Source organism: Cynocephalus volans, chromosome X (assembly GCF_027409185.1).
Source record: "Cynocephalus volans isolate mCynVol1 chromosome X, mCynVol1.pri, whole genome shotgun sequence".
In the NCBI taxonomy this organism is placed as follows: domain Eukaryota; kingdom Metazoa; phylum Chordata; class Mammalia; order Dermoptera; family Cynocephalidae; genus Cynocephalus; species Cynocephalus volans.
In genome coordinates this window covers 148628615-148700703 of record NC_084478.1, presented here as the reverse complement: position 1 = coordinate 148700703, position 72089 = coordinate 148628615, and the positions used below count along the sequence as shown (strand labels likewise).

At 36.1% G+C, this 72089-nt stretch overlaps 2 pseudogenes; one reads left to right on the top strand and one right to left on the bottom strand.

The window, feature by feature from the left end:
- The first annotated feature begins 21498 nt into the window (after positions 1-21498).
- LOC134368460 (testis-expressed protein 15-like) lies at positions 21499-67699 on the top strand (annotated as a pseudogene).
- LOC134367091 (syntaxin-binding protein 2-like) lies at positions 27697-29588 on the bottom strand (annotated as a pseudogene).
- Positions 67700-72089: the final 4390 nt, after the last annotated feature.

Below are 72089 nucleotides of genomic sequence, written 5' to 3'. Positions count from 1 at the left end.
ATCACCTTCTAAAGGCCCAACATTTTAATACCGTCACATTGAAAATTAGGTTTCAATGTAAGAATTTGAGGGGACACAAACTGAGACCATAGCAGGTACTTATTTTATAAAGAACTATAGTTTGTGCTAGAGGTAGAAAAATGGGTCAGTTATAGTCCAGGGGAGACTATTGACCTACACATAATTTACCTTACTTTTAGCCTAAGTATTGAACCTTTTATTTTTTTTTAATTTTATTTTGTCGATATACATTGTGGCTGATTATTGCTCCCCATCACCAAAACCTCCCTCCCTTCTCCCTCCCCGCCCCCCCCCAACAATGTCCTTTCTGTTTACTTGTCGTACCAACTTCAAATAATTGTGGTTGTTATATCGTCTTCCACCCCCCCCCGGTTTTTGAGTGTGTGTGTGTGTGTGTGTGTGTGTGTGTGTGAATTTCTATATTAATTTTTAGCTCCCACCAATAAGTGAGAACATGTGGTATTTCTCTTTCTGTGACTGACTTGTTTCACTTAATATAATTCTCTCAAGGTCCATCCATGTTGTTGCAATTGGCAGTATTTCATTCGTTTTTATAGCTGAGTAGTATTCCATTGTGTAGATGTACCACATTTTCCGTATCCACTCATCTGATGATGGACATTTGGGCTGGTTCCAACTCTTGGCTATTGTAAAGAGTGCTGCGATAAACATTGGGGAACAGGTATACCTTCGACTTGATGATTTCCATTCCTCTGGGTATATTCCCAACAGTGGGATAGCTGGGTCGTATGGTAGATCTATCTGCAATTGTTTGAGGAACCTCCATACCATTTTCCATAGAGGCTGCACCATTTTGCAGTCCCACCAACAATGTATGAGAGTTCCTTTTTCTCCGCAGCCTCGCCAGCATTTATCGTTCATAGTCTTTTGGATTTTAGCCATCCTAACTGGGGTTAGATGGTATCTCAATGTGGTTTTGATCTGCATTTCCCGGATGCTGAGTGATGTTGAGCATTTTTTCATATGTCTGTTGGCCATTTGTATATCTTCCTTAGAGAAATGCCTACTTAGCTCTTTTGCCCATTTTTTAATTGGGTTGCTTGTTTTCTTCTTGTAAAGTTGTTTGAGTTCCTTATATATTCTGGATATTAATCCTTTGTCAGATATATATTTTGCAAATATTTTCTCCCACTCTGTTGGTTGTCTTTTAACTCTGTTAATTGTTTCTTTTGCTGTGCAGAAGCTTTTTAGTTTGATATAATCCCATTTGTTTATTTTTCCTTTGGTTGCCCGTGCTTTTGGGGTCGTATTCATGAAGTCTGTGCCCAGTCCTATTTCCTGAAGTGTTTCTCCTATGTTTTCTTTAAGAAGTTTTATTGTTTCAGGGTGTATATTTAAATCCTTATTCCTGGGCCGACCCCGTGGCGCACTCAGTAGAGTGCTGCGCCGGGAGCGCGGCGACGCTCCCGCCGCGGGTTCGGATCCTATATAGGAATGACCGGTGCACTCACTGGCTGAGTGCCGGTCACGAAAAAACGACAAAAAAAAAAAAATAAAATAAATAAATAAATAAATCCTTATTCCATTTTGAGTTGATTTTAGTGTATGGTGAGAGGTATGGATCTAGTTTCATTCTCCTGCATATGGATATGCAGTTATCCCAGCACCATTTGGTGAAGAGGCAGTCCCTTCCCCAGTGAATAGGCTTGGTGCCTTTGTCAAAGATCAGATGGCAGTAATTGTGTGGGTTGATTTCTGGATTCTCTATTCTATTCCATTGGTCAGTGTGTCTGTTTTTATGCCAGTACCATACTATTTTGGTTATTATAGCTTTGTAGTATAGCTTAAAGTCAGGTAGTGTTATGCCTCCAGCTTTATTTTTTTTGCTCAGCATTGCTTTGGCTATGCGTGGTCTTTTATTGTTCCATATAAATGACTGGATAGTTTTTTCCATTTCTGAGAAAAATGTCTTTGGAATTTTGATGGGGATTCCATTGAATTTGTATATCACTTTGGGTAGTATGGACATTTTCACTATGTTGATTCTTCCAATCCAAAAGCATGGGATATCTTTCCATCTTCTTGTATCCTCTCTAATTTCTCTCAGCAGTGGTTTGTAGTTCTCATTATAGAGATTTTTCACCTCCTTGGTTAACTCAATTCCTAAGTATTTTATTTTTTTGGTGGCTATTGTAAATGGGCAGGCTTTCTTGATTTCTCATTCTGCATGTTCACTATTGGAGAAAAGAAATGCTGCTGATTTTTGAGTGTTGATTTTGTATCCTGCTACTGTGCTGAAATCATTTATCAATTCCAACAGTTTTTTTGTAGAGGTTTTAGGCTGTTCGATATATAGGATCATGTCATTTGCAAACAGGGACATTTTGACTTCATCTTTTCCAATCTGGATGCCTTTTATTTCCTTCTCTTCTCTGATTGCTCTGGCTAGTACTTCCAACACTATGTTGAATAGGAGAGGTGAGAGTGGGCATCCTTGTCTAGTTCCTGTTCTTAAAGGAAAAGCTTTCAGCTTTTCCCCATTCAGGATGATATTGGCAGTGGGTTTGGCATATGTGGCTTTAATTATGTTGAGATACTTTCCCTCTATACTTAACTTATAGAGGGTCTTTGTCATGAATGAGTGCTGAACTTTATCAAATGCTTTTTCAGCATCTATAGATATGATCATATGGTCCTTGTGTTTGAGTTTATTAATATGGTGTATCACATTTATTGATTTGCGTATGTTGAACCAACCTTGCATCCCTTGGATGAATCCCACTTGATCATGATGAATAATTTTACGTATGTGTTGCTGTATTCTGTTTGCTAGTATTTTAGTGAGGATTTTTGCATCTATATTCATCAAGGATATTGGCCTGTAGTTTTCTTTTTTGGTTATATCTTTACCTGGTTTTGGTATCAGGATGATGTTTGCTTTACAGAATGAGTTTGGGAGATTTGCGTCCATTTCAATCTTTTGGAATAGTTGGTAAAGAATCGGTGTCAATTCCTCTTTGAATGTTTGGTAAAATTCTGCTGTGAATCCATCTGGTCCTGGGCTTTTCTTTGTTGGGAACCTTCTGATAACAGCTTCAATCTCCTTTATTGTTATTGGTCTGTTCAAATTTTCTACGTCTTCACGGTTCAGTTTTGGGAGCTTGTGTGTATCCAGAAATTTATCCATTTCCTCTAGATTTTCAAATTTGTTGGCGTATAGTTGTTTATAGTAGTCTCGAATGATTCCTTGTATTTCAGATGAATCAGTTGTAATATCGCCTTTTTCATTTCTAATTTTTGTTATTTGAGTTTTCTCTCTTCTTTTTTTTGTTACCCATGCTAATGGTTTGTCAATTTTATTTATCTTTTCAAAAAACCAACTTTTTGATTCGTTGATCTTTTGAATTGTTTTTTGGTTTTCAATTTCATTCAGTTCTGCTCTGATCTTAATGATTTCTTTCCGTCTGCTAACTTTAGGTTTGGATAGTTCTTGTTTTTCTAGTTCTTTAAGGTGAAGTGTTAGGTTGTTGAATTGCCATCTTTCTATTCTTTTGAAGTGAGCGTTTAATGCAATAAATTTTCCCCTCAATACTGCTTTTGCAGTATCCCACAGGTTTTGGTATGATGTATCATTGTTTTTATTAGTTTCAATAAATTTTTTGATTTCCTGCTTGATTTCTTCCTGGTCCCATATGTCATTAAGTAGAATGCTGTTTAATTTCCATGTGTTTGTATAGTTTCCAGAGTTTCGTTTGTTATTAATTTCTAGTTTTAATCCATTGTGGTCTGAGAAGATACATGGGATAATTCCAATTTTTTTGAATTTATTAAGACTTGATTTGTGACCTAATATGTGATCTATCCTGGAGAATGATCCATGTGCTGATGAGAAGAATGAATATTTTGAGGTTGTTGGGTGGAATGTTCTGTAGATATCTGCCAATTCCAATTGGTCTAGAGTCTTGTTTAGATCTTGTGTTTCTCTACTGATTCTTTGCCTAGATGATCTGTCTAATATTGACAGTGGGGTGTTCAGGTCCCCTGCTATAATGGTATTAGTGTCTATTTCCTTCTTTAGGTCTAATAGAGTTTGTTTTATAAATCTGGCTGCTCCAACATTGGGTGCGAACATATTTATGATTGTTATGTCTTCTTGATGGATCAGTCCTTTTATCATTAAGTAGTGTCCCTCATTGTCTCTTTTTATGGTTTTTAGTTTAAAGTCTATTTTGTCAGATATAAGAATAGCTACTCCAGCTCGTTTTTCTTTTCTGTTTGCATGGTAAATCTTTTTCCATCCTTTCACTCTTAGTCTGTGTGAATCTTTATGGGTGAGGTGGGTCTCTTGTAGGCAGCATATAGTTGGGTGCTGCTTTTTGATCCAGTCAGCCAGTCTGTGTCTTTTAATTGGGGAATTTAAGCCTTTTACATTAAGAGTTGTTATTGAAAGGTGTTGATTTATTCCTAGCATTTTATTGGTTGTTTGGTTGTCTTAGGTGTCTTTTGTTCCTTGCTTTCTGATTTACTGTTTGGTTTCTTTGTTTGTTGGTGCCTTAGGTTGTAGACAGTGTTTTCATTTGCTTGTTTTCTCTTCATGAATGCCATTTTTATTATACTACTGGGTATTGATTTTTCTTGGGTTTTTATGGCAGTGGTAGTTATTTTTCAGGAACCAAACCCAGTTCTCCCTTGAGGATTTCTTTTAAGGGTGGTCATGTGGTAGTGAACTCCCGCAGTTTTTGTTTGTCTGAGAAGTATACTATTTGCCCCTCATTTCGGAAGGATAGCCTTGCAGGGTAGAGTATTCTTGGCTGGCAATCTTTGTCTTTTAGTATTTTGAAAATATCAACCCATTCCTTTCTAGCTTTTAGGGTTTGTGATGAAAAGTCTGATGTTAACCTGATTGGGCTCCCTTATAGGTGATTTGATGCTTCTCTCTTGCAGCTTTTAAGATTCTCTCTTTGTCTCTGAGTTTTGCCAATTTGACTATGACATGTCTTGGAGAAGGTCTTTTTGGGTTGAATACATTTGGAGATCATTGAGCTTCCTGGATCTGAAGATCTGTGATTTTTCCTTTAACTGGGAAGTTTTCTGCCACTATTTTGTTGAATATGTTTTCAATGGAATCTCCATTTTCCTCCCCTTCTGGAATACCCATGACTCGGATATTTGATCGCTTAAGGTTGTCTGATATCTCTCTCAGATTTTCTTCAATGTCCTTGATTCTTTTTTCTTTCTTTTAGTCTGCTTGTGTTATTTCAAACAGCCCATCTTCAAGTTCAGAGGTTCTCTCTTCAACTTCGACAAGCCTGCTGGTTAAACTCTCCGTTGTGTTTTTTATTTCGCTGAATAACTTTTTCAGTTCAGCAAGTTCTGCTACATTTTTTTTCAGGACATTGATTTCCTTGTACATTTCCTCTTTCATATCCTGTATACTTTTCCTCATTTCATCATGATGTCTAGCTGAGTTTTCTTGTATCTCATTCAGTTTGCTTAGAATTATCACTCGAAATTCCTTGTCAGTTATTTCAAGGGCTTCTTTTTCTATAGGATCTAGAGTTTGAGATTTATTAACTTTTGGTGGTGTACTTTCTTGATTTGTATTTCTGGTATCTTGTTTTTGGTGTTTATTCATTGTGGCAGGGGGTTTCACAGTCCACCGGTTTGAGACTAATGACTAACTAAGATGTTGCTGTGGTTGCCAATTTCGTATGGCTCCTTCCGTGACTGCTCAGTTGGCCTCTAGTGCCTTGTGTGTGTGGTTGCCTCAGGTCTTGGGATTATCTGGGGAGCCACCTTTCTGGTCAGCTTGGACTCTGCTGGGCTGGTGGATCACGTACCACAGGGTGTGTGATCTCTGTTGAGCTTTCACTTCCTGTGCAGGACTTCTCCCCGTTCTGTGTGCTCTGGCCCAGGCTGTTAGATGGTGCAGTGGCGACCCCACCGGGTGCGTGGTTTCTGTCGAGTCTCCGCCTCCCTGGCCGCACGTCTCCCCACTCTGTGCGCACTGTGCTGGGCTGGGGCATGTCTTCTGCACCCTTCGTCTATCAGCTGGGCCTTCAAGACCCTGCTCGGCACCGCCTCGCCCAGGAAGTCTACCAGCTTTCTGCTAGGCACAGACGACCGGTCTCTCTGGGTGCCTTTGTATCACTATGTAGATCTTTCTTGGGTCTTGTTCACCTTTGTATCCCCCTGGTATAAACCGAGTCTAGCGCCCACCTGCAGCCTGCTCTCCGGCAGGTTCAAGCGGACCTGGGAACTCTCCTACCACACTATTCCCAACCAGAAATTCATTCGGCTTTTTTCCAAACTGGTGGCCGCAGAGATGGTATCTGCCTCCCAGTAACAGGAAGTTTACCGGGGGCCGGAGTCCAGGGTGTGGTGGAGTGACAGTTGGCCCGCCCGTACTTCCTTGCCCTCCCGACACTGGCCAGAGATGCCCCCCGCCACCAGCCCCGCCAGAGAACCGCGGAGGGAGTGGGAAGGGAGTCTGGCCCGCAGGCTCCGGAAAGCCCCACGCCGGGCCAAGCAAGTGGGAAGGGTCAGTGTTGGAGGAGCCAGGCAGAGCTGCCTGCATCTGGGAAAATGGAGGCAGCACCAGGGCGGTGAGTGGCCTGGTGGTGCAGGCGGGAGCCGGGTGGGCATCCGCCCCCGGAACAGAGCTGGACCAGGGGTCACTCACAGTGCTGTGCCAGGTCGGGTGCTCGCTCTCTGTCTCTGCTTTGTTGCCTTCCCCGTTCTCGGCCGCTGCCGCTTCGGGCTGTTCAGTCGCGGCGTGGCTTGGGCGCTCCCAGGAATCTTCTTTAATGCCGGCCTGAAACCTCGAATCCTGAATAGGGCAGCTGGCCACCTTAAGCGCGACCCCAGCCTCCGGGATCCTGTCTGCATCCACAGCAGCCCTGGCACCGTGTTCCCTGTTTAGAGACTCGCTTTTGCAGCTAAGAAACAGTTCTTTTCCTGCTCCACACTTCAAAGCTGTTGCCTGTAAGTGAGGCAGCCTCTCCTGCCAAGGGCAAAGTGGCGGTCATCCACCACGACTGGCCAGCAGCTGCAGTCCTCCCTTAAGAGATGGCGAGAGGAAAGTCCACAAGTTTCCCGGCTGCCTGAGGCCCAGTGGCTGCCTTTCCACCTCAGCTACTCCGCGGCAGCCGCCGCAGCCACCGCCATCTTGAAAAAACCTATTGAACCTTTTAATAACTAATTTGGAAAGTCAGGGCAATATACAAATGCAAGAGTACTTCAGAAAATTCATGGAAGTATTTGTATTATCTTTTAATTCCATTTTTCCACGAACTTTTCAAAGTACCCTTGTATTGCTTAGAACATTTGTGGTATTCAAGGTCTGGAATTGGCTTTTGAACCAATATATAGGCAGGACAAGAAAATTAGTTATTTTGTGGCAAGGTATTTGACATTTTTAAAGAAATGTGGTATTGCCACAATTGGTCACCCACATGTTAATTAAATGGGTTTTAAATGATATTTGGTTGATTCTAAAAATGAAATTCACTCTCAGAGGATGGAAATTGGACCTACTGTTGACATTCAAAAATCAAAAGTACTATAGTCATGGAGAGAAATACTCTAGACAAATTTTCCAAGTAATTTGAAAGTTAGGGGAGATATCTATGCTGTTTAACTTACAAAGCTGTAAAACTGTTAAGGCATCAACTTGCGTACAATATGCAATTTCTTACATATGCCTGTTTGTGGAAGCACAGACAAAATGTAAATAAAATGAGTCCAAAAGTGGTAGGAAAAGGGATAGGTTTACAATTCAATTTTAAGTCTGAAGCACAAATGAGAATAAGACTTAGGAGCAAACAAGCAAACATTTAATGAGTGGCAGAATCAGGACAAGAAAACCCTTATCTGCTTGCTTTCTGTATAGAATCTTTTCTACTATCTCATAAATCCTTAAGAAATTTTTTTTTTCAATCGAATTTCATGAAGAATTTGGACAGTGAAAAGTTGGATTAAGTTACAAGAGTAAGACTCTACCCAGGTTATCCTCAGCTCCTTTCAGTAGGTGGGCCTGAGAATTTAGATTCCCCCCACCCCCATGTTTTCACTGGTTGTAATGACCAGTTCTAGGCTTTTTTGCATTTGAAGAAAAAATTGCTTTTTCGATCTTAGTAGAGTCTTCAAAACAAATCTGGTAGAAACTTTATTTGGTAGCACTCCGTATTATATTTATTACATTCACCCTAGGTCCTAAGATTTTATTCTTCTCCAATAGTTCAGATTAGTACACTTTTACTATACACTTCTAAGAATTTAGAGAGAGAGAACATTCTAACATGTGAGACTTTCTTTTGAGCATATCTTTCCGAGGAAGTGGTTGATATGGGCACTGATTTTCAGAATCACATAGGTGCTACGTCTCTACATCTTTTAAACCTAAGTAAAACAAGTATGAATAGAAGGGTCATTTTCTTAGGAGTTCTGTTGACTTTTTAAAAAACTTTTAAAATTCCCCTTGTTATTTTCTGTTAGTGAGTCCAGGAAACCCCTGGAATTACTGTGTAGTTATTATAAGCCTTTGTCTCTGTATCACAATAATGCTCTCTAGGGAAATAGTTCTCAACAGATGGCTCAGATTCTCCAAAAGGATTTGGTAATCTCGACATGACTCTTTCTGAAAGATTCTGAGATTTGGCAGTGACAAAGTAAACGGGATAAGTGGGGAACAAGAAATGAAAAATGGTCTGAAAAGTCTTAACATCCATTTTAAATAAAAGTAAGAGCACAATAAAAGTGCTATTGTGGCTTCCTTGCTATTTTGTTTCCATTTTTCTGTTAATTTATCCTGGAGATAATGGAGATGAACTGTGTATTAGTCCGTTTCTGTTGCTTGTAATGAAACACTTGAAACAGGGTGATTTATAAAGAAAAACGAAATTTATTGCTTACAGTTTCTGAGGCTGGCAAGTCCAAAGTCCTTCTGGTGGTGGCGCCAGTGACCCAGGAGTCTCACGTGGCAAGATGGTGGAAGCAAAGAGAAAAAGAGAGAGAGAGAAAGACAGACTCTCTTCTTCTAAAGCCCTCAGAACCATGCCCCTGACCACCATTGTTAGTCCATTCACTACTGCACGATCCTACAATCCAGTCACCTCCCCGAGGCCACACCTTTCAGTTCTCATAGTAGGATTCCCCACCTTTTGAACAGTCACAGTGGGGGCTAAGTTTCTAATATATGAAACTTGGGGGATGCAATTCAGGCTTCAGTGAGTTTTGGGAGGACATAATTCAATCCACTGTGACCTAGAAGCCATTTTTCTATTTAATAACTTCTAGCTTCAATGTGTAAGACTGTGGGCAATTTTCTAAAAAATGATCATCATTATCCTGCATTTGGTCATTCCAGATGTTTCTCTCTCTTCCCAAGTTCCAAGTCACCCATACCAAATCTCAAGCTAAAGGACTTGAGAGAGAATGAAGGATTCAACTTCATAAGTCACTACAGTGAAAATGAACTTTGTTTAAGTGTATGTGTTCACAAAGTGCTGCCCTTGAATAGCTTGTACATTTACCTAATGGGGTTTCACATTACAATGGCTTCATAAATGTTGAATCGAATCTGTAGTCAGTAAGAAAAAGTGATCTGATGCTCAACCAGATGTTCCTGCCTGAATTGACAGACAAATAAAGGTCACCAATATTCTTTAAGTCAAATAAGAGGACTATTAATAGAAGGATTTTACTGATGGTAATTTAGCGACATCTTGTGATCCTTCAACAAGGCTCAGTTTCAAGTTTCCAGTCCATGAAAAATAATATACTGTTTAACTTTACCTCTTCAGTACCCCCATCACCAATTCACCAGACATTATTGACAATCAACTTGTTATTAAGCGGATTTATTATGAGTTATTATGCTATATATTTTTTCATATAAGCCTTTTTCCTTCTCATCATACAGATCATAATCCTTTTGACCTTGCTGACTAAAGATCAGTCCAAACTGACCTATAGGAGATCTAAAAATCTTCTGTCTTCGTGCATTCAGGCTGCCATAACAAAATACCATAAACTGGGTAACTCAAAACAACAGAAATTTATTTCTCAAATTTCGGAAGACTGGGAAGTACAAGATCAAGGTGCTGGCAGATTCAGTATCTGGTGAGGTAATGCTTCCAGTTCTTAGATGACTGTCTTTTCACTGTGTCCTCGTGTTGGGAGGGGCGAGGGTCATCTCTAAGGTCTCCTTTGTTTATAAAGGGCACTAACCCCATTCATGAAGACACTTCCTCGAGACCTAATCACCTCTTAAATCCCCCACGATGCAATACCCTCACATTGGACTTTCCCTTATGTTTTCTTCTAACAGTTTTATAGTTTTAGCTCTTATGCTTTGATCTTTCATCTATTTTGTGTTAATTTTTATATGGGTTAAAGTAAGGGTCCAACTTCGTTCTTTTGCATGTGGATACCCAGTTTTCCTGGCACTGTTTATTGCAGAGACTATCCTTTCTCCCATTGCATGGTCTTGACACTCTTGTGGGATGTAATTTCACCGTAAGGGTTCATTATTTGGCAGTTTATTCGATTCCGTTGGTCTAGATGTCTGTCTTGATGCCTGTACTAAGCTCTAAGGAATAAGCACTTATGGAAATGAGTGAATAAATTAATAAATTACATAGAGAAGTGAAGTATTATAAGCAAAAGATAGCACAAAGAATGGAAAGGAGAATCAGACTTATCAGACTTCAGATGTTGAAATTATCAGGCGTAAAATATTTTAAAGGACTGGGGATATCAAATGTGAAGAGTAAGAGACAGAGGTTTTAAATAGCCAAATATAGCTCTTAAAAATGAAAATAGTAATAAGTGAAATTAAAACTCAATGGACTAACAGCAGCTTAGACCCAGCAGGAGAGAGAATCAGTGAACTAGACATTAGATGAAAAGTATGATATTTAGGTATGAACAATATGAATGAGGAGTTAAGAAATATGAAGAGTGAAGGTAGAGTTTTGAACATAGGTAATTAGAAGTTCTATATTAAGGAAATAGAACAATGCCACAACAATATTTAAAGATAAAGTTGATGAGAATTGCGTATAACCATTGATTCTATACCAGTCCTTACAACATCATGATAAAAATGGAAAACACCAGAGACAAAGAGAAGATGTTTAAAGCTGCTAGAGAAGAATACTATCCATAAATAAATGATATTTAGATTGAAGGTGATTTCTTAAGCAGAGCAGTGGATGGCAGTAGGTAGTGGAATAATTTCTTCAGACTGCTAAGAGAACATTGCAGTCAATCTAGAATTATAAACCCAGCAAAATTTAACATGACAAAGCATGTCTACTAAAAAAGTAAATTAAATTAGAAAAGATTTAGAGCATTTCTTTTAAAGTCAGGGACAAGCCTAAGACATCTGCCATTATCAGTTATACTTGACATTATACTAAGCACAAGAAATAAATGGTATAAGAACTAGAAAGGAAGGAACCAAACTGTGAAGTCATTATTATACTGCCCTTCATTATTCATGGCAGATATGGTTGTTTATGAAGACAAATTATTAGAATTTTTTCGTAAGAGCTTAACAAGGTTGCTGGGCAGTCAATATATAGAAATCAGTTTCACTGGAAATCAGTTTGCCTAGTGGTTGAGTTGCTCACTGTGGTGCCACACTGTCTGGTTTTGAATTCCACATTCAGCACTTGTCAGCTATGTGTCCTTCGGAGTATTATTTAACTTCCCTGCACATCTGTTTTCTAACTGAAAATAAGCGTATCTCACAAGGATATTTTGAGCATTAAATGAAACAATATATATCTAAAGCACTTAGACATGTGTCTGGTACCTTCCATAAAATTGTTGTGTGAATGTGTTAACCGTTTTTATCATCAACATCAATTTAAAAAGATTCCATTTTAATGTAATAATTAGGAAGTACCTTAGAATAAATACTTTAAAAGATCTGTAAAATCCTCATGGAAAAAAAATATGACTTGAAAAAGCAGAGAAATGTATCATGTTCACAGATAGGAAGACTAATATAACTGTGTTATTTTTCCCCAAATCGATCACTAATTTCAGTGAAATTTCAATTAAAACCAGAACAAGATTCCTTATTAGATGAGTGCAATATAAAAATGTATATGGAAGCATAAAAATGCTATGGAAGAACAAAGATTTTTTTTTTCTTTTCTTTTGGTTTTACCCAAGCGTATATTGAGGTTTATTATAGTATGGGTGGTGGTGCGGGGATGCAGAAAGACACGAGTGAAACAGAACAGAGAGCCCATGTATTTCATGCATGTATGAAAAATAGATTTATGTCAGAGATGGCATTACACATAAATAGGAACAGGAAATGTTAAAATAACAGCTAGTGCTGTTTTATATTCGTATGGAAAAACTGAGCCTTTGTTTCTTACCTTAGACAAAAAATGAATTTCAGGAAGAGTAAAGACTTAAAGGTGAAAGGCAAAACAATAAAAATATTAAATGAGAATGTGTGGAATTATCTTTCTGGCAGGGAAAAGTATTTCTAAAAGTTGATCAAAAGCAAAAATGAAAAGAAAATAGAAAGGAAAAAATTTATAATTTTGACTACATTGAAGTTAAAATTTCTGTTTAAAAATTTAAAAGACAGGTTCAAACGTGGAGGAAATTATTTGCAACAAGTATAATTGGTGAAGAGATAGTAATATTTCATATAAAGATTTCTTGCAGATACATAAACAACCTGATAGATAAGTGGGTAAAAAAAACTTGAATGGGCATTTTATAGATGTAAAAACACAGATGACCAGTAAATATACTCAGTACGGGGTCAGTCTCATCAAAAATTGGGGAAATGCAAACTAACTACAGTGAGATATCACTTGCATCTATCAGGTTGACAAAAAGTAAAGTCAGCTGACATCACATGGTTGAGAATATGAAGCAACTGGAATTCATACACTGCTTGTGACAGTGTATAATAAAGATTCAGAAGTTAGAAAAACTTTAATTTTTGTGTAGTCTATGGGAGGAAGATGCTATAAAATTAAAAGGCAAAAATATTGCAATACACATCTGTAGATGGAGTCTTTACAAATCATTAACTGAAAGACCATCTTCCCTCCCTGAAGGAAAAAAAGTGGAGAAAAAGAGGAACAGGCGATTCACAGAAAAAAGTAAAATAGCTCAACCTCACTGTTGATGAAAGAAGTGCAAGTTGGAACCACAGGTTCTATTTTTATTTATCAAGTTTGCAAAAGTTTCAAGTATTAAAAAATAAAATTTTTAAGAGAATATTTTTTTCTTATAAGTAAAAATTAATTAAAACAGTAATAAAGGCTAGATAAAGATGAGTTACTAAGAGACTAAGAAAGCACCACCTGAGTAGCAGCTGTAAAATCAGGATTATGAAGTCAGAGAAGTCTGGCAAAGAGTGTATTATTTCAAGAACAGTTTGCTGAAGAGAATCAAAAGTAGAGAGGCCAAGTAAGCTGTGGGCCAGAAATGTGCTTATGGGAGTAAGAGATGGATGCTGAAATCAGTGATGATTCTGAAGATTGCTGTTTCGGTAGAGTAATGTAGGTGGAAATCAAAGTAGTTTGAGGAGGGGGTCGGGGGTGAGCTAGACAAAGACCAATATGACCCCGGTAAGTTTTAAAATCAAGTTCAAGCCTGTTTAAATGCTGTTGGGTAGAAGTCAGAGAAGCAAAGTGGGCAAGGATGAAATTCACAATATGCTAGAGATGACTGAGACATGAAGTGTAAGAGAAGGCTCTGAAATGGAGATGATGAGACCTAGTTTATATTTAGTCCCACCTGTTTGATACGTAAGTTGCTTCATCTGTAACAGGGTCAGCAAACTTTTTCTATGAATAGCTGCGTAGTAAATATTTTAATCTTTGTGGGCCATAGGGCCTGTGCCACACTTAATCAACTATACTGTTTCTTTTTGTTTTGTTTTGTTGGTTGGTTAGCTGGCTAGTCAAAGGATCTCAACCCTTGACCTTGGTGTTATAACACCACGCTCCGACCAACTGAGCTAACCGGCCAGCCTCAGCTATGCTCTTCTAATAGGAAAAGTAGCCAAAGGCAATAGGTAAATGAATGGGTGTGGCTGTGTTCCAGCAAAACTTACAAGGGACACTGAAATTTAATTTTTTTATAATTATTTATGTGACATGAAAATTACTTGACTCTTTTCAATCATTTAAAAACGTAAAAACCATTCTTAGCTTGTAGACCCTACAAAAATAAGTAGTGGGCTGGATATGGCCCACAGGCTATAGTTTGCCAACTTCAGATGTATAAAATGAAAAGTCGGACAAAAGTATATTTTATCTCTACATTGTATAGTCTTAACTAAGGAATTCATCTTGAATTAATCTGACTAAGTATATATGTAGTTGATCATATCTATGATTTATCTTTTTTTTTTTTTATTTTGTGCAGCTGGGTGGTACAGGGATCAAACCTTGCACCTTGGTGTGTTATCAGCATCATGTTCTAACCATCTGAGCCAACCAGCCAGCCACTTGATTTGATTTAACCTTATGCTTATCAGAAGTAATTCTGTGTCTCAACCATTTAGAACTCTGCAGAAGAACTCAGAATTTATGTGTTTGTGACTGAAATTCCAAGAATATTATTTATTCATCAGGAATTCTTTCCCAGGGAAATTACAGGGATGATTTTTGCCATGCCTGCATATCATCATTATAATACTTTAATATTTTAAAATCGAATTTTTTTACTAAAGTATATTTTGAGATGGAAAATCAGTATTTGTCACCAAAAAAAGGTAATTGTAAAAATAAGTGAAACAGAACAGTGCTATTTGCGAGAAGACCTTGAAGCTGATGCAATAATTTCTTTTTGTTAAAAAGGGATATTAACAAGGTTCTAGAGATGTTAAAGGTGAACTAACAAGATGCCTTACGTGAAAGTTTGAAAGAGAACAGTAAAAAACCTTTCTCACTAATGCTTTGTTATGTCTACCTTGAGTTGCCTCATATTAAGAAACTTTTTCATGACTGATAGCATTTGAGTCTTATTAAGGGAAATCTAGGACTCTCTAAGTTGTTCACTTGAAACACCAAATTCTGTTATTAAAGACTCTTAGATAGTAATCAGGTAAAAGATTTTGCAGGCTTTTTGTGTGTTTGTTTGTTTTTGATTTTTAAGTAATCCCTTATATGTAACCAGTGGTCTCAATTCAGTTAGTACTGAAGTTTCTAACTTTTAATAATAGTCTTAGGAAACCCAGTATAAATGTTCTCTTAAACAGACCTTGGGAGGATTAAGTCTTTACACTGGCTATTTGAAATAAGGGGTTTATTTCCTTTTCCACTAACTTGTCTTTGAAAGACGTATTACCCTTCCTAATGCACGCAGAGGAAATGCACTGTGGAGGAAAGTAGTGACTTGCCCAAGGTTCCATTGTTGGTTAATTTTAGAGCTAGAATTAGAACCAAAATCAGTTGGCTTGTAACCTATTGATCTTTACAATACTGTGCTTCTTGACACACTCTATAAAGTTGGTTCCATAGCACAGGCTTCAGGATTACATTAACAGGTAATTGTGTGTGGTTGTTGTGTACCAGGTTATGCAACTATATGACATGTAGATATTATTATTACCCTCAGAGAAGTTAGTCATTTTACCCATATTAGCATTGTTAATTCATGGCAGAAGCTAAATTTGACCCATTATGACATATTGCCTTTCAAAATAACATCCGTTTTCAATCGGTCTAGTATTAGGGTCTAGGCTTCCTTTTAGGAACTGAGACTCACTCTCATTGATTCTTAGATATTCCCAAGCCCAAAGAATCCAGTTTCCCTGTTAGATTTTAGCTCCTTTATATCTTTTGTTTCTTGTCTTCTGACCTGATGAGCACGTGCAGTACACTGTTAAAAGGAAAATGTGATAGAGGGTATCCTTATTTTATTCTTAATGTTAAGAGAGTACTTCTGACATTGACCAATTTGATGTAAATGTTCAGTTATGAGTGTTTCTGTCTATTCCCATTTGGTACGATGTTTTTTCATGTTTACATTTATTTTACATTTATTTGTACATATTTGTGGAGTACAGTATGTTTCAATACATTCATATGCTGTACATTGGTGCACTTAGGGTAGATAGCACAGTTTCATACCCATTAATCCACTACTTCCCTGCTCCCCGCCAACCCCCTAACCTCTGGTAACCATTATTGTGCTCTCTACTTCTATGAGAACCACTTTTTTTTGTTGTTTTTCAGATTCCTCATATGAGTGATATCTTATGCAGTATTTTTCTTTCTGTGCCTGCCTTCACTTACCGTGATGATCTCCAGTTCCATCCATGTTGCTGCAAATGGCAGGATTCCATTCTTTTTTTACAGCTGAATAGTATTCTATTCTGTATATATGCCTTAGTTTTGTAATCCATTCATTTGCTGATGGGCATTTAGGTTGATTCCAACTCTTGGTAATTGTGAATAGTGTTGAAATGAACATGGAGTGTAGATGTCTCTTTGATATATTGTTTTCATTTCCTTTGGGTATGCACCCAGTAATGGGATGGCTGGGTCGTAAAGTAGATATATGTGTAGTTCTCTGAGGAACCTCTATACTATTTCCACAATGGCTGTATCAGTTTACATTCCCACCAGCAATATAGGAGAGTTCCCTTTTTCTCTGCATCCTCACCAGCATTTGTGTTTTCTGTCTTTTTGATAATAGCCACTCTAACCGGAGTGAGACGATCTCTCATTGTGGTTTTAATTTGCATTTCCCTGATAATTAGATGAGCATATTTTTGTGTGTGGATATTAGCCCCTTGTCTGATGTGTAGTTTGCAAATACTTTCTCCCATTCTATAGGTTGTCTCTTCACTTTCTGATTGTATCATGTGCTGTGCAGAAGCTTTTTTTTCTTTGATGAAGTCCCAATTGTCTATTTTTGCTTTAGTTGTCAGTGTCTTGTTCAGAAAAGTGCTGCCCACTCCCATTTCGTGTAACATTTCCCCTGTGTTTTCTTCTAGTAGTTTCATAGTTTAAGGTCTTAGATTTAGGTCTTTACTCTATTTTGAGTTGACTTTTGTATATGGTGAGAGATGGGACTCTTGTTTCAGTCTTCTGCATGTGGATATCTAGTTTTCCTAACACCATTTTTTGAAGAGTCTGTCTTTTTCCCAGTGTATATTTGTGGCACCTTTGTCAAAAATCAGTTGTCTGTAAATGTGCGGGTTTATTTCTGGGCTCTCTGTTCTATTCCATTAGTCAGATTGTCTGTTCTGTTTTTATGCCAGTACAATGCTGTTTTGGTTACTAGAGCTTTATAGTACATTTTGAAGTTAGGTAGTGTGATGCCTCCTACTTTGTTCCTTTGTCTAAGCTTGTGCTTAGTATACCACGTCTTTAGTAGTTCCATGCAGATTTTAAGTTTTTTTCTATTATTGTAAAGAATGCCATCAGTATTTTGATAGGGATTGCACTGAATGTGTAGACAGTGGATAATTTGGACATGTTGATTATATTAATTCTTCCAAACGAACAGGGAATGTCTTTCCATTTATTTGTGTCATCTTCAATTCTTTCACCAAAGTTTTATAGTTTTCTTTGTAGAGGTCTTTCACCTCATTGGATAAATTTACCCCAAGGTATTTCTTTTTTTTTTAGCTGTTGTGAATTGGATTAATTTCTTGCTTTTCTTAGATATATCATCATTGGCATATAGAAACACTATTGACTTTTGTGTGTTGATTTTGTATCTTGCTACTTTATTGAATTCACTAGTAACTTTTTGGTGGAATCTTTAGGGATTTCTATGTATATGATTTTATCATCTATGAATAGCTATAGTTTGACTTCCTCCTTTCCTACCTGGATGCCATTTATTTCTTGTTCTTGCCTTATTGCACTGGCTAGGACTTCCAGTACTATGTTGAATAACAGTGGGGAATGTGGGCATCCTTGTCTTGTTCCAAATCTTAGAGGAAAAGCCTTCAATTTGGGGCCATTCAATATGATATTAACAGTGGGTTTGTCATATATGGCTTTTATTGTGTTGAGGTACATTCTTTCCATACGTAATTTGTGGAGTGTTTTTGTTCTGAAGTGGAGTTGGAGTCTATCTAATGCTTTTTCTACATCTATTGAAATGATCATACAGTTTTTTTCTTAATTTTGTTGATGTGGTATTGATTTGTGTTTGTTGAACCATCCTTGCATCCCTGGGATGAATCCCACTTGATCACGATGAATGATCTTTTTAATGTGTTTTTCATTCACTAGAATTTTGTTGAGTATTTTTGCATCTGTGTTCATTAGGTATATTGGTCTGTAGCTATCTTTTTTTGTTGTATCTTTTTCTGGTTTTGGCATAAAGGTAATTCTGGCCATGTAGAATGACTTTGGAAGTACTCCCTTATCTTCAGTTTTTCAAAAGAGTTTGAGAGCAATTGGTATTAGTTCTTCTTTAAATGTCTGGCAGAATTTGACAGTAAAGCCGTGTGGTCCCTGGGTTTTCTTTGTTGGGAGTATTTTTATTACTATTTCTGTCTCATTCATAATTGGTCTGTTTATGTTTTCAAATGCATCATGATTCAACCTTGGTAAGTTGTGTGTGTCCAGGACTTTATCCATTTCTCTCAGGTTTTCCAGTTTGTTCACATATAGTTGTTTGTAATCATCTCTTAGGATCTTTGTATTTCTGTGGTATCAGTTGTAATGGTTTCTTTTTGATTTCTGGTTTTGTCTGTCTTCTCTTTTTCTTCATTATCCTAACTAAAGGTTTGTTGATTTTGTTTATCTTTCCAAAAATCAATTCTGTTTTTCTTTTTTGACTGCTGGCCAGTTCAACGATTTGAAACATTGACCTTGGTGTTATCAGCACAGTGCTCTACCAAGTGAGCAAACCAGCCAACTCCAAAAAACCAGTTCTTGCTAAGACCTTTTTAATATTCACGAATGAATTTTGAATTCAACTATAGATGCTTTTTCCTGATCTATAGAGATAATCACTTGATTTTTCTCCTTTAATCAAGTTAGGTAGTAAATGAAATGTACATATTTCCTATTGGACAGTCACTCTTGCATTTCCGAGGTGAACGCAGCGTATTTGTGATATGTTATCTTTATTTTCTTTTAGAATCAATTTGTAGCTACCGATTTAGTGTCTTCTTAATAATAATAGGAATATTCATACTTTTTATTTATTCTAAGTTATATTTTTCCAAGAATTTATTATTTTCTGTAAACTTTAAATATATAGGTATGAAATTCTTCACTTTCATAATACACTCTCTTAAAACCTATATACATAGATGTTTTAATTATTGCAAAATCCTTCTGTTTTTGATTCGTTAGTTTTTTAGTTCATCGTTTCTTTTGAGTATCTGTTTAGGACCTCCTGGGTGCATTGCACTGCACATTAACAGTTCCTAATTTTTTTAGGAATTTTTTGGTCTACTCTCTATGGCTCACATAGAATAGCCTTGCCATGAATCCCTCGGATTCAAACTTTCTGATTTTATTTCTACATAGATATAAATAAACAATATATGTAAACATGTATGTAATGGCTGATAAGACAATTATAATATAAAACATGACACATTTTGCATATGTATGTAAAAGTAAATAATATAAATGTAATGGTTATGGGTATGTGATATGTGAGCATAAAGAAATGTATGAATTTGTTATCACTTTAGCATGTGTGATTTGTTTGGGTTGAAGTTAAAGGCATATTATTCAATGTTGGAAAAGTAATTGAAAAATTACTGGGTGTGATTTATTTAATAGAGGATATTGAATAGCATTGTACCCTGAATATTCATCTTTCATCAATTTTTAACTTAGCTTTTTGTCGCAATGTAATGTCCTAAGCATTAAGGAAAGAAATCAGTGAATTTCAGAAGTCTTTCATGTATTAGTAAATCCTACTAGAGAAACATTTTGTAAGAAACCGTATAGCTAAAATCATCCAGCTTTCTTGAATATATAACTTAACTGTAGTGGAAAACAGTATTGAGGATTTCTCAGCACTTGTCTGTTAAGTAAATATATTCAACTGATTGTTCTATACATTTATGTGCTGTTGATGTAGATCAAGACAAATTGAAGAGTTTTTCTGTAATTTAAGTCATCCTAAATAAATTATTCTCCCTTCACCCCCTTACTAAACTGCCAGGGAACATGGCAGTCTTGACAGCTATCTCTGGAGCTGGTATATCTTCAGGGTATTCTTTTTAGAAGGCAGCACCTCACTAGTGTCTGTCAGTGTGGCTGGATGAGAGAAGGACTGATTTTTCTTTTCTTCTTTCTAGAGGTCTCTATCAATTCCCTACTCTGATCCATGTTTGATTGGGAGATGCCAGAGCTCCTTTCATAAAGGGCAGAGGAGGTGTGGGGATTGGGATTGAATCCTTTATTGAACCTCCTATAGAATCTTATCCTTTATGATCTTTCTGTAGAATTTTGGCATCTCTTAATTTGGATTGTGACCTAATGCTTGAACTAAGCAGTTGATACGTATCAGGAGGCCCATGAAACATATTATGAAATGGTATGAAAAATGCCTCCTTATATCGATTTCTCTGCATGAGCTCCATAGCTTTCCTTTGATATCCACTTTGAGTTCTATTGGAGAGGCTAAGAGTCAGTGTTTGTATGTGTATGGGGAGAGGTAAGTTGCACGTTGGGGAGAGAGAAAATAGAGGAAGGGAGAGCAAGGAAGGGGAGTAATATCTTTGTTACTACTAGGATAAAAGTATATGATGTTGTCTTAGGCATTTCTAGAATGATTCTATAGAACAATAGGCAATGAGCTACAGTTGACCATCAACTGTAGGGTAGTCAGGCAATAGTTGGTTTACAGCTTTCATAAATTTCTCCTAATGCCAGAGATTCTGATTTAAAGAGAATATCATTCTAGTCACAGAAAAATACAGGAAAAATACTTTTAAAAACAGAGTATTTGCAAAAAATTTACCAAATGTTTATAAAAATTGCTATTTCTCAAAGTATTTAAGCTTTTCAGGGACACAGAGGCTTTTTTTACCCAATTACAATTACAGCTTGAGTAATTAACTAATCTGAAAAACAGAAATCCAAAATGGTCCAAATTTTGAAACTTTTTGAACACCAACATGCTGCACAAAGGAAATGTTCACTGGAGCATTTTGGATTTTCGGACTGGGGATGCTGAACTGGTAAGTATAATGCAAATATTCCAAAATCTGAAAGAATTCAAAATCTAAAACACTGTGGTCCCAAGCATTTTGGAAAGGGGATATTCAACCTTTACATAACGTACAAGGAAAACGTCTGTTAGAAACTAAAAAGTAAATACTTCTAATATTGTATAAAAACCAAAGTGAATTCATTTTCTTTTTTGGATAACCTGGCAAGTTGAGATTGAAATCTGTTGACAGTATGACCAAGTATATGTCTTAATTCAATTCCGTTTCAGAACTTTCAAACAATTTTATTACCAACGTCTTTAATGTATTTACCGAACTTTGGCTCAATAACACTTCGTTGATTTTAGGCCACCAACAAAATGGAAATGAAAGAGATTGTCAAACACAAGACACTGTGGAAAATGAGCTCAACCAGTGAACCTTTATTTTTTACTGGTGTAGAAGTCAATCATTTGAAGAAATTCACCATTCCCAAGATCAGGAGGACAGCTGGAAAAGGTAATGTTTCTATAGAAGATGGGATTTTTTCATAGCTAGTACTGTATTTCTCTGGTTTTTACTTTATGTTCATCTTCTGTTTTGACTCTATAATATATAAAATTATGTTAAGTCTGGTCTTTGATTCCTTAAACTCACGTGTTCTTCTGGATCTTCACAAAATGTGATAGGTACATGTCTACTATTTCTTCCACTAAGTAAATCTAAAAACCCTGGACATTATATATGAAACAAATATAAGCAGACTTTCCTTGGTGGAAGGAAGATAACAGACCGGCCAGGGACCATGACATAGCAGTAAGTTCCCTGTGTTTACTTTTTGTTTCTTACATAACTCAGATTGGATACCCACAACCCAGAAATGTCAACTGACACAGACCCCCATCCCCCCAAAAATCCCCAACAAAAGCCTGTTCTCTCTTGCCAAAGGACTGAGAAAGGAGCAGCCTAGAAAGATAGAAATGTATTTTACATTAAACACCCTACTCCTGCATAAAACCCCGAGGCAGGGGACCATTGCCCTTGCACTTTTGTCAGCAAAGGCTAAGTGGAGAGCAGAGACTTGCACCTGTGCCTCTCCCCTTTCCCACTGGGGTGGTGTCAGAGGAGGCCAAGTGAACAACCTGGACTCTGACCCATACCCAGCAGGAGCAAAGTATTCCTCTTTCTCCCTGTGGTGCCAGTGGTGATCAAGTAAGGAGCCAAGACTTTTACTACCACAGAGCAGTAACGTGTTCCCCTCTTTGCCATCCCAGCTTCCTGCAGTGCCAGTGGATTTCCACCTCTGCTCTTTACTGATGAATTGACCCTTCCCACTATGGTTAAAGTCAGTGCACACGAAGTGGAGAGCCTTAGCTTCTACCAAACTCATCAAAAACAAATTATCTGTCCCCTACCACAATATCAGTGGAGGCTTAGTTGAGAGTTTGGACTTCCATCCCTTTTCAGGGGTGACAAGTTACAACCCCCAAGGGTGTCAATGGAGGCCCTGTGGAGAGCCAGGACTTCAACCCTGCCTAGTGGTAGTGTCCTTCCTTCCCAGACAGCAGTTTTCCCTGCCAGCATGGTATTAGTAAAGGCTTGCTAAAATGCAAGATTATATACAATCCAGTCTCATCACAATATCCTGAATGGATAGGATAGAATAAAAACTACTCATCTTACCACCACCGAGGAAAATCTCAACCTGAATGGGAAATGATATTCAACAGATGCCAACATAGAGATGACACAGGTGTTAGAATTATTTGACAAGGCTTTTAAAGTAGCCGTCATAAATATGTCTGAACAAGCAATTAAAGACACTTAAAATAAACAAAAACATAGAAGATTTAGACCTGAAAAATACAATAATCCAAATAAAAATTCAGTGAGGCTAAAACTGATAGAACTACAAAAAGGAGTAGATGAATCTACTGTTACAGTTGGAGACTGCAACAACCCTTTGCTAGAAATGGACATATCCAGCAGACAGGAAATCAGTTAGGGCATAGTTGAACTCATCACCACCATCAATCAACTGGATATAACGAACATCTGTAGACTATGCCATCTAACAATTAGCATAGTACATATTTTTCTCAAGCTCACATGAAACATGCACCAAGATAGATCACATCTGGTCCATAAAACACACATTAAGAAATTTGAAATAATAGAATTCATACAATTTCTGCTCTCAAATCACAATGGAATTGAGCTAGAAATCAATAACAGAGAGATAGCTGGAAAATCTAAACTATTTGGACATTAAACAACACACTTCTTATATAACACATAAATCAAAGAAGAAATCTCAAGATAAATTTAATAGTACCATGAACCGAATGAAAATGAAAACACAAAATTTGTGGGATCCAGCAAAGAAGTGCTAGGAGGAAGTTTACAGCACTGAAATAAGAAAAGATCTAAAATTAATAATTTAAGTTTCCATCTTAGGAAATTAGAAAAAGAAGAGCAAATTAAATCCCAAGCAATCAGAAAAAAGAGAAATAATAACAATTTGGGCATAAATCAATGAAATTGAAAACAAGAAATTAATAGAAAAAATCAACAAAACCAAAATCTGACATTTTTTGTAAAGATCAATAAAATTGACAAGCTTTTAGCCAGGATGACTAAGAAAAAACAGGAGACAAATTACTAACATTAGAAATGAAAAGAAGGGACATCACTACAGATCCCATGGACATTCAAAGTCTAAGGAATACTATGGACAACCTTATGCCTACAAATTTGATCACCTGGATGAAATGCACAAATTCCTTGAAAGACACAATGGACCAAAAGTCCCACAAGAAGAAATAGACAATCTCAATTTGCCTGTATCAGAGAAATTGAATGAATAATTAATAACCTTCCAAAACAGAAACCACCAGACCCCTTATTGATTTGGTGAATGCTACCAAACATCTAAGAAATTATACCAGTTCTCTACAATCTGTTTCAGAAGGTAGAAGCAGAGGGAGTACTTCATAATTCATTCTAAGCCACTGTTACCCTAATACCAAAAAAGGCAAAGACATTATGAGAAAATAAACTACAGATCAGTATCTTTCATAAACATAGATGCAGACATCTTCAATAAAATATTAGCAAATCAAATCCAACAATGTGTAAAAAGAATTTTACACACTGCTACTATACTAGACCATTTGTTTTGCTTATATCAGAATGTCTGGAACTAGGTAATTTATAACGAAATGAAATGTATTTATTACAGTTTGGAGGCTGGAAAGTCCAAGGTCCAGGGAACGCATCTGATGAGGTTGTTTTTTTTTGGTGGGGACTCTCCAATTCAGTGCAGAGTATCACATGGTGAGAACAGGTTGAGTAAGAGAGAGCTAATCTCCTCACTCGCTCTCCTTTTAAAGCCATCAGAACCATGCTCGTTGCTCCATGAATGGATTGGCCCATTTGCAAGGGAATAGTCCTTTCAAACTAATCCTTTCTTCAAGGCCTCAACTTTCAAATACCATAATCAGATTTCCCACCCTCTTAACACTATCACAAAGGGGGTTTATGTTTCCAATACATTAACTTTTGTGGGGCACACTTAACCCAAAGCAACGATCAAGTGGTATTTATCCCAGGTATGTAGGGCTGCCTCAACATTTGAAAATCAATTAATGTAATCTATCATATCAACAGACTAAAGAAGAAAAAATTATATTATCATGTCAATGGATGTAGAAAAAAACATTTGACAAAATCCAGCACCTGTTCATGATAAAAACTCTCAGTACACTAGGAATAGAGTGGAATCTCCTCAACTTCATAAAAAATATGTACAAAAAGCCCACAGCTAACTTCATACTTAACAGTGAGAAACTCAAAGATGGCACTAAGATCAAGGCAAGGATGTTCCCTCTCACCACTCCTTTTCAAAATCATACTGCAAGTCCTAGTTAATGCTGTAAGACAAGGAAGCAAAAAGTATACAGATGGGGAAGGAGGAAATAAAACTGTCCTTGTTCATAGATAACATGATTGTCTACGTGGAAAATCCAAAAGAATTGACCAAAAAAATCTCCTGGAGCTCATAAGCGATTATGGCAGTTGCAGGATACAAGGTTAATACACAGAAGTCAGTTGTTTTTCTATATACCAGCAATGAACAAGTAGAATTTGAAAGTAAAAGCACAATACCATTTCCATTAGCACCAAAAAATGAAATACTGATGTTCAAATATAACAAAATACGTGTAATATCTATATGAGGAAATCTATAGAACTCTGATGAAAGAAATCAAAGAAAATCCAAATGGAGAGAGGTTCCATGTTCATGAACAGGAAGACCCAATATTGTCAAGATGTCAGTTTTTCTCTAGTTGATTTATAGATTCATTGAAATCCCACTCAGAATCCTAGTAAGTTATTTTGTGGACATCAACAAACTGATCCTAAAACCTTGCTATTCTTTTTCTGGTTTCTTAAAGTGGAAGGTTAGATTACTGACCTGAAACAATTCTACTTTGCTAATGTAAGCTTTTAGTGCTATAAATTGCCTTTTTGACAATGCATTAACTGTATTCCTCACATTTTGATGCATTGCACTTTCATTTTTATTCAGTTCATGTACTTATTTCCTTTGAAATCCCATGAATATTTAAAAATAATTGTCCCTATTTGAAGTAAGCATGATGGTCTGCATAGAAGATCCGAAGGAGTCTACAAAAAAAGAAAAGAAAAACCCATAACTAGTAAGTTCAGCAAGGTCGTTGGAATACAAGATTAAAATAAAGAAAATCAATTTTATTTCTGTATACTAGCAAGGAACACGTGGGAATCCAAATGAAAAAAATAATAGCTCAAAAAATGAAATAGGAGGGTATAAATTTAAGAACACCTACAGGATTTTATGTGTTAAACTACAAAACACTGATGGAAAACAATCAAAGAAAATCTAAATAAATGTACTGTGTTCGTGGATTAGAAGACTCAACATAATAAAGATGTCAGTTGGTCATAAATTCATCAGTAGGTTCATTGCAGTTTCTATCAAAATTCCAGCAAGACGTTTTGTAAATAGATAAGCTTATTCTGCCATTTACACGGGAAGGCAAAGAGAATAGTATAGCTTAAAACAATTCTGAAATTTAAAAAAGTGTGTGGAATTAGTCTACCCAGTATTAAGCCTTAATATATAGCTACAATAATTAGACACTTTGTTATTGACAAATAGATTACTGGAACAAGATAGAAATTTCCAGAAATCAATCCCTGCCAATATGTTCAATTGATAGGCTTTTGATTGATTTTTAACAAAGGTACATTCAGTGGAGGAAAGGTAGTCTTCATCAGATGTTGCTAGGGTAACATAGACATTCATAGACAAAAAAATGAACTTTATCCTAACCTCACACAAAACATAATTCAGAGTGAATCCCGGATTTTAATGTAAAATGTAGGGCTGGCCAGCTAGCTCACTCAGTTAAATTGGGTGCTGGGTCATAGGTTCGGCCACCCATATTGGCCAGCCACCAAAAAAAAAAATAAATGTAAAGTGTGAAGCTATAAAACCTTCAGAAGAAAACATGGGAAAACATCTTCAGGATCTGAAGCCACATGAATAGTTCTTAGACATGACACGGCAAGCTCAATGCATGAAAGAGAAAATTCAATAATTTGGGCTTCATCAAAATTAGGAATTGTTGCTCTGTGAAAGACCCTGTTAGGAAGATGAAAAGATAAGCTCAGAATGGGAGAAGACATTTGCAAGTCATATATCTAACCGAGGATTCATCTAGAACATATAAAGCACTTTTATTAGTAAAAAAGAAGAGACAATCAAGTTAGAAAACAGGAAAAAAACATGCACAGAATTTTCACCAGGAAGAATATATGGATGGCAGATAAACACATAAAAAGATGTTCAGCATTAGAGCCGTTAGGGAAATGCATATGAAAAGCACAATGAGATATAAGCACATACCTTTTAGAACAATGGTAAAGGAAAAGAATAACAATGCCAAATGCTCATGAGGATGTGGAGTAACCACATCACTCGTATATTGACAGTGGGAATGTGAGATAGCACAGCTACTCTGGAAAACAGTTTGGCAGCTTCTGACTGAACTGTTAAAAACGGAACATGCCAATGCATATGACCCAGCAGTGGTACTCTTGGGCATTCATCCTTGGGTAATGAAAGTGTATGTCCACACAAAAGTCAGTACGTGAATATTCGTGCCACTGTATCAGTCAGCAGCTTACAAAGATGTTCTGGTACTTGTGCAAATTGAAATAACCAGATAGTTTTCTAGTATGTAGGTTGTCTTAACTTTGCTTGGGAAATGCAATAAATACTCATGCACTAACAGTAGGTACCAGGTTTGTGTAATGATGCACATAGAGTCTGTGTACATCTTAAGTTGAAAACGAGTTGCCTGCGTTCTAGAACTATATTATGTCTATACATGTCAAATTTTAAGAATTCCAATAGGTATGTGGAGAAAAACCAGATTCATCTTTTCGTTTTTATCAAGTGTAGGAGGTCCATATTACAGTTGTCGAACCTTTTATTGTTATTATTTTTGGCAGGATGGAAGTTTATTTCTCTAGAAATGGAGGGAGTTGGGGCCAGGCAGGGCAATGTCCTTGAGCTTCTCGTCCAGTGTCTTGAGGTCATCCAGGAAGTGGGTCATAGGAAAGATGTGCAAGAGCCAATAAGCACCTCCCACTTGCCCTCAGTGTCCTTTGTCACCTTGTAGGACGCCGAATCTCTGACATGGCCGTGCTGCAAACAATGTACATGATGAGCCATGGCCCGGCCCAAGCATCTACACCTGCCTTGTTCTTGTGCCAGTGGCCAAAGCAGGCACTGACAATGGCCTGGGAGATGGGCGTGGGGGCAATGTCAGCTACAAAAGGGCCACAGCTTTCGTTCCAGCCAGTCTTCCATGGCATCCTCCGTCACGTCCTTGACGACCCGAATCCACGGGACATCTGATAAGTGGACTCCATGCACTCCATCCACTCCAGCTGGCTGGAGGTTCCCGAATCCCCAGGGTTGTTAATGGTGCCTCCCAGCTGCTCCGGGTTCCAGATGAGGCTGCTGTGAGCCTGCATACTGGCATGCTGGATCAGCTTGGCCATGTTTTTCTTGCTCACACCAGTGGGAAGAAGGATATAGAGCAACAGGACCCGGACCTTGTCGTAGGCTGGCGCTGTTATGTCAAGCAGCACCAGCAAAATCATCTTCATGGTGTCCTTGACCTTCTTGCCCTCTGTGTTGGATCCCATGGCCAAGGTCTTGCTCCATACTGCACAGTTTCTCCACTGAACCCTCGAAACACTTCATGCATTCATGCACTAAATTCGGGTATGTAGCATACTTGTTCAGCTCCTTCTGGTGCTGCAGCATCTCTTTCAGAATGTGGGACAGGTCTTTGATGTTGGCATTGTCAGTGGTCAGCCTCTTGCCCTCACAGAATGTCTTCAGAAGGTCTGTGACCCTCTTGGTCATGTCCACAATGTGCAGGTGCCATAGCTTCACTCATAGATCATCGTTATCATCCAGCAGCACTGCCTTCTCCCATACCATGCTCAGCCTGGTGGTTATAGCTGTACGTGTCCTGCTTAATGTCCAGCAGATCATAGGCCACGGCCTGGAATGTCAGTTAATGCAGCAATGGTGACATGGGTTCAGCTGCCCAGTCCGTGATTAGCACCTGCAAGCGGATTTTCTCAGGGCCATTGCCCAGACTGGGAGTGTCTGCATTGAAGGCGTTCAGCTTGGCCAGGACAGCATGAGCCAGCTGGGCCATGGGCTTCAGGCCCTTGCAGTAGTGGATGACAGGGTACTCCTGCAGCCTGTTGCACAGTGTAGCAGTCTGCTGGACCAGCATCTCAAGCTGCTGTGCATGTTCCCATGCCCAGAGAGTAGAGGTTGTAGGTGCTACGTGGGCATCCCGGGGAGAACACCTTGACCTCATAGGGGACTAAGGCCAGGTGGATCTCCTTCAACATCTTCACTGCCTTTGCAAATGACAGCAGCCCAGCTTACTAAACGGTGTTTCTGGGCAGTTGTCAGTGAAGACAACATGTGCTACTTTTGTAGGTGAAGATCGGGGTCCCACAGAAGTCTGTGATCAGGGCCTGAACAGACTTCTCTGTGGGGCTCAGCAAATAAATGGCCTCCAAACAGGAGATGAGTTCTCGCTGTTTATTGATATCTTCAACAATGGTGATGCCCTTGGCTGGGATGTCTGACATTTTGCAGCAGGATAACTGGATGCTCATGCTCAGATGATATATGATAATCACCTTCCATTCTTCGTCCTTTTTCATGCTCTGAATGACTCCACTCAGAATTCCCACTCCAGCACCACCCCGAGGGCACCATCTTCCCCCTTGTTGTAGAACCTTAGATATAAATTGTTGCCTTCGGTTAATGAAAATTCCAGGTACTTGGTTATTTTATGTCTTATATCAGATATGCAGTTGTCATTGTACTGATGAGCAGTAATGTTGTTTTAAATACAAATAACTACATTCTCTTTTCTTTATCTTTAGTTTACTTGTCACTTTGTTGCTCCAATACTAGAGAGTACAGGTTCATACATGACACTCTTAACCAGTGCAGGCTTGATGTAAGCCGTGATCTACAGTTGTCATGGCAGTTTGGGAATACAAATCTGGTTCACGATGAGGACCTGGAAAAAAATTTTATTACTAAGAGGTAAGTTATTATGACTTAGATAAGTTCGAGATTTTGTTTTGTTTGTTTTTAATATGGAGTCTTATGCTAATTGATTTCTACCATTTGAGATTTACTAAGGATTACTGAGAAAATAAGTACAGATCATTATTTTGTTACCTTCTCTTAGCCTTTGGTAATATTGAAAAGGTAAGTTTGAGGTCTGATTACTTAGTAAGTTTTACACATTAATGTAGTTAGATTTCAGACATCTCCTTCTAATTTTCTAATCTTGATAAATTTTCCAGAAGCATGGATAAGCATATTTTTATTAAGCTGCCGTTTTGAAGATACCATGAACCTCCTGTGTAATACAAAAGAGCAGTTAAGATAATCAGAAAGTATTTTTTTTTTCTCTTGATACAACCCATTGGAAACTTAGTTGAAGTTTTAATTTGCGGGGGATGGAGTCGGGCTGTTTCCACCTGATCCACTAGAACCATCTGTCTGGGCTGACGCCACTGGTTCTGAGGCTCAGTTTTTTAAAGTGTCCCTTCAGCTTTTTGGGAAGGCAGAACACATGATTGTTATTTTGATAAGAAAGAATAAGATCATATGCAAAGTTCTCATTGTAAACATTTTGTATGTATAAGTATTGATGTGGTGTGAGCATAGGTTATTTTAGCATTTTCATTTTCTGAACTCACCTCCTTACCATATTGCCCTCTTTAACTTCAAACCTAACTATGGCTTGGTAGATTCATTTTGGAATGTTTTGGTTTCTTTTTTGCTTTTGTTTTAGAATCCCATTCCTCTTGACTCAAACATGCTGCCCCACTTGACGTCACTTTGGAGATTTGGAATTGGTGGGAATGACAGAATAAGTTGTGGTATATTCTTTTCAATCTAAAAACCACAGCTTTGAGTGAGGATTGAATGGACTGCATATGTCCTGCCGCTTCCAGATACAAAGAACAGATTGACCAAAAAATGAATTCCTGGTATTGTTTCTTGCTTCTGGTTCTTTTAGACATTTAAAATTTTGTCCTTTCAACCAGTTATTTCTCCCTGTTAGTGTTAGAGAAAAGTTAGAACAACTACCCAATGATACAGGACATATTAGAACTTTCTAAATGACCAACAAGTATAGGATTTATTGTTTTCTTTGGTATTTGCCCAATTAGACAAAAACTCATTTGTTTCCCATAGTACTTTATACTCATTTTTATAAGACGTACCACAATATATTGGTTTGCGTCTTGTTCCCGCAATATATTGTGATTTTTATTTTTTTGTGTGTCCATAAATGTGAGTCTGGCAACAAATTGGGTGCTTAAATGTCAAATTAAGTTAAACTTTTATGTCATTTTAAAAAATCAGTGATGCTAAGAAGTACCCTTAAGGAACATTAAGGCACAGGCGGAAATGAAGAATAAAAATAAACAGAGTGGTTAGCAGAAGAGAATAATAAAATGGGGATATGAAGAGAGAAAGTATTGATAACGTTGATGCCTCTGGTTTTTATTTTCATCACTCCCCTTAGAGGAAGTAAGTTTATAAATCTGCAGTATCAGGAAAAGCAGGTGGCTACAAAAAGATACCAGTCTCCACTTCTTATCTACTTCTTGTCTACTTCTTAAGTGTAAAATCAGCAAAAACAAATAATCTAAACATCTATGTATTTGATCATTCATTAAACATTTGAGTGCCTACTGTGTCAGATATTACATTTGATACTCTCAGGAAAAAAATGAATCAAGTTTTCTCCTCGGCCGTAAAAGGTTCACATTCTATTAGGGAAGACACATAGCTAAATATAATATAATGTTATAATAAAGATACAGGTGTACAGATGAGGGATTGATTATTCTTCCTGAGAGATGTTTCACAGAGTTAAGAAACTTGAGCTGGTCTTAAGAGGAATTAAATGTAGTTTCTCTCTTACCCATTAAGTCTATTGCCCTAAGTGTATCAGTTTGGCCATTTTGGGTTTTGTTTTAAGATAACTTTTAAACATTTCAAATTTATGCGAAAGATTATCATTTTAAACACTGTCAGTACCCAGTCAATGCTGTGATTGAATTTGTACTTAATGTCTCAATTTATATTCCACCGCAGATGTGTAGTCTGAACTCTCCATGGTTAATTTCATCCACTTTATCAATGATTACTTCCAAGGGTGTGTTGAACTAAAACAGTTTGGACCAGGGACACACTGAGGAAACATTGGCTTGGGGTCTCTGGGAAAGAGAGACCAATCTGATGTGAACAAGGAAGCATGTTCTTCCGGCTACTGGTAACAGCATTCCTGGGATAATAATGAGATTAGTGTTAGGGTGACTCTAACGCTAAGGACGGCAGAGCAAAGAGATGAGAAAAACCTGGATCCCCTGAGTCACGGAATCAATCAATCCTGATAAATGTTGCCTGGTTTCTGAACTTCTTGTTATGAGAAGTTAACTTATTTTTAAGCCAGTTTGAATGGGTTTCTGTACTTGAAGTCATGGTATTCCAACTGGAACTGAATTTGGTACTGGTAAAGGGATACTTAACACGTAAGAGATTCTAAAATTAAGGACTTAATTCAAGTGAAGAAGGCAATCAGGACCCCCACTATTCCCATATTGGAGGTTGGTGATACTTTCTACCTTGGGGCAAAGACAGAGTATTTCATGTGCCTGTAGATTTGAGGGAAATTGTCCAAAAAAATAAAGATATTAGAGCACCTTGACTATTTCCTGGTTAGACCCAAGAAAGATCATTTGTTAAAAACCGTAGAAAATGCAGATTTGAGTTTTTTAAAAAATAGGTTCTTTCTGTTTGTGGCCTAGCTTCACACAGTTCAGCTTTGTAAGATTAGCTTGAAGTAGAGAATTCCTCTTTTACGTAGTGCGAATATGGATTTATAAGGAACGAGATTTAATAGGAGATAAGTATGTGTGGCAAAGCACTAATCTGTTGCCTTAAATCTTCCCCAAATACCTCCTTTTCAATATTTTCTACCTGGTCAATTGAACTATTAAAAAATAAATACATATTTTAAATGCCATCTGGGAGGAAGAAACGGATAGTTTCAAATTGAAACCCAGTAATTAAAGGCCGTTGTAGATTCTGGGACTTGTGTGATGAGAAGATCTCAGAGGATTGTTGCCAGGAGATAGAAATTCTTAGTCTCAGCCATTGTCTAAACAAGATCTCTTGCTATGGTTAATCGCCTTTTGAATTTTGAGAGTAAGGAATCCCAGCTACTACTTTTTGCATAGTTATACTTTGTGCTAAGGACCAGTTAAGAGTGACCATTTGTTGTGTCATTCTTCTCTTTTCTGAATTTCATTGTGGTCATCCTGTTTTTTCCACACTAGTGTATTTTGGGTGTAGATAAATTAACTGTTTTAGCCATATGTTCCCTAAATGGATGTTGATTATAGGGATCTATATCGAGATCTGTTAGAAATGAAGGCACATTACTCACATCATGGACTTGGAGTTTGATGTAGTAATTACATGAGACTTTGGGTTGTTCCCTTCTTGGGAGTTGGGATTGAAAGTGCTTTGTGTGGGCATGAGCATTTTTAAAAGGTTTAATGTATTAGAAGAAGGGTGTATATAAAGGGTAGCCAAATGAGTAGACCATAATAGACTGCAGTTTTTTCCTAACAGTTCTGGATCATGTGACATAATTAGTTTAAGCCATTCTTTGCCCCATTCCCCTTGCTTTATTGGGTTCCTGATGCAGAAGCCTAGTCAATATAGTTCCATCGAAGACAGCATGAGTCTTACTTGGAATCCTGGAAAGTGAAGTCTCTGTCTCTCCTGGTGGCTATGAGCAAGAAAGCCAGAAAGCCTAGTTGCAGCCCTCTTACGAGTATGAGGGGAACCAAACATGGATAAAGACAAAACTGTAGACAGTATAGTGGAGAGTCAGGAATAAAAATGTGTTACTATTAAAGGACTGAGTAAGTTTGGAATCTGCCTGTGGTAAGCAGCATAATGCTCCCCCGAAGATACCCAAGTCCTAATCCCCAGAATCTATGAATGTTAGTTTACATGGTAAAAAGAGCTTGCAGATATGACTGAGATCACAGACCTTGAGATGGGTGACTATTCTGGGTATCTGGGTGGACCCAGTTTAACCACATAAGCTTTCATAAATAGAAAAGGGAGGCAGAAGAGTGGATCAGAGAAGGAGATGAAAGAAAGAGATTTGAGAGGAACTCAAACTGCCTTTGCAGATGGAAGAAGGGGATTATGAGTGAAGGGATGTGGGTAAATTCTAGAAGCTGAGAGGACCCTCAGCTAACAGCCAGCAAGGAAATGGACCTCAGTCTTACAACTGGTAATAGTTAAATTCTGCCAACGAGGAAAGGGATCCTCCCCTAAGACCTCAAAGGGGAACACAGTCCAGATGACACCTTGAGTTTAGCCCCATGAGACCCGTGTTAGACTTAATACCTGCATGACTGTAAGATAATAAGTATACACTTTTTAATCCACTAAGTTCGTGGTCATTTTTTACAGCAGCAATCGAAAACTAACACACTGCCTCATCTCTGGACTTGTGTGAGTTTGTTGAATCCCAGTTTCTCTTAGTTGTCTATTTTTCGTTTCTTATATTGCACTTTGGGCCAGCTAGTCAATGAGTGCTTACCACTAGCAATCTGCTGGGTTTGAAAACTACTAAGTTCCCTTTCAAGCTCTCCAAAGAATTAGCCTCATTTTCTTTAACTATGTTCTAAAAAACATACTTACTTGAAAACTTTCATTCTTTCCTTTAGTCACCCGCAGTAGCTAAATACCTTGTGTGTACTTTTGTTTCCAATTAAACTTGGAGATGGAATCCTTCCATGCTTCTCAGTGTTTCATTTACTCAACAACAAATTATTGATTACCTACTCTATGCAGGTTATCTAGGAATCTATTCTGGAAGATGTAATTAACTATGACATAAACATTTCATCTGAGTCACTTACAACTTCACTCTGTCATAGTTGGTTTCATTAGGGAGACAGCATAGTAGTACAGAGTTAATTAAAATTTCAAGTTCTTCAGAGAGAGATACAAGATTCCAATTCTGTTTCTACCTTTGCTCCTTAATTGTGCTATATTAACTTCTATAATTTTCTATCAATATAAGTTTTCTTATCTAAGTCTTTTACATTTATTTACTTAATATTTAATAAAATAGTAATTTAAAAAATAGCCTTCTGCTATATGAGGACACAATGAGAAGGTGCTATGAGGAACAGACACTCAAGAAACGATGCCTTGATTTTGGAATTCCAGCCACCAAAAGAGTGAGAAATAGGTTGCTGTTATTTGTAAGATAAAAAAATAATAACAATAATAATGATGACAAAAATGACAAACCCACAAATAAGAATACAACTACAGATTTTAATATTTGGTTCCTGGGTTCATTTTGAGCTTTCTGTTCCAGAGCTTAAACAATGTGTAAGGTTCAAGTTTGGACAGATTTTGACACCTATTCTTCATTATGTTTTACATCAAAAGATGGGAAAACATTTCTCAAAAATTATTATTAACTCTTATGTTTTTAAAAATATTCAAGATAATATGAATATCCTTTTTAGCATGGAATGTGATGCTTATTAGTGTCTTTTGGTAATAGAGCACCTTGCAAATGCTAGATCTTTATATTATCTGATTACATGTTGTTATACACACAAAAGGCTATTCAGGTTCATTTTACCTCCAGCCTCTGAAATGGAAATCTTGAGACTCAGAGCTTCTCTCATTTAACATTGTGACATAGATCCTGGTGTCTGGTGAATGTTGCAAAGCCAAACTTTTACACAACTTTTTAGAGCCAGAAATAGATCTAAAAGCTAATTTTTAATTGGTCGTTTTTATTATCTAAATCATATTTAGGCCTGAGTTTTTTATCAGTATTATTACCAATACAAAACTCAAGGGAATATTTTCTACTTTAATCTACAGTGGTTTTTGTAGCCCTGAGTCAGACTTTTATTAAGCTATATATTTTTTTCATTCCATGGAATCCCTTTGGATGATATAGTATTTAGCCAGCAAAGTAACTAGGTATAAAACAAAGAATGTGGCACAAAATGTTAGTGGTGCCACTGTTGAAAAACCCTGCTGTCTAGGATTTAATGTTATACATCTTAATTTATCACAATGTATTTTCAAAAAATGTTATGTTTATGTGCAGTGTAAGAACCTTACAACAGCAGTATACTTCGATGTCTTCCCTCTTTCCTGTCTTTTGTGCTATTGTTGTTAGTGTCCCTAAATGGGAATTCCTTGTAGGCATTGCTCAGAAAGTTAATGATTTTCCAAATCCCAATAAAAACAAATTGAGAAATCAGAAAAATGGGGGAAAGCATTATAATTCTCCTGTGAGAAGTAAACCTTAACAGTCAACATCGAGCTCTTAGTGGTTCACAGAATCTACTGACGTCAAGATGAAAGCAAGAGCAGGAAATACGGACATGTGCATTTAAAAGATAAGATTGACATTTCCAGGAACTAGGAGAAAAGTGGTCGTGATCTAATCAGTCAGTTTGGCCTGTAGCTGTTGCCATGTGTTTTGTGATCCTGACTACTGTTAATGATGTCATTCTTGCAAAAAAATAAATGTTAATATGCTTATGTTCACAGTATACCTTATACAAATTCTGTGAGTTGTGTTCTAAGAAATAAATGTTAGAAGCATGTGGTTTTCAAGAACAGTTTCCTTTTGTGGTATAGATGTTCCTTTGCTAGGTTCTGTAGGTTCCCCATTGCGGACAATCATTTGGAATCACATTTCTGTCCTAGTGTCTGAACCTCTCTGTTGTACTACCTGGTGTGGCACTTGCTGCTGCCGCTTCTACTCCTGAGCAAGCCATGTAGAACACGCTATCTAATCTGCCAGTTTGGGGAAGGGGTATATGTTTTGTATGTTGAAATGGGTCTTGTTATGGAAGTAGTAGAATCAGAAGTATCTGTACTTCAGACTACAATCTTTTCTGAGGATGAGTCATAATTTTCTTACTACTAAGATAGCTTGTTCTTTTCAGCTGTTATCTAGATCTCTGAAGAATGGAGAATATCCTGATAAATGACCGTGTATGGTATGTATTTGGATCAATGTAGATATAGAGATAGAGATATAATTTATAAAATTGATGTTCTTCCCTCCATAACACAATTAGCAAGAACTTGAGCTCTGAAACGTGACAGACGAGAGTTGGCACGTGTAATTCATTCCAACTCTGTCACCTTGCTACTTTGGCAGAGTTTAATTTTCTGAACTCATTTTTTTATTTTCAAAATGCGTGTAACAAGTACAATAATAATAATAATAACAACTTCTCAGGGGAAATGAGAAGGAAAGGACAAAATGCATGAAAAGCTTAAGATTTTGTACTGGATACCTTAGCAGCATTCAAGAAATGTTAGCTCTTAGTATCACTGGCCTGTGCAACATGTGGTTCATAAATCCTGAATAAGTAATCTTGAATTCATTCCTCAGCCTAACTTATCATCATAGGGTAGTGACACCTCTGAATATCGAATATCATCAACATGTTTCTTACTCTCTAACTATGGTAATCTGAAATATTTATCTTCTTGAAAATTGTGTCGGTATTGTTATTTAAATTTACACATTATTTGTTTTGCTTTAGATCAGAGATGCGTGAGAGTGGAAGATGTGGCAGAGAACTTGAAGAGCATTTCTGCTTTTTAGCACTTCCTCACAGTGATGTGGCAGAGATATATCAGAATGGGATAAGCACCAAATCATCTTCATTGAAGATATTAGGAAATCCTCTTCTTGGAATTTATATATATAGACATGTTGATGTTGCCTTGAATTATGCTCATCACTGTCGAAATACCACTGTAGAAAGTATTGTCATTTTTAAGGTAAGTAGCGTACAACAATTACTAAATATATGTACTGTTTTCTTTAAATTGACCTAAATATATTTTTCCCTCAATGTAAATTAGTGTTTTGAAATCGCATTACATAAAATAAATTGCAATAATAATATTTATTATTTTTGTCATCATTATCACTCAAAATTTTCCCCTATTTCTGACTCATGGTAGGAAGAGCAGAACTTCAGGTAAGCAAAAGCAGCTTTCATCATCTTTGTCTTCCCAGTGTATAATATCTTTTTCTGTCTTGATTGACCCTCTTTTCTTTCTCTTTTCTGTTCATGCTGTAAATAATACCATAGTGTTTTAAGTGTCCTCCTCTGAAATATTGTATCACAATAACAGTGGCTTAAGTTAAAGTTGTGAAACTCTTACAGTTTATTTTAGTTAAAAGTATTATACCAATGATAATTTCTTAATTTATATAACTGTGCCACGTTTATGTAGGATGTTAACTTTAGGAAAAGCTGAATACAGGGTATATGAGACCTCGGAACTATTTTTTTGTAGGCGTGTATCAAACCATTATTTACTATAGAAGAAAATAGCTCTTATGTAAATGTCCAACAATAGTGCATAGTGAAGTTATCATATGTCCTCTCTCTGGAATATGATGCATCTGTTGCAGTTAGGTTTACAGAGAGTTTTTAAAGACATGGGAAAACGTTTATGCAATCATGTTAAATTTTTCAAAAAATTAAGTTAAAAAATACTATATAAAGAGCTGGCCTTTTAACTCACTTGGTCAGAGCATGCTGCTGATAACATCAAGGTCCGGGATTTGATCCTTGTACCAGCCAGCAAAAATAGTAACATATATGTGATATCGTCAAAATGATTAAGGAACAACTAGAAAGAAATGCTCTCAGTGGTTATCAGAGATAATCTTTGAATCATGACAATATGGAGTGTTTTCTGTTCTTTCTAGTTTTTCAAATTAATATTTTCCAAATATCTCATAGTAGGTGTGTATTTCTTTGAAATATTTTTATTATGATAAAATGCACATGACAAAATCTACTATCTTACCAGTGTTTAAGTGTACAGTTCATTGGATTGAGTACATTTATATTGTTGTGCAGTCATCAACACCATGCATCTCTATAACTCTTTTCATCTTGCAAACTGAAACTCTATATGCATTAAACAATAACCACCCTTCTCTCCAGCCCCTGGCAGCCACCATCCTACTTCCTGTCTCTATGATTTTGACTACTCTAAGTACCTCATATAAGTGGAATCATACAGTATTTGTCTTTTTGTAACTTGCTTATTTAACTTAGCATAATTCGGTATTCATCCATGTTGTAGAATTTCCTCCTTGAGGCTGAATATTATTCCATTGAACGTGCATACCACATTTTGCTTATCCCTTTATCTGTCAATGGATACTAGGGTGGCTTCCACGTTTTGACCATTGCAAATAATGCTGCCTTGAATATGGGTATACCAAGACTACCATATATCTCTGGGAGACCCTGCATTTAATTCTTTTTAATATACCCAGAAGAGGAATTGCTGGATCATAGGGTAGTTCTATTTTAAAACTTTTAAGGAACTGCCATATATGTTTTTCCACAGCGCCATACCATTTTACATTCCCACCAAGTGTGCGCAGGGGTTTTAATTTCTCCACATCTTTACCAACGCTTGTTTTTATTGTTTTTGTAATGCTGGCCTCTCAGAATCAGTTAGAGAGTACTCCCCACTCTTAAATTTTGGGGAAAAAGTTTGAGAAGAATTATTGTTATTTAAATGTTTGGTAGAATTCTCCAGTGAAGATACTAGTTCAAGGGCTTTTCTTTGTCAGGAGATTTTTGATTAGTGACTCTGTATCCTTACTAGTTATAGGTCTATTCACATTTACTATTTCTTCGTGGTTCAGTCTTGGTAGGTTTTGTGTTTCTAGGAATTTCTCCATTTCATGTAGGTTATCCAATTGTTTGGTATACAGTTGCTCCTAGTACTCTCTTGCAATCCTTTTGATTTCTGTAGAGTCAGTGGTAAAATACTCACTTTCATTTATTTTCTAAGTTGAATCGTCAGTCATTTTCTTAGTCCATTAGCTAAAGATTTGTCAATTTCGTTGGTCTTTTTGAAGAACCAACTTTTCAGTTTTGTTGATTTTTTTTCCCCATTTTCTATTTTGTTTATCTCTGATCTGACGTTTACTATTTCCTTCCTTCTGCTAACTTTGGGTTAAAGTTTATTCTTCTAGTTTCTTGAATTGTAAAGTTAGGTTGTTGATTTGAGATCTTCATTGTTTTTAATGTAAGCATTTATGGATACAAATTTCACCAATAGCACTGCTTTTACTGTGCCCCATAAGCTATGGCATTTTTTTATTCATGTCTAAGTATTTTTTAAATTTCCCTTGTGAGTTCTTCTTTTATCAATTGGTTGCTTAAGAGTGTACTGTTTAATTTCCAAAGATTTGTGAATTTTCCAGTTTTCCTTCTGTTATTGATCTCTGTCTTCATCGCATTGTGGTCAGAGAATATAATTTATATGTTATCTATCTTTTTAAATCTGTTGAGACTCAGTTGGTGGCCAAACTGGTCTATTCTGGAAAATGTCCTATGTGCACTTGAGAAGAATGTGTATGCTGTTGTTAGGTAGAGTGTTGTATATATGTCTGTTAGATCTAGTTGGTTTATTGTATTGTTCAAGTCTTCTCTTTCCTTAGTGATCTTCTGTCTGGTTGTTCTATCCATTATTGATAATGGGGTAATCGAAATCTCTAATTGTTACTGTAGAACTGTTTCTCCCTTCAATTCTATCAATATTTTGCTTTATATATCTTGATCATCTGTTATGAGGTGTGTAAAGGTTTATAGTTGTTATATCTTCTTGCATGTTAAACTTTTATTAATGCATAATGTCCTTCTTCGCTCTTGTTACCATTTTTGATTTAAAGTCTGTTTTGTCTGTGACTAGTATAGCCAACCTTGCTCTCTTTCAGTTACTATTTTACATCCTTTCACTTAAAGCCTCTTTGTGTCTTTGGATCTAAAGTGAGTCTCTTACCATGTTTTATTACTCATTCTGCCAATCTCTGTCTTTTGATTGGAGAGTTTAATCCATTTCCATTTAAAGTAATTACTATTATGGAAGGACTTCTATCTTTTTGCTACTTGTTTTCAATATACTTTATAGCATTTTATCTCTCATTTCCAGTAATGCATCTTCTTTTGTGTTTAATTTTTTTGTAGTGAAGGATTTAAATTCCCTTCTCATTTCCTTTTGTTTATATTCGTCAGCTAATTTCTTTGTGGTTACCATGGGGATTACATTTAACATCCTAAAGCTGTAACACTCAAATTTGAGTTTATACTGTCTTAACTTCAACAACATATAAAAACTCTACCCCTTTAACAGCTCTGCCCCCACTTTTAGTTGTTGATGTCACAAAATTACTTCATTACACATTGTGTCCAGAACCATATACTAATGATTTTTTTAATGTGTCAGTCTCTTAAATCACATAGGAAACAAAATATTAAGTTACAAACCAAAATTACAATATTAGCTTTTAGACTAATAATTTTTTTTAATGTATCGGTCTCCTATATCATGTAGAAACAAGCAGAGTTACACAGCATTGTTACAATAATACAACTTTTATAACTGCCCATATATTTACCTTTACTGAAATTTTTATTTCCTCATAGAATTTCGAGTTACTGTCTAGTGTCCTTTCATTGCAACTGCAGGACACTCTGTGGGAGTGTAGTATATTGGTAACAAACTTTCTTACAGGACACGTGTAGTGATAACAACCTCCCTAAGCTTTTGTTTATCTGGTAATGTTGTAATTTCTCCTTCACTTTTGAAGGATAGTTTTGCCAGACATAGGATTCTTGGTTGACATTTTTTTTTTTTTTAATTTTAGCATTTTGAATATATCATCTCACTACCTTCTGGACTCCAAAGTTTCTGATGAGAAATTTGCCCATAATCTTATTGAGGCTCCCTTGTATGTGACAAGTTGCTTCTTTAATGCTTTCAAAATTTTCTCTCTTGGCTTTTGACAGTTTGATTATAATATGTCTGGCTATGAGTCTCTTTGCATTCATCCTGCTTGAAGTTCACTAAGCTTCTTCGATGTTTGTATCTTTCATCAAATTTGGAAAGTTTTCAACCGTTAATTCTTTAAACATTCTCTCGCCTTTTCTCTCCCATTCTTCTTCTTGGACTCCCACAACACGTACGTTGGTCCCCTTGATGTTGCCTCACAAGTCTCTTAGGTTCTGTTCACTTTTTTCCAATATTTTTCTTTCTATTCAAAGACTCAGTATTTCCATTTTCCAGTCTTCACTGATTCTTCCGCCTGCTCAAATCTGTCTTTGAATCCCTCTAGTGTGTCTTTCATTTTGGTTATTGGACTTTTCAGCTACAGGATTTCTTTTTGGTTTCTTTTTAGGTGTTCTGTCTCTTTATTAATATTTCCGTTTTTTTTCATACATTGTTTTCTTGACTTTCTTCATATCTTTAGTTCTTTGAGCATCTTCAAGACAGTTCTTTTAAAGTCTTTATCTAGGAGATCTATCAGTAGGTCTTTTTAGGGACAGTTTCTGTATGTTTATTTTTTTCCTTTGAATGGAACATAATTCTGCCAGTGCAATTATTGTCTACATGGGGAGACAGATTTCTGGAGCTTTCTACTCCACCATCTTCCCAGAATCAACCTCTGAACTACTTTTTCAACCTTTCCGAAAATCTAAAACTATTCAAATTTGAAAAAAAATAAATATCAAAGTATAATTTCAAGCTTCAAAAGACACATTTACTTAAGATTTACTCTTTAGTTAATTGTAGCTTTGCCAGGAAAACTAAAATCACAGTAGTTTGACAGGATTCTTACTTATGTAAGGACAATTTAGGATGATGTGTTTGAGTTTACTTCCACATAAAATCAATGATCCATATGACATAATTCTTTTTTTTTAACCTCAGATATTTTCAAATTCATGGCTTCTGACTCTCCATGGAATTCAACTTGAGTTTTTTACCCTTGGAGCCTCTGTCTGGAAACAGATTTAGCTTTAGGGCTGGAGTGAGACTGTTGCAGTGGGTTACTGTGAACTCTCAGGGAGAAGCAGGAAACACTGAGGCTTAAAACAGGAAACAGTGTTTATTGATATGCTGGCATTGGCCCCGCAGACTGTTTGTTGTCCAGTGGCTGAGCCCCAAATGCAGTCTGGCTGTTATTTTTATAGCATAACATTTCTGGGTTTTTGCAGCAGGGCAAGAGGAGTGATCTTATGATCTTATGTGGCTATGACTCTTTCTCAGGGTGGAAAATTACAGCAAGGAAGAAGCAGAATAGAAAATATTGTTACAGCAGTGTGTGACAACTGCAGTGTGAAACAAGACAGAGCTGCAGCACCAGCTGGGTCTATATATATCTGGGTGGGGGTCTTGATTATAACATTGCAGGGCACAGGATGGGTGCCTAACAGCCACAGACAGGTGGCACACAGCCAGGTCAGTACGAGTGCCTCAAGACCTCCACGTGCAGGCTGTAGGGTGGGGAGAGTGTGAAGTGAGCCCCCCAGGTCTGCATCCCAGGGTCCCAGCTCTCCACTTCTAGCCTGCTTCTGTCCGAAGAGGAACATGCCTCAGTGGCCAGCTCCTTCTAAGGAACTGTAATATATAGACCAAAGTATAAACAGGTTGCTCTTCTAAAATATATATATTTTTTTTTTCAATTTTATTAAGCATAATTTATTTTTATATTGAAAAGTAATAGATCCTGATCTAAGAAAATTTGAAAAACACTAAAATACTCTGAAAAGCTCATTAATAGCCACAGTAGGTTTTTTGGGGTTTTTTTTGATAGTCTTTTACTCATTTATACAGATATGAATGTGTAATTGTTAAAATTAAAGTTTGTTCTCACTTTATATACTATGTAACTTGCTTTTCTCACTGATTATAAAGTAAAGATGTTTTTATAGCATTAAATAAATGTTCTTCTGCAGAATCCTTTGAATGGCTGCATAGTATTCCACTATAAATCTGTACCATAAATTTGCCTATAAATTTGGTAATGTGGATTATAAGTTATTTAGTTTTGGATTTGTTTTGTTTTTGCACTCTTAAATACTGCTTCGATCCTCCTTGTAGGTATGTTTTTACTCACATGCATGATTATTTGCTAAGAATTAATTGGTTTATTCAGAGGTGTTAAATTAGGAGTCAAAGCTATGTACATTTTTACAGCTTTTGATATGTAACGCCTAGTTGTATTGAGAAAGTTTGTACTAATTCACATTTCCATCCACAGTGTATGAAAATGACTGTTATCTCACACCCTCATTGTGTACATTACACTTTTTAAATAATCTTCTCCGGTCTAATATGTGATCATTTGTTTCTCCTCATTGGCTCAATTTTCTTCTTTATTATGGTTTCCTGAGGTTAAACTTCATTGTAGATACTTGTTGACTACTTATATTTAGTGAATTGCCTATTAATAGCCTTTGCCAGTTACTCGTTTTTTTTTTCCTTTTTTTTTTGGTGAGTGATTCCATGAGTATTATCAATTGAGTAAAGAGTATCTTGAGAGTTAGGCTTTTTCCCTTTATAATGTTTAATCACTTCATGTTATCTTTTTAGTGAACTTTTATTTTTGAATAATTTTAGATTTACATAAAACTTACCACGCTCTAGTACGAGAGTTCATGTACACAATTTACCCAGCTTTTTCTAATGTTAACATTTTCATAACTGTGGCATGTTTGTCAAAACTGAGAAAGTAACATTGGTACAACTCTTAACTAAACTATGGATTTCATTTAGCTTTTGCCAGTTTTTCTACTCATATTTCTTTTAGTTCCAGGATCTAATCCAGGATACCACATTACACTTAGTATTGTTTTGATTTTTGAAAGAATGTATTAACTTATTTAAAATAATAGTGATAGAATTGCTGACTTTATATAAAATGTGTACCTTTCATGATATTCATTGCACTTTCTTGTATCTCATCTTTTGTCAATTCTATTCATAGTTTTGTTTTTTGTGATTTTATGCTCATTTGCTTTTGATGTACAGAAGTTTTAGCATATTATATAGTGAAATCTATATGTTTTGGTTTCATGATTCTTGGCACATATTCTGAGAAAAGACTCCTCACTTTGAGATTAGATAAATATTTGCTTGTGTTTCTTTCTCTAATATTTCAATGTGTTTTGAATACTTAAGTATTTAACTTGCATGAAATTTATTTCGGTTTATAGATTAAGTAAAAAAATTATTTTTTTTATTTGTTCCATACTGTTTACTGAACAATCTTTTCTTGCTTCACTTATTTCAGATGGTGCCTTTAATAATACACTATATGTTTAGTATATGTGTGGGCTTCTGGGCTTTTTGCGTGTGTTCTGTTTTTTGTTTGTTTTTTCCTTTGCCTATTCTTGTGGTAATACGATCCTTTTGAAAATGTTTTAATATCTGGAATTGTGAATCACCTGTCCTGTTCCATCATTCTGTTTCTGACCGATTTTTTTTTAAAATTGGGGGGCTGTTCTTGTTTGTTTAATCTTTCAGGTAAATTTTTAGATTGAAACTTATTTCTAAGAGTAGATTTTCTGCAAATTTTATTGGAATTAGTCTTAGAGTTTAATTTGAGGGGGAATTGGCATAATTACCGTGTTAAGTCAGCCCTTTCATCTGGGACATGGGTTATCTTTCCATTCATATTTCTACTTCTTTAAAAAACAGTGTGAGCCTTACTCCTCTGTTTGAAGTTTGAGTGCTTAAAAGTGTTTTGGTGTATTCTTATCGACTTTTTTTTTTTCTTTTCTTTTTTAGGTTCTCTTTGGAAGAGTTAAGAAAATTCAGCCTTCCATGGATAAAAACAAAGTTTCTTTGGATCCTTCTCCTAATTTTGACTGCCACATGTCAAGAAGTATACCTTCTCTGAAAGATACCGTTCAGCTACAAGCCTATGGTTCAGTGGTATGTCAACATTATGGTAGATTTGATTACTTGAAAATCAACCATTCTATGATTAGGGTGTGGTATTTATAACACCGTTTTCAAGAGTTCAGATCCCCATACCTGTCAGCTGCCAGAAGAAAAAATTGATGTGTAAGTGAGGTGATGGGTATATTAATTAATTTCATTTAATCCTTCCACATTGTATGTATACATGAGAACAGCACATTGTATCCCACAAATATACACAATTACTATTTATCAATTAAAAATATTAATGTTTAAAAATCAGGCTATTTTGAAACATTATTGATCCTTTGTACTTTGCAAAAAGAGAAAAATAGAAAAGGTTACATTAAGTGAAATAGTAATCTTTTATCATATTCTGCTTAGACAGTTTGTGGAACTTTAATTTTCTATACAGGATAGATTATACATAAATATATTATATATAATCATATATTTGATAAAAAGATAAATCTTCTATATAGAAGTATATACATGATCCCACATGTAAAATGTATTAAGCTATTGTTATTTTTCTAATTATTTTGGTGCCAAATAAAATAACAATATAATGGCTCAGAGCATATGCAAAATATTTGAACTTTTAATGGAAAAATACTCTTTCTTTTAAAACAGATTGTGTCTGCTTCTGCTGACATTGGTAGCCTATGAATTAAAAAACACATAGTGGGGAAAAAAAGGAACTTTATAAATCTTCAAAAAAGCTAGGGTTGTAGATGGCAGGGGGAGGATGTATGTAGAAGTAGATAAATAAATAAACAACACGTAGTTATATAGACTTTTAAAAAATATGATCTTGCTCAAGTCTGACTGCCAAGATTAATCAGCATAAACTTATTATTTTTCTTCTTATTTGTCTTTCAGGTATACTTCTATGAATACAACATCTTTTCAAAACCAGTAGATAAACCGAGACAGTGTCTTCCATATGCAGTTGTAACAGTAAAATTGATGGGTCAAAAAGTGTGTAATGGGCATTTTATGACATCCTTGAGAATCCTCTCAACAGGATTTCCTAAGAGGGCTGGTAAGATACATATATTATTCTACATCACTATCATTTGTGCTGATATTGAAATTTCTGAATATTATTTCTAACACACAGTGCATTTCTAAGAAAAATCGTTGTGCTTTACCTATTTTCCATTCTGTATAACTAGAATCATACGGAAGGTGTTTTTGTGACTTCTTTTGCTTATGTTCATGTGACTCTTCATGTTGATATGTAGAACTGTGGTTTATTTATTTTCATAGATAGATAGCTACATGAAGGGAGGGAAGAATAGTCCACTGAGTGATTATACACTATTCTCCTGGGGATATTTGGGCAATTTTTAGTTTTCTTTTCATTCCAAATATTGCTATTTTAAACATTGACATAAATGTCTTGGTGCATATGTGCAAGAGTTTTTCTAAAGAGTTTATATGTAGACAAGGAATGTGCAACTTAAACCCAAAGGTGATTGATGTCAAATGGTTTTCCAAAGTGGTTGCATTGAGTTGCATAATCACTCTATGTCCTTTACAACACATAGTATACTTTTTTAAACATTTTTATTTCTGCCAGTTTAATGAGTGTGATATGTTATCTTATTGTGGTTTTAATTTGCATTTCCCTTTTTTTTTTTTTTTTTGTCTTTTTTCGTGACCGGCACACAGCCAGTGAGTGCACCGGCCAGTCCTATATAGGATCCGAACCCACGGCGGGAGCGTCGCCGCGCTCCCAGCGCCGCACTCTCCCGAGTGCGCCACGGGCTCGGCCCTGCATTTCCCTAATTTTTAATGAAGTTGAGGATCTTTGCATCCTCAACAATACTTAGTGCTGTCAGACTTTTTAGTCCGTATTGTTTGATGAACAGGCATTCTTCTTATAAGTGCTATTACATGTGTGTTGTGTAAGAATGCTTTCCCCAGGACACGAAGATATTTCCCCATGTTATCTTTGAAAAATATTATAGTTCTGTTGTCCCATTTTTGTCTTATCTACTTGGAAATGACTTCGGTTTATAACATAAGCTCCCAACTTATTTTATTTTACATATGCATACCTAGTTGTCTCAGTACAATTTATTGGAGATTCCAATTTTTCCACTGATCTGCAGCACCACCTTTGTGATATATCAGTTGGCCACAGGTGCTGCAAAGATCTCTTACTGGTCTCTCTATTCCATTCCATTTGTCTCTTTGCCTATCCTTTTGCTATCTGCACCTTGCCTTAATTACTGTAACCATTAAAAATGCTGATACCTACATATCTGGTCCTCCATCTTTATTCAAAGAATTTTTTGCCATTCATATAAATTTTAGAATCAGCTTATTAATGTCTGTCACCAAATATATTAGAATTTTGATTGGGATTGATTGAATCTAGAGATTAATTTGTGGGAAATTAACATCTTTCTTATATTGAGTCTTCTGTTAACATTGTATTTATCTTCATTTCAGTTATCCCTAATGTATTTCAGTTTTATAATTTTCTCTATAAGTTCTTACATGTCTTGTTTTATGTATTTTTAAAGATTTGGTATTTTACGCAATTTTTAAAATGTCTCTTTTAAGTTTTGTGTTCTTTTTATTGTTGGTTATATCAATTTTATTTAAAAGTGTACAACTTAATGATTTTTAGTACATTCACAAAAATATGTGCAACCATCACCACAGTCCGTTTCAGAACTCTAAAGAGTTTTAAAGACTTTGAAAGCTGTCGCATCCCTTTCCTCTCACGCTCCACCCACCATCCCAAGCCCTAAGCAACCAACCCATGATCTATTTACTTGCCTATTTTGGGCATTTCATGAAGGTGGAATCATAGATAATTGTTGTCCTTTTGTGGCTGGTGTCTTTCACTTAATGTTTTCAAGGTTCATTCATGTGGAAGCATGTATCAGGACTTCATTTCTTTTTATGCAGTGATATTCCATTGTATAGATACACTACACTGTGTTTATCCATTTATCAGGTGATGGACATTTGGGTTGTTTTCACCTTTTGGCAATTACGAAAATTCTGCTTTGAATGTTTGTGTACGAGTTTTCAAATGGACATTTGTTACCATTTCTCTTGGTATAATATACCAGGGAGTGGAATTGCTGGGTCCTATGTTAACTCTGTGTTAACCAAGGAACAACTGCCAGACTGTTTTCCGAAGTTGCTGTACCACTTGCATTCACACCCACAGCGTCTGAGGGTGAGGATGTCTCCACAGGCTGTCAACACTTAATTATTATCCAACTTTTTTGTTGAACCCATCCTAGTGGGTGTGAAGTGTCACTCTCAGGGTACGTTTTGCACTTCTTTTGTTAAATTTATTCCTAAGTATTTTCCTTTTTGTGTGCTTTTGTGTACTGTTCATTGCAAGTGTATAGAAATACAATTGATTTGGGGATATTGATCTTATATCCTGCAACTTGCTCTGAATGTATTATTCGTTCTGAAAGTTTTGTAGTGGATTCCTTGGTATCTTCTATATACAAGATTATGTCATCTGCAAATGCAGATACTTTTACTTTTTCCTTTCGATCTTTTCATTTTACTTATTTATTTCTTTTCTGCCTAATTGCCCTGGCTGGTACCTCAAGTAGAATGTGTGAGAGAAGTGGTGAACAGAGACATCTCTGTGTCTTGCTCCCAAACTTAGGGAGAAAGCATCCACTCTTTCACCAATAAATATGATGTCAGTTGTGGGGCTTTTGTAGAAGCCCTTTATCATGTTGAGGAGATTCTATTCCTAGTTTATTGAGTGTTTTTACCATCAAAGGATATTGGATTTTGTCAGAAGCTTTTTCTGCAGCTATTGAGATGATCATCTGGTGGGTTTTGGTTTTTATTTTATTACATTAATTAATTTTCAGATGTTAAGCAAACGTTACATTCCTGGGGTAAATCTCTTTTGACCATAGTATATGCTTCATTTAAAACGTTGCCAGAATCAGCGTGCTGCTATTCTGTTGAGGATTTTTGTGTCCATATTCATAAGCGATACTTATCTCTACATTTCTTGTGATATTTTTTTCTGATTTTAGTGTCGGGGTAATATTGGTCTCAGAACAAGTTGGGAAATGTTCTCTCCTCTACTATTTTTTTGTGGAGTTCGTGAAGAATTGGTATTAATTCTTCTTTAAACATTTGGTAGACTTCACTAGTGAAGCCAGCTGGGCTTGGGTTTTTCTGTTCAGGTAGTATTTGGATTAATAATTCAATTTCCTTTTGTAAAAAAATAAAAAAACAATTTTATTTATATTGGCATCAAGAAGAAAGAAATATTCAAAAAAATATTGAACAAAATAATTGAGAATTTTACACTAAATTGTTTTCAATATAATAGAGCTATTCAATCTAATTTTTAAAAGATTAACTGAAAACAATTAGATTAATGTCCAATATTAGGCTTGTGCTGTTCAGATTTTTTTTGGCCGAAAGACAAGTCTTAATACACTTAAAATGACTAAGAGCATAGAAAATACGTTTTCTGACCAAAATAACAGAAGGAAATTTGGAAAATTCACGACTGTGTGGAAACTAAACAACACTCTCCCTAAATAAGCAATGGATAAAAAGAAAAATCACAGAGAAATTAGAGAGTACTTTGAGATAAATATCATAGCGTACCATATCAAAATTTAAAGGATGCAGGGCTCATGCATTGCTAGAGGAAAATTTATACTTGTAAACACCTATATTAAAAATAAGAAAAAGCTCAGATCAGTAATGGAAACTTCCACCTTAAGAAAATAGGAAAAGAAGAGCAAACTAAATCAAAAGCAAATATAAGTTGGAAATAACAAAGATTATAACAGAAATATACGAAATAGGAAATTAAAAAACGATAGAGAAAATCAACAAAACCAAAAGTTGACTGTTTAAAAAGATCAACAACGTTTGCAAACTTTTATCTAGACTGACTAAGAAAAAAATAGAGAAGAATGAAATTGCTAAAATCAGAAATTAAAGCAGGGACATGGTCGAGCAGTTTCTACTTCTGTTACTTTGGAGCGGACTTTGAGAAGAGAAACGTCCTCTTCTTTTTCCAGTCTCTACTGGTGACTCTTCTTGTGTCAATGCAGACTCTTCTTGTGTCATTGCAGTCTGACGGGCCACCCGCACAGTTGGCTATGGTGTCGAGCCACTTTTGCAGCAGTTGTGACTGTGGCACTGGCTGTGGCAGGCCACCCATGTGAAAAGGGTGTTTTCAGTGTGTTCCTTGCCTGCTTACAAGTGCAGAGGGCTGCCCTCAGCGCCTGCCTAGGACCCCGGGCATACTTCGTTTCCTGCCTGCTTTCTGACTGCTAATTCAGTTTCTCCCCTGATTGTGGGTCTATACAGATCTTCTGTTTCTTCTTGCATTGGTTTCAGTAGTCTCTGTCTTTGTAGGAATTTCGCCATTTCATTTTACTTTCATAATTTATTGTCATACAGTGTTTATAGATTTCCTTTATAGTCTTTTTTTTATTTCTGTAAGGTCATTAGTAATGTGCTCTCTTTCATTTCCTAGTCTATTATTTTGAGTCTTCCCTTTTTTCTTTGGGTAAAGGTTTGTCGATTTTGTTAATTTTTTTTCAAAGAACCAGTGTTTGGTTTCATTTTTTTCCTGATTCTTCTATATTTCATTGATTTCCTCATTAAATTTTTATTTCTTTTTTTCTGTTTGCTTTTAGATTTAGTTTGCATTTTTTTTTTCTGGTGTCTTAAGGTGGAAGGATTAGGTTCTTAATTTGAGATCTTTACTTAATATTATAGTCTCCAGTTACATCCATGTTACTGCAAATGATAGGATTTCTTTTTTATATAGCTAAATAGTATTCCATTGTGCATATATACCACAGTTTTTTAATCTATTCACCCACAGATGGGCATTTAGGTTGATTCCATCTTTTGGCTATTGGGTACAGTGTCGCAGTGAACATGGGAATGCAGGTGTCTCTTTGATATATTGATTTAGTTTCCTTTGGGCATATACCCTGTAGTGGGATTGCTGGGTCATAATAGTATTTCGACTTTCAATTCTCTGAAGAACCTCCATACTATTTGCCACAGTGACTGTACCAGTTAAACACATTCCCACCACCAATGTAGGAGAGCTCCCTTTTCTCCACATCCTTACCAGTACTTGTTATTTTCTTTCTTTTTGATAATAGCCATTCTAACTAGAGTAAGATGAACTCTCACTGTGGTTTTAATTTGCATTTCCCTGATGATTAGTGATGTCGAGCATGTTTTCATGTCTATTGGCCATTTGCTTGTCCTCTTTTGAGAAATGTCTGTTCAGGTCCTTTGTCCAATTTGAAATTGTGCATTTTTCTGTTCAGTTGGTTGAGTTCCTCATATATTCTGGATATTATCCCTTTGTCTGATACGTAGATTGCAAATACTTTCTCCCATTCTGTAGGTTGCCTCTCCACTTTGTTGACTTTGTTCTTTGCATTTTGGCCTATTAAAATATTTAATTTATATGTAATCAACATCATCTTTTCCTTTTGTGTTTTCAGTTGGGCTAAAAAGTAATTTCCTACTCCAAGATTATAAAAACGTTCATGTTTTCTTCTAGTCCTTTGACGATTATTTTTTTCAATGAATTGCATTGTGGTATGAGGAGGTGTAGGGATCTACCTTTCCATTTATCTTTCCATTATACTCTCACTCTTAAGAACTACCTTTCATTATCAGTGGTCATATTTTCCCTCTAGCTTACTGTAATTAACAAGATACAATCACAAATGATTATAAAATTTAGAGATTTTACATTTGAAAAATAATATTGTGGTGCTTCTTGGTGATATGATTATGACTTCATATATCTTATAAATAATTTTTCATCATTAATTTCTGTTTTAATTAAAGAATTTTTATGGTGTTACTTAGCTGTGAATGTTTTGTGAACATTTTAAGAGAAATTATTTACTTGTTAAATATGCATTTTTATAAGTTCCTTTACTAGTACCTGAGTTTCCTTATGAAATTTTAGGAATACATTTCTATAAGTTATGAAGGAAAATATGCTTTCATTTTCCAGGTTTTTATGTACTTAAACCATTATTGGGAATACGTATTTCACAATTGAGGGGGTGGGGTAGTGATTTGCTTTGCTTCCTGGAAAGGATTTTGTGGAATTGTTTTGGTTTTTCCCCCCTACTTCTCCACCTCATTCTCCTTTCCTTTCCTTTTTTGTTGTCCTGTGATAGAAGGGGGGAAAGCAAGGTAACAGTAAATGGAGGTAATTTTGCCTAGATGTTGTTGAATGTTGGAAATTAATATAAGAAAGGCTTAGTCTGTGAGAAAAACGTTCTTATTCCTATTTAATTTTTGTATTTCTTGTCAGAATTCAGTTTTCTCATAGCAAATACTATTTTTTAGAAACTTTTCTAGACTAGGAAAGAGTTTCATGCCACATCATTTGTACAGTATTGGTTTCTTACTCATTCTCTTCTCTTTTTGCTTTTTCTGTTGAGAAAGCATTTTAACATTAAGTTATTAAACTTTCAATTAAAATCAATCATAACGCAGTTTGCTTGTATTAATAGAGTTTTCTATAGAAACAATTTTTTGTTACTTTTTTTTTTACTGTCTTATTATTTCCACAGAAAGAATATGTTCACTGAATAACTGTATAGTAGCCAAAAGAATTGGAAAAGGAGAAGATGGTACAGTCGTCTTTGAGCATTTCAGGAAACCTATAAACCCATTTGTTCAGGAAAATTTTTCATACAAGGCACCAAGTGCAGAAAATAATACTTCCAACTCCAATACTTCTAATTCCTATGGAAATGTGCAAAATGGAAACATTCCTATACTTGAAACATGCAGTGGACAGACAGAGCACAATTTAGCAGAAATTAGAGACACTTCTCAAGCACATGATTCGGGTCTTTCATTTATGCCCAGTAATACCAAAGAAAGTGTTAATGATGACAGTTTGTTAAACTTGACATATCTTAAAAATGTTTTAAGTGATCTTTCTGCTGCTATTCCCTTTTACAACAATAGTGTCTCAAGCACAGTTATTACTTCAAAACTTATCAAAGACCCAAGACTGATTAGGAGAGGAAAAGCCATGGAAAAGCAGAATAATACCACAGGTTTGTATGAGATTTTGCCATTTGAGAAAAGTTCAGGTTATGTTAATTCAGAAATAAACCTGTCATCCATGCCAACTACTTCTTCCTCTTCACCTGAAGTGGTTCCTGATAATCAGGCTATTCTTACTAATTGTTTGGATGCCCCTCGCTTCAAAATGTCTTCTGATGATTCACAATCTCAGGCCCACAGCATGGACTCTATGGACTACGATTGTACACCTTCCAATAAAATGACGTTAACAGGACAATATAAGGACCAAGACAATTTTTCCTTGCCAATTCCTTTGTCAAATGTAGTTTCAGAAGTTGAGAGCCAAAAACACAGTGAGGAAAAAGCCCAGAGAGGCCAACAGAGAAGCAACATCCCACTTGTAATTAAACAAAGCAGTGAGACAGGTAACTCTTATGGATCAGTGAATACTTGTACAAAAGAATACAGTAGTCACTCCTCTCAGAAATTACAGTCTTCTAATTTAAAAACTGTGTATCAAACTGGTCACCAAATGTCTGCAGTTTTTCCAATCCAAAAGAAAGAACACATAGATGAGTACATTCAAAATATTGGAAAGATGAGAAACTTCACTGACCCAGAAAACAATTCCCAATACAAAAAGAAGCAAACTTTATGGAAAGAAACTGAAAATTATTTTCCTAATGAAACAAAAGTCAGTCCACTAGATAATTATATTTCATTGCACCAAGAATACAAAAAGGGTGAGAATCTTAATTCTTTGGGGAAAAACTCTGATAAAACATTAAATACTCGAGATTTTGGAATACCAGAATCTTTCACATCTGCCACAAAGGATAAGGATGAACTAGATCATCTAGCATTGGAATTACAAAATAATCTTACTCCAAGTATGGAGAACCTTTCACAAAAGCATGCTCAACACTCTTTGCAGTGTGAAGATAACTTTCATACAGGTTTTGCTATTGCTCAAAAGCTAGTGGAACTGAAATTGGAAAAAACAAATCAGAATTATGTTAGCATCATGAGTGATGCTTTCCACGAAGCAAAAGACATTCCCCAGGCCAAAGAACTGCTCACTGATACAGTTATTTCATCTCATGACAATTCGAGCTGCAGCATAACTAGAGAACGTGTGTGTGTCCATAGGAAAAATGAAAATGAGCCAGTGTCATCGGAGAACAATCACCGAGACTGCCGAGGAATTCCTCACACTGAAGATGAAGGTCAAGATGACAGTCTGTTCTGTAATACACACTTGAACAGTGATATATGCCTGAATATTAATTTCAGAGAACAAGGAGATAAGGATAAAGAAAACCACAAGGAAGCTAAAGAGGAAAATGGTGCTTTGTCTTCCGAAAACAACAGAGAATTCATATACGGAGACGAGAAGCAGGATTTTCATACAAACAAAAATTTCACCAGTGTAGATGAAAGAAAGAGGAAAACTACAGCAATGTAGGAATTCTGAGTTCTGAAGAATTTTCTACTACGTTTAACTCGATGCGGGGAGAAAAATACGTATTAACAGAAACTTCATTATTAGAGAGTGAAGATAGTGGTGTAAAACAAAAAGATACTCAAAATACTGGAGGAGGTGTAGAGCATGTGGCTTCCACAACATTTCCCCAAATTGCAGGTTCATCGGTGTGTTTAGCTTCAAATGCTGCAGTACAGATAACTGGTACTACTATACCTGCATTAAGCATGAATCATGAAGATCACCAAAGATACCACTTAAAAGAAACTTGTTCTTCTGAGAGTCCAGATTTTGATTTGTTAGCAAAACATAGGGCTTCTGATTGTGAAATTAATATGGATAAAAATAAATTGCAAGACTCTTTTCATCTATCAATAAATGAGAAATCAGTTCTTCAGAATTTGGAATTGGAAAATGAGATTGAAGTAGGATCAGAACAATGTGATGATGCTTTTCTATTTCAACAAGATGCACATGGCCATGGGAATGTACTTTATGAGGTATCTGGGGCCTCATATGAGGCTCTAAAGTCTCGTATAGATTGGGAAGATCTATTAGGAAGCAATTGTGGAGAGAAGGAAGTTTCGAATAACCCCAAAAGAAGGAAGAATAGTGATCAACATTCCTGTAAGGAAAGTAATTTTTATTCATCCACACAAAAAAACAAAACAGAGCTCCTCAACCCAATTTTACTCCCAGATCTACCAGTGATAATGACTAATATATTCCAGCCAGGATTCTGCCCCACTGCTGACTCCCTCGAGTTGAAAGATAATTCTGGCAAATGTGTAACTGAAGCCCTAGAACCAGAAATAAATAAGAAAGAGGGGAAAGCTCCAGGATTTGAAATTTATTCCCAGCCTTCTGGTGAAAATTCAGGCTATCCATATGAAGATAAGTTTGGTAATAAAAGGCAAGAATCAGTACTAGTGAGTAAATCTGAATACTCCCATTCTTTTGACTTGAGTCATAATACACGTGTGAATCATATGTCTGAAAAAGAAAACAGTGAATTGTTGTTTACTAAACCTTCTAATGTCACAACAATAAATGAAGAAAGCAGATGTTTCTCTTTGAAACCAAAAACTGACTGTAATGATACTAGAAGTAAAAATGATGTGGAATCAAGAATTAGCAAAAGAAAGCTATGTACAACATTTGAAGATCAAAACATATCAGATAAAGGTTTAAGACAATATCAAATTTGTGAGAAGAAGAAGAGGCTAACCAGGCAAGACTCATTTGCGTGTTTTGCTTCATTGTCCCAAGGACAAAATAAAACATTTTCACGGTCAGAGAAGCACATTAGGAATGTCCTGGATATTCTAAATAATGAAGCATCTTCATGCAAAAGCAAAAGTATTTCCAATAGTCTTGAGAGATCTGTCTTTCACTTAAAAAAGGCTCATAGATTACTTCACACCTCTTTGCAGCTTATAGCTAAAGTGGGAGAAAAAAGAAAGGGCACGTTACCAAGATCACATGCAAAAATATGCAATAATTTCTGGGAAACTCGTGAACTTCAAGGTTATAGTCCTGTGTCTGAAAGAAAATATTCCAGTTTGCACGTTTTATCAAGGAAGGTTAAAATATAATGCATTCTGTGAGTTGCAGAATTATCGTGATCAATTAATTGAATTGTTTGAAGACACAAAAAGGAAAAATAATTCATACTATGCATTCTTAAAATACAAACGACAGATTAATGAATGTGAAGCTGTAATGAAACATTGTTCTGATTGCTTTGACTTTTCTCTTTCTGTTCCATTTACCTGTGGCGTTAACTTTGGAAATAGTTTAGGAGACCTAGAAACCTTAAGAAAAAGTACATTAAAGCTTATCAGTGTATATAGGGAGTCTCCTAAAGCTCATTCATATCCAGGAAAAGAAGACCATCTGTGGGTTATCATAGAAATTATCTCCTCAAAAGTTAATTTTATCAAGAGCAACGAGACAGTGAGTATTAAAATATCTCTTTATGGTCTGGAACATATCTGTTTTGATGCTACAAAAAATCTTGTTTGGAAAAAGAGAAGACAATCTTTCAGCAAAGAATTCTCAAGGAAAAAGAAGAATGAAGTGCTACTCAAAATGAATCAATGCGCTTTTTCTCAGTTGCAGAAGATATATGATACTTTGGCTAAAGATCTGAATGATGAACCAATTTCCAGTATTGGGCTTGAGGAAGATTCTCTGATTGCTTCCAGAAAGTCAGATGGTCTAATAAACAAAGCAACGATTAGTATAGAAAACTGTAGGTTTAGCGGTACTTTGCTTTCATACCCAGATATTTGTTTTATTAGCGAAATATTAGATCAAGCTGAACTTGCAGACATTAAGAAACTACAGGAGCTCACTTTGAGATGTACAGATCACTTAGAAATTTTTAAAAAATACTTTCAGGTGCTGCAAGAAGATAAAATAGATAATGTTTTTATAACAGAAGACAATGCTTTGGATATGGTGAAAAAACACAAGCAAGGGGCTATAATGTTAAAATCTGCAGCCATTGAAACATACATTGAAATTGTCATGGTTTCAGAAACAGTTCACTTTCTTAAAAATGTAATGGCAAAGAAACTAGACAGACAGAGGTTTCGAGGTATGCTTTGGTTTGATTTGTCACTTCTTCCTGAGCTAATTCACTGCCAAGAAAAAATGGCTGCTTTTTCATTTCTTAAAGATAACTCAGCAGATTGCACTTGGAAAGAGATAGAGACTGCTATTGCTGAACTTAAGGAAGATCTGGCTATTATCTACAAAGATAGTGAAGCTGTTAATTGCTCATATGCTCTTCATTTGCTCTCAAGAGAACTTGAGGAACTTTCAGAAATAAAAAAACTTCTAAAGAAGTCTAAGTATTCCTTTTCCACATATATTGACTTTGTGCCATTTACAGCATCCATAAATTATGGAAGCACTGTGACAGAGTTAGAATACAACTATTGTCAGTTTTCTACACTGCTCGAAAATGTAATGGCTGCCCTTCGCAAAGATTTAGGAAAAATGGCCCATATTGTGAAAGTCATGAAAACAATCGAAATTATGAAGATTACATGCGCTAAAAATTCTAAATTAACCATTTCCTTTATCTTATGTCAAATGCAATGGAACAGAAGGAAGACTTTACAACTGAAGAGAAAAGAAAAGATGAATACTCATGTTATAAAACATGGAGAAAATGTCAAAAAATTCGTTACTTCTGTGAAGGCACCCTCAGTTTCAGAGTGCATAATGAAAAACATTTCAAATTCCTCTAAAAAACGACCTATCACTGTAGACAAATGTGAAAACTATCAGGAACAAGAGAAAAATACTATTTCCACTTGTAAAAAGCCAAAGGTATGACTGTTTTAAAATGAAACCTGTGTTAAGTATTTTTTTGAGAACAAATCTACTCTTTAAGCAAACAAGTAGTTCGCAAATTTATAAAAGTAGAGAATGCTTTAAATAATGCCTTGCAAAATGAATTTACTAACTAAAGTATTGGATATTTTTTAAATATAAAAATTATTGTATTTAGAAAACATTTCTTGGAAGCACATGAATTTTAATAGCTTCTTAAGGGAACTCCAGTATTATGAATACTATGAATGTGAGTTAAATGAGTGACCAAGTGCTTACTGAGTAGCATCTGTAAAACATGTCCAATGTTGTTAAAATTAAAAACTGGCTAGAGAAGCCTGTCTATTTGACTATTATCATCCAGATGGGAAATAGGATAGATATTTTTAAATAGATGATTACCAAAGAGTTAGAAGAATTCCTGTTTAAGTGCATATTAATACACTTTATTTAGCATTTATTATGTTCCTGGCACTGTTCTAAGAATTGTATAAATATTAACTCATTTTTCTTCACAAAAACCTTATGATGTATGCTACGCACTATTATTATCTTATTTAAAAGTGAGGAACTGAGGCATAGAAAGATGAAATAACTTTCCCAAGATCACAGAGTTAGAAAATAGGAGAGCCCAGATCTTAAACCAGGCAGTGAAGTCCCAGAGCCCATACTAACAGTTGCCCTTGCTCTACACTCAGAGGCTTCTCTCGCAGCCTTTCAAGAATTTCTTAGTTCAGAAGTACAGAAACAGAGCCCTATATGCAAAATGAAAAGTAGGATTTTTTTCCTCTGCTTGCTCTGACTGTATTTGTTAAACTGGTTCTAAAGACTATGAATCTAATCACCGTCGATCACACTACATTTATAAGAAAACACCTAGTAAACAACTGGCATATAGACATACTTCAAAAACACAAGAAAACGGTGTGTACTCCCCATCAAGAGTAAAGTGAGGGTGGTTCTCAAAAAAGTGTAGGTATTGAGAAGAAAAGCAAAAAAAAAAAAAAAAGAAAGCTTGGATTGATAGAGAAGTTTTATTTATTGTATGGAAGAACACAGACCAAAGCTTTCCCTTAAGGAAAAAAATGTTACCAAATGAAAGTAAAAATGAAGAGGGTATTTAAGTTATAGGAAATAATGTGAGCAAAGACACAGGACACAATGCTTATTGACATCATTCGAGAAATGAGTTTAGAATTGGAACAATTTAATAGAGTGGGCAAGAGTACACTAAGGATGGAGAAAAAGGAGGTTTCACATTAGCCTTAAGTATAGGCCTAAGGAGTTTGAACTTCACTCTGTATATTTGAAGTCTAATGCCATGTGAAATGTGTTTTCTCAGTGGTTTAAAGGGTAAGAAGATTCGGAGTATAGTTAGAAGTAGTAAGTCAGCCATGGCTTACAGAATAAAAAAGAAAATTCGTATTTGACAGACATTGCTTAAAGAATTGATGGGGCTTAGTGACTGGTTTACTAAAAAGTATACAAAAAAGGGAGCAGTCATAAATAGACTCCACTCAGTTTTAAGATGTGAGGATAAGAAGAATGTTGCAAATTTCTTTTAAAAAAAGAAAGTCGTTCCAAACATGTGCAAAATATGGGAAGTCCAGCCGAGTCACTGTTTTGGGGGGGGGTTGGAGGGATCATTAATGAGTTTAATCTTAGATGATGGCAGAAAAAAAAATTGCAAATATCTGATGTTAAAATAATAAATATTTATGTTATAGTTTGTCATCACCAATGTAGATTTTCTTTGTATCTTTTAAACATAGGTTAACATGAAAAACATCACAAAAATCAACAGAGAAAAGGCAACATTCAAGCACCTAAGGTAGGAGTTGGCATCAGCCATATCAGAAGAAAATCTTAAAAAAATTGGGCAAATTTTAAGGAACAAGAATAAAATAATTATTTATATAATTATATAGGATCATACATGTAACTTAGGGAATACGAGGAAGCTAAGGAAGGAGAGGAAATTTGTTTCAGGTTATACGGTGCCTTTATTAGGCCTAAGGAGTTTGAACTTCATTCCGTAAGTAATGAAAGCTAACGTCATGGAAGATGTGTTTTTTCAGTGATTTAAAGGATAAGAAGATTCTGAGTACATTTAGAAGTAAGTTAGCCAAGGCTTAGGAAAAGGGTGGATTGTTTTACAGAATAGGGAAAGTTTGTATTTGACAGACATTGTTTAAAGAACTGATGGGGCTTAGGAACTGGTTTATCTTAAAAGGAAATATGAGGACGTATGATCAGATTACCTTTTTTTAAAATTTGTGTATATGACACATCAGCCAAATTTCAAAATTACGTAAAGAGATATGAATTGCCAGCGTACGTAACTAACTGGGAACATTAAAATGAATAGTGTGTGTGTGTGTGTGTCATGGACACACACACACATATTATAAATATAGTACTATTTTATAAAATGATGTTTTAAGACCATAAAATTTCAAAGGCTAGTTCTTTAAAGTGAATAAATTATTTTTATGAAAAACTCACTGCATTTAGTTATGTGCTTCTCATTTTGACATGAAGTGACACCACTGGATTGATCAACATCTCTGGTTTTATTCAACTCTGAGATTTTCAATTTGTGACTGGCTTCATTTTTTTCCATTTTGTGAAGGATAATGAGTAATATAAAAAGGAGAAATAAGCAACCTCATTTCTGTGTTACTTGGTTTTGCTTCTTTAAATAAAACATTTCATTTACTGCATTTCTAGAATTTTTTTCCTAGCATATATGACTCTCTAAATAGTTGTATAGTGACATAAAAACAAATAGGCTATTAGAGGGATAACATAACTAGTTTTGTAATCATCTTAGCTTTGTTAACTAAGTATAAGTGGTATTCGCTTCTCAAAGAATCAAGCTGTGACTCACATAGCAGAAAAAATGAATTCTAATAAAAGATTAATATAGGGTGCTAGTATCATGGAAATGACTATCTTCTAAGGAAATACACAAAGGGACAGATAGTCCAGGCAACTACCAATATATAAAGTCAAGACATCGCCGAAGCATCCCTGGAAATGTGATAAAGTCAAATTATACGTTCGGGGAACTCGAAGTATTATATGGAGTTGGATGATGTTTTAGATGATTATTGAAATACCTTTGGAGGAGGCTGGATTCAGTAAACTATGAGACTTCTAGTTTCCTGAGGTGGATATACAAATTCCAGGCCAAAGATGAAATTCTCTCAACTCTAAAGAAGTAGCACTTTTTCCCCCTTTTCAACATACTCTTTCCCACATATAATTCAAAGACTTTTATAGAGCACCAAAAAATATAATTATCTTGGGGACCTGTATTAACTCTCTGGCTCTAGACATTGCCATAATGGATGCTTCTCTCAGCCTGCTCGAGACTGTCTAAATTTAGTTAAGAATGTCAACGATATTAAATTGGCAAGAAATTTTGGAGATCTGCTTTGCCCGTTCTCAAAGATGGACCAGCAAAAAAAAAAAAAAAAAAAATTAGTTTGTTATAACGGGGAAAAGATCATTTGGATGGGTGTGGAGGAGGTGTGCACAGCTGGTGGTTTCACAAGTTCTATATAGCTAGTTGAAAGTAATGAACATTGTGAACGGGTTGGAGACATATGACTTAGCAACTACACTGAACAACTGAATAATGATAGTTTCCTACTTTTAAAAGCCTCTATCAGGAAATATCCAAAGCACAAAATAGTTTATTACAATATTGGAAATATATTTGAAATGTGGAGTATGTCATCTTCAGCAGGAAAAAGTATCTAAATTCAAACCAAGGGAGTGAAACTGGTAAAATATGTTACTCGTATGCTGCCAATAGAATGAGAAAATATAAATTGTGAGAACTGTTCTCCTGAATAATAATTTCAAATGTGTTTCTTTTAAAATTTTGTGACTCTGTATATTTAAAGTTGTTGTATGTATGTGTTACACTTCATAGGAATACAGGATCTCGTCCCCAAAGTGGAGATGAAATAGGATCAGGTTCATCTGACAAGCTGAAAAGAAACCATGCATCTCCAAAAAAGACTGAAATGCAAAGATCACTACCTGGCTCACTTTTACCTTTAAAGAACCTGAAAGACACTTGCACATCAAAGTCAGAAAACAAAATAGATACAACTGAAATTTTGTCTGATACATCAGAACACTTCACCGGACAACAGGGAAAGTTAAATAGCATGAAGAAAAGAAATGTGAATTCTAGTGCTGCTGAAACAGAATGTGATAAAGACTGTAGTTCCTTTGCGATTTGTGACCAGAAAGGTGTAGATGACACCTTTTCCAAAGACCATGAAGCACTTTACATAAATTTCCTAAAAATTCCCCAGATCCTGGACAGAAATCTTGTCTTTCAAACATAAAACCAGGAACCGATATTTCTCTTGAGCTTAGTGCATCAGTGTGTTCAAAGCCTATTTTCTGTTCTGTGAGGGATGTCCATACCAATCTAGAAATGAATGGCACAGTCCTTGAACTTCAAGATAACGAAACAGTAAATTCATCTATTAAAAATTCCACATTCATCAATTCTCCAGAACCCATAGTTATCCAAAATAAAATTCCTGTGCTGCAAATAAATAAAGCACAGCTTGCAAAAACTGAGTCTGAGGAAAAACATAAGAAGGATGCATTGGATTCCAGTACTATATCTTTTGGAGCATCTGGAAGCACAACATTTAATGTGAATCAAACAGCACAGTACTCTTTTTCTGAACAGCAGGATCATGAAACTTCCAAATTTCTAACTCAGAATGCTGCCACATAATGGAATGACCAGGCACAGTCTGCATGCACCCCAATATATAATTCTTTTGAGCATTCATTTGGAACTTCATATCCATACTATGCTTGGTGTGTTTATCATTACAGCAACAGCAGCAGCAATGCCATAACCCTGACATGCCAAGGGATGACATTGCATGAAATGCAGCCACCTTCTGGGATGCTGACTACAGTTGCAAGTACTGTCCAGAACACACCTTCCAATCTTCCACACACTCAGTGTTTTGGTTACACTTCTGGGGAGCCACAAGCAAATGACTTTGTGCCAGTGAATGGGTATTTTCAATCTCAGATCCCTATTTCTTATAATTATCAGCAGCCAATTTTTTCACATTATGAATCTCCTGAATCATTACTGCAAGCTACATACTCTTACCCTCCTAATCCAGGTGTGTTGCCAGAAGTTCCTCAGATGTATGGTGAGTTTCACAAGTTTTAATGCTTGCTTCACTGAGTCTTTACATTTAAATTTGTACATTTATATAAATGGAAATCACAGTAAGTGAATTACTTGTAATATAAGTGATATATGACAGTCATTTTTCTGTGCAGATTTGTAGAATTGTTCATATATCAAGTAGAGTTGAATTGTGTTGTCAGGTGGAAATCTAGTCAGAAATTAAATTTAAAGAACTCTGACATCACTAATATGTCCTTCAGTAAAATCCAACTTTAATGAATAGTGAAGTAAATTATAGCAATCCAGTGAAAAGTGATGCAACTATTAAAGGGTTTATAAAAGTTTTTAATGGCATGACAGTTTTTAAAACTATAAATTTACCTACGTAAAGACATGCATAGAAATACTGAAATGAAATACACCAACATTTTAACTTGTCTACCTCCAGGTCATAAAATTTGGGGTATGTAGCGTGTTTTTCTAGATTTCCTACTGTGAAACATACATTATTTCGATAATTGGAGGAAGAGTAAAAAACCAAGGTGGAAAATGAAACTTGAATCATATAAAGCAACCTTTCTCTTTCACTATTCTAATAGGATAACTTGGTGTAAGTGAATGGAGTTAATTGAAATGTAGTGGCAGAAGAACTTGGTAGTTTACCTCAGAACTTGAAAATTTTTCTCCTTTAAACACAATTCTATTTGTAAAATATCATGATTAAAATAGGTTTTTCATTAAATTGAAATGTACATTTACTAGAGTTAAAGCAAAATTGAAAAACAAATGTTAATTCTGCACTTAATTGAAACCATAGTTATACATTAACACCCAAATGTTCCACCATTGGAGAGAAAATGTACATTAAATAAAGTTAGTCATCTCTTAATATCTTAAACAGAAATGCAAGAGAATTTTGTTTAAAATATTGTTCCAAACCTGGACAATCTTAGAAATTAATACGTAGAAAAAATTAAGAGGCCATTTGTCTGAGTTGGACAGGCAGCAGCCTACTGACATAGTTCAGTTTCTTTTTTTTTTTTTTAATTCATTTTATTTATTGAATCAAAATAGATTATACATATTTTGGGGGTTCAACATTGAGATATGTTGATCAAATCAATATTACTAGCATATATATTGTTACAAATCGTAATTATTCTTTATGCTCCTTGTCCAATCTCTCCCCGCCCCCACTCCCTCCCCCTCCCCCCTCTAATTACCCTAGATTTTTTCTCTCCTTCTGAAAGAATAATGTTTACTCTCTTAATTTGTTGCCTAGATGATCTGTCCAATGCTGAGAGGTGTGATCAGATCCCTCAATATTATCATACAGCAGATGCTTCTTCTGTCTCTCTGAAGTGGGCTTTGTGGAGAGAGACATCCTCTTCTCTTTATCTCTGCTGGTGACTCTCCTTGTGTCAAAGCTCTCTAGTGGTTGGCAGACCATCTGCATGGTGGTTGTGGCATCTAGCCACTTTTGAGGCAGCCATGGTTTTTCGGTGGTTGTGGTGGGCCACCCATATGGAGGTGATGTTTTTGGCATGTTCCTTGGTGCTGGTGGTGTGCCTGGTTGTGGGGTGTGTCTGGTCCCCTTCTTCATGCACCAGGTCCCTGGGCAGCCCCTGAGGCACTGGCGCGGTGTGCCTGGATGTGGGAGTGCGCTCTGGTCCCTGGCTCCAAGCCTCCAGTTCCCAGGCAGGCCCCAAGGTGCTGGTGGTGTGCCTGGGCTAGAACTAATTTTTTGTCCTTTGCTTACTTCTAAAACGGCAGAACTTCCTGTGGGAACCGGTACTTGAGCTGTGTGGTTGAGCAAATTCCTGCTTTGCTGCTGTTTCCCTAGGGAAGGCTTTTTGTGCAGCTCAGGGTTTAATGGTTGACCTTATAGGTACTTCTGGCTCTCCAGAGACCTGGTGGATCAGTGTTGTGTAGAAACTCTGATCTGGGCCTGAGTTTTTTCATCAAACTGCACCCCTTGCAATTCCGTATTCCCAACCAGTCCTCTCTGAGTGGTCTTGCACTGATTGGGAGGCAGATCGTCTGCGCTTGCTGTGTCCCAGTGTTCTTCAGTTGGGCCCTTCTCCCCCACTGCCTATGCTCCAAACACTTCCCGTGGGATGGACCCTGCACCAGTCCCTTGAGATGACTCAATGGCCTCTGAATGGCTTCATTTATTCAGTTGTTCTGTATCCTCACACCTGCGTGGGTCCACGGGAGCCCTATTAGTGGTCTTGCAGTCCTGGGAGCCACCACGGCCCTCTTCTTGCCTGCTGCCTCCGGGTAACTCCATCTGAAGGGCACAGCTGCTGCTTCTGCCGGCTCCTGCTCCATGCACTCAGCAGTTACAGCATTAAAGTGGCTGTGGCCTGAAACACTCAGAGCAGTTCTTTCTTTCTCTCATCATGGTTCCTCCCACCTTCATGAACTCCGTGGGTCTCTCCTCCTCTTCCCCTGTGCTCCAGCAGCCTCAGCTTGGGTTGATGTTGCATTTTGATAGTTATAACTTGGTTGATTTGTGGGAGAGAGAGACGCTGGGGACCGTCTATTCCTCCATCTTGACCGGAACTCCCCATTGTTCAGTTTCTAAGACATCTGAACATGTCAGCACCTCTACATTGGAGTTACCACTGATTCACTATAACCTATTGGATAAAATTCAAATATTTTAGCTTGCAATGTGGAGCCCCTCACCATCCTGTACATCCATCCTCATCTCCCCCCACTTTCACCTACTTATTCTGTCATATGACAATCCCCCTGGTACTTCTCTAGTACTTTTTGCACGCTTTTCTCACATGATAAGGCATGTAAGTGTTAGGTTAGGTGTTGTAATAATCTGTGTATCTTTTCCTTCCCTCCCTGCCCCACCAAATGAATTTAAAGGGGACTAGAAATGTTTTTATCTTGGAATCTGAGAAAAGCTATAAAGTAGGGGAGAAAGAAGAGAGGGAGAAAGAATGAGAGCTCTTCAAAAAGTTCATGGAAAGACACATTATCTTTTAGTTGTATTTTTCCATGAACTTTTTGAAATGCCCACATATGACCTTGCTTTTTCCTTTCTGATTAATTTGATATTATCGCTGATGCTGTAATAATGAACTCCAAGCATTGTAGATGCGGCAAACCTGTGAATTAAAGTAGACACTTTAATTTCTGAAATAGGAAATCTTGATTGTAATTGTTTCATAAAGGTTCTTATAGTCTGGGATTTCTTGTGTTCTTAATAGTTAAGCTGTTTTTGATGTTCAAAAAGATAGCTCTAGAATCAAGTTCAGCTATGACTCAAAAATCTTCATTGTTTCCTCCTTGAATAATATTAGACCAATGAAAATGAAAAAGAAAGTTATTTACAAGGGTACTTTAAAAAGGTCATGGAAAAATAGAATTAAAAGATAATACTAATCTTTCCATGAATTTTTTTGAAGTACCCCTGTACTTACTATACTATCTAAAAGTCGCTCTAAAAAAAGATCAGGAGGCACTTGCAATGTTATAAACACATCTTAAAAGTCTTCATGAGTGCAAAGGATCCATAGAGATCACCTCTGGCACAGGCACTGCATCTTTTAAAAGACGTGAAAATCGTTTTGACCTATTTATCAGTGTTTTGCTCATGATGCTTGTATTCACCACCAGAAGATGAAACTAAAGGAAAGTGCTTACGTGAGCCCTGTGTGCAGGTTACATTCTTTATTACATTTAATTCTCACAGGATACCTGAGAGAGATGTAGAGATACGGTTCTTTTACAGAGTAGGAAAGTACCCCTCGGAGAGCCTTAAAAAACTGTCCTCAGATCCTAAGGCTAATAAAGGACAGATGTGCAATTTGAACTCTGAGTTCATTGGCTCTAACTTAAACTCAGGTTCTTTCCACTGTTCTCTCCACTATTAACCACGAATCTACATCATTTAACTTACCTAAATCTTTGTGTGTTTTTTTTTCTCCAGCTCCATGGCAGCAAGAAGCCTTTCAGCCATGGCATTGAAAATAGTCTTCTGTGTACTGAAGTAAAGGAGATTTAACAAGTTTGTCCAACTATATTTTACTTAAATATATTTTAATTTTAACATTTAATATTTTTAAATGCATGTAAGTGTGATAGTAAATAAAAATCATATAGTCATTTATAAAAGATATAAATGCAACAGTTTATCACAAAAGGTGACAGGAAATCCATTTCGAACATCTGAAATAGCAAAAGTATTTCCATGCATCTGTAAGGGGAGTTAATACAACATTGAATACGATAAAGGTTAAGCACTAGTGGTAAAATCTTTAAAACTAGATTTGTGTTTCTGATGCTTTTTAATATTGTTTATGGCATTGTGACATTTGATTGAGGTGACCAGTAATTTCATAATTCTTGACACTTTATTCATATAATTTACAATTCTACTATGTCTGGTGTGGTGAATTCTTTAATTTCAATGTTTTTTACTTGTTAAATATTTTTAATAGAACAATCGGTTTGCATATATTGAGCGTTTCCTTGAGGAGAGGGTTTTTTAAAAAAAATTTATATTGGAAGCCGTTTTAGATCATTATACTGGAATTAAAGCACTTTTAAAGACTTTTTCCACAATAGCCAGAGTCCTTTCTACAAGATTGTTTCTTTCGTATTTGTATTTCACAATTTAAATGGTTCTTCTAATGATTTTGTATCAAATAATGTGGAATAACATCTATGCTCAAGCAGTTTAGACTGATTGCAGTAATTTAAATAATGCAGCACTAGTACAAGTATTTTCATGCTCTGGTTATATATATTTTTTTCTTTTTGGACGTGCCACAAGTAATAGTAATAATCCTTGTAGGACAACAGGATGCAGTATGTAACTACACACTTGAGAAGCAAGATTAGATGTTTTTCCCCATATAAATAGTCTGTCAGAATTAGAACACCTGAACAATTATGAAAGCAGTGATATTAACTGTTACTCAAAAAAGGAACATCAGCCATTCTATTTATATTTGCCTCAGCCATTTGATTTATATCATGTAAAATATTTCTATTAGGTAAACCGAAAGTTAAATATTCTTGGTGGGGACACTCTTTAAACAACTTTCAGATTCTGTTGATGTTGTTTTTGTGATATTTTTGTTTCATGGGTTTTAATTTATTTTAAAAAAGAAAAAAGTCTTATTTTTAATAAAGTTTTTATAGTTCAGTTACATTTTAAAAAATCTGTGTTTTGACAGAACCTGAAACAGTGGAGTATTTTTTTTCCCTCAATATGTGTTTTGATTCTTGAAATAAAAATAGAACAAATTGAAGTTGAGCAAACATTATAAGCAAAAAACCTAGTGAGTAAATATTATTGTTTTGGAACTTAAAGAAGAATTATCCAAATAAACTGGATTCCTTCTCACTTCAAATATTTTTTCTTTTGTGTTTCTTGGATAATGCGCATCAATGTGGGTGGCTCTTGGTTTACACATACCCACTTTATGAAAAAAATAGCCCACAAAGAACTGATTTCGTTAATGTCTTAGTCCATCTTGTGTTGCTGTTACAGACTGGGTATGATTTGGCCCACAGTTCTGGAGGCTGAGAAATCCAAGAATGAGGAGTCACACTGGTGAGGGCATTCTTGCTCAGTCATGTCTTGGTGGAAGGCATTGCACAGTGAGAGTCTGTGCAAGAGAGCAGGAGATCAAACTCATCCTTTCTAAGGACACCACTCCCAAAATAACCAATGCACTCCCAAGATAATGGCATCGATCCGTTTGTGAAGGCAGAGCCCTCATGAATTGATTACCTCTTAAAGATATCACCTCTCAATACTGTTTCTTTGGGGATTAAGTTTTCAACACATGAACTTTACGGGACACATTCAAACCATAGCAATTAGACAACTAAAGAAACTGAACACCTTTTCCACTCCAGCTGCTTTTGCCTTTACCTTGATCCTTCCTTTCCCCTCACTCTTACAAACTTTGTTACTGCCTGGAGTTTCATATGACAAACCATAGTTTCTGCCCTCGTGTACCTCTCATTCCAGTCCAGAGAGATAAGTAATAAATGTAAATAAGTTAATTTCATATCATGAGAAGCAATACATTTTTAAAAAGAAGAACTAAAAATGAAATAGAGAACAACTGGATGATACATAAGCTGAGATGTTCAGGAAATGCCTCTTTGAGGAGGTAAACCTCAATGAATCCAGCTAAGTATAAGGTTATGCCCCATTTTCCCAAAGAGAAGATTCCTCCATAACAGTATTTTGGTAAACACGCAAACATTTAGGGACATAGATGAAATATCTAAATGTCAATAATATGTGATTTTAATTTTTATAGACATAGTTATCAATTCATATGATATTGATAATGCTTGAATAGCATGGTAAACCCCCATTTATCTGTGCAGTTTTAAAAGTAGGATTGTGGAAGAAGAAAACTACATTATTGATTCCTATAAGACCAACATTTTAAAAATTATGTCTGATTAAATCATAGAAAAATCATGTTTCATTTTAGGCTGTTACCAGAAACATAACATGTCCAAATAATTTAATCAGAAAAGAGAGCTATGATGGGATCAGCACTAAACAACAATATCCTAGGAGTCTGACAGGACTTTTTAATGTTTTTCCTTTAAGCATCTAACTTACAACATGGGAGTAGTATACACAAGAAGTCCCATAATCAGCTACTTAAAGTGATAGCACAAGATACAAATGAAATGCAATTTGTAATTCTTGGCACAAATCTTAAATCATGAAGAGATGATTACCGTGCCTAAGTTTGCTGAGAGTGGCACTGGTGTATTAAAATGCCAAGTTTGTTCGCCCCTCCAGTGCTTGATGTAATAAAACATAATCTACTAGATTTTAAAGTGTTACCATTGTTCAACTTGTTACGGCAGCAGTGAGTTACTGAGTGAAGTAAATATGTACTCTCTAACCTTAAATCTAATCTCTAAACTTAAATGTAATTGGGCATGCATGTCTCCCTAACCTTAAATCTAATGTGCATGCATGTCTTCCTAACCTTAGAGCTACTCATATATGCATGTCTTTTAGACTGAAGCAGATTGTTCAACAGTTCCAAGTTCACAATTAATTTCATTGATGATTTAAGGTGATTTAAGAGGTGAGGGCTTAGTTATCGAGGGAAAGGGTTCCTGATATCAAGGGACAGGATTCCTGGTGATGATGAGGGATGAATTCAGCCAGATTTCCCCTCTCCGTCTGACGTTATCACTTCCTCCTTTCTTCCATGGGATAACACATCACAAAGGCTGTTGCCAGATGCCAAAGCCCTGCTCTTGGACTTCCCAGTCCCCAGAACGGTGAGAAATAGATGTATTTTCTTTATAAATTACCCAGGTTAGGGTACCAGGTTATAGCAACAGAAAATGGACTAAGGCATTACTATAGAGATATTTGAGTAAAATTGTGCATGGAAAACACACCACTTTACCTGGCACATGACCACATTGGCTTCTATCCTAACACACGGCCTACTTGCCTGATTTATTTCTGTACGCTAAACTCCTAGGAGTGGAATTTCTTGTTCAAAAGTTTCCAATGGAAACTTGATCCATGGAGGTGCAAAGTCATTTTCATGTTTCTTTTTGTGATTAGCCTAGTTTAAGACCTAGTCTCATTTCTCAACTGGTTTCTTTCGAACTGTCAATACCGATCTCAAGGTCAGTTCCCCTCTTTCATTTTTGTTGAGAAATGAAGCATCAGGCTCCCATCTATCAATCTACCACCACTTCTATCAGTATTCAAGTGGATGATCCATAGCACCCTCTGACCACTCTGTTCCCTGACTCCACACTAGCTCACAGCCATACCGCAGACTGAACCTTCCCCCGTTTCATGTCAAACTCCCACTCTCTCTCCTCAGATCCTTTTCCCTTTCAAACACTATCAGTTCTTAAACTTCATTCAATTTGTCGTTCTCAGATGACAAAACTCCAAGCCCATAAAAGCCCAACTACCCAGCCATTCTCCTCCTTTTCCCCAACAAGTGGACTGATGTAAAAATAAAAACACCAAATTCCACTATCTAGATCCATTTACAATGAGGGACACAAATATCACTGGACACTCAATACTACCAGATAATATTATTCTAGTTCCTAGTAAATATGCTTTCCCAAAACCTAAAACTCTCTAAACCCCAAAACTATACCATCACAATTTTATTTTTTCTAATTACACAAATACCTTATGTACATTAGTGAAAAAATAGTAAACACAGATACGCAAGTCTTGCCTCTTATTTCTGTGAGGAAACTAAGGCCATTCCACCGGAGCTCCTATATGAACCTCTCAGTACCTGTCCAGGCTTTCTTTGCCTTCTCTCCTGAAACAATAGGAGGTCCAAGCCCTTACCCAGGGCCGAACTCTCCACTGAAAATG